We start from the raw sequence: 72,089 nt of genomic DNA on the forward strand, positions 1-72,089 counted from the left end.
TTTGCCTCCAAATTTTTATTTTACCAAGGGTAACAGGAGAAAATGGACCCCAGAAGTTGTTGTACAATTTGTCCTGAGTACGCCGACACCCCATGTGTGGGGGTAAACCACTGTTTGGGCGCATGGCTGAGCTCGGAAGCAAAGGAGCGCCATTTGACTTTTCAATGCAAAATTGACTGGAATTGAGATTGGACGCCATGTTGCGTTTGGAGAGCCCCTGATGTGCCTAAACAGTAGAAACCCCCTAAAAGTGACCCCATTTTGGAAACTAGACCCCCCATGGAACTTATCTAGATGTGTAGTGAGAACTTTGCATGCCCAAGTGCATCACAGAAGTTTATAATGCAGAGTCGTGAAAATAAAAAATATTTTTTTTTTTTAACAATAAAGATTTTGTAGCCCCCAAGTTTTTATTTTTACAAGGGTAACAAGAGAAATTGGACCACAAAAGTTGTTGTCCAATTTGTCCTGAGTATGCTGGTACCCCATATGTGGGGGTAAACCACTGTTTGGGCGCATGGCTGAGCTCGGAAGGGAAGGAGCGCCATTTTGGAATGCAGACTTTGATAGAATTGTCTGCTGTCGTTATGTTGCGTTTGCAGACCCCTAATGTACCTAAACAGTAGAAACACCCAACAAGTGACCCCATTTTGGAAAATAGACCCCCCAAGGAACTTATCTAGATATGTGGTGAGAACTTTGAATGCCCAAGTGCTTCACAGAAGTTTATAATGCAGAGTAGTGAAAATAACAAATATATTTTTTTCCCACAAAAAAGATTTTTTAGCCCCCAAATTTTTATTTTCACAAGGGTAACAAGAGAAATTGGACCCCAAAAGTTGTTGTACAATTTGTCCTGAGTATGCTGGTACCCAATATGTGGGGGTAAACCACTGTTTGGGCGCACGGCAGAGCTCGGAAGGGAAGGAGCGCCATTTTGGAATGCAGGCTTTGATAGAATGGTCTGCGGGCGTTATGTTGCGTTTGCAGAGCCACTGATGTACCTAAACAGTAGAAACCCCCAACAAGTGACCCCATTTTGGAAACTAGACCCCCCAAGGAACTTATCTAGATATGTGGTGAGAACTTTGAATGCCCAAGTGCTTCACAGAAGTTTATAATGCAGAGTAGTGAAAATAGAAAATATGTTTTTTTCCACAAAAAAGATTTTTTAGCCCCCAAGTTTTTATTTTCACAAGGGTAACAAGAGAAATTGGACACCAATATTTGTTCTCCAATTTGTCGTGAGTATGCTGGTACCCCATATGTGGGGGTAAACCACTGTTTGGGCACACGGCAGAGCTCGGAAGAGAAGGAGCGCCATTTTGGAATTCAGACTTTGATAGAATTGTCTATGGGTGTTATGTTGCGTTTGCAGAGCCCCTGATGTACCTAAACAGTAGAAACCCCCCACAAGTGACCAAATTTTGGAAACAAGACCCCCAAAGGAACTTATCTAGATATGTGGTGAGAACTTTGAATGCTCAAGTGCTTCACAGAAGTTTATAATGCAGAGTAGTGAAAATAAAAAAATATTTTTTTTCCCACAAAAAAGATTTTTAGCCCCCAAGTTTTTATTTTCACAAGGGTAACAGGAGAAATTGGACCCCAAAAGTTGTTGTCCAATTTATCCCGAGTACGCTGATGCCCCATATGTGGGGGTAAACCACTGTTTGGGCGCACGGCAGAGCTCAGAAGGGAGGGAGCACCATTTGACTTTTTTAGCGCAAAATTGTCTGTCGTGTTTGCAGACCCCCTGATGTACCTAAACAGTGGAAACCCCCCAATTCTAACTCCAACCCTAACTCCAACTCACCTCTAACCCTAATCTCAACCCGATCCATAATTCTAATCACAACCCTAACGATAATCACAACCCTAACCCCAAAACAGCCCTAATCTCAACTCTAACCATAACCCTAATCAAAACCCTAAATCCAACACACCCCTAACCCTAATCTCAACCCTAACCTCAAACCTAACCCTAATCCCAATACACCCCTAACCCTAATCCCAACCCTAACCTTAACCCTAATCCCAACCCTAACCCTAATCCCAACCCTAATCCCAAACGTAACCCTAATCCCAACCGTAACCCTAATACCAACCCTAATCCAAACCCTAACCCTAATCCCAACTCTATCCCTAACTTTAGCCCCAACCCTAACCCTAACACTAACTTTAGCCCCAATCCTAACCCTAAATTTAACCCTAACCCTAGCCCTAACTTTATCCCCAACCCTAACCCTAAGGCTACTTTCACACTTGCGTCGTGTGGCATCCGTCACAATCCGTCGTTTTGGAAAAAAAACGGATCCTGCAAATGTGCCCACAGGATGCCTTTTTTGCCCATAGACTTGTATTACCGACGGATGGTCTCACGTCGCCTCCATCGTGCACTAAATCCGTTGTGTTTTGGCGGACCGTCATCACAAAAAAAGTTCAATGTAACCTTTTTTTTGTACGTCGCGTCCGCCATTTCCGCGCATGCGTGGCCATAACTCTGCCCCCTCCTCCCCAAGACATAGACTGGGCAGCGGATGCGTTGAAAAACTGCATCCACTGCCCACAGTGTGCACAATTTTCACAACGTGCGTCGGTACGTCGGGCTGATGCATTGCGACCGCCCCGTACCGACGCAAGTGTGAAAGAAGCCTAAGGCTACTTTCACACTAGCGTCGTACTCGGCCCATCGCAGTGTGTCGGGCCGACGTACCGACGCTAGCGTTGTAAGCTCCGCACAATGGGTGCAGAGGATGCTGTTTTTTCAACGCATCCGCTGCCCCATTGTGAGGTGCGGGGAGGCGGGGGCGGAGTTCCGGCCGCGCATGAACGGTCGGAAATGGCGGACACGTCGCACAAAAAAGTTACATGTAGCGTTTTTTGTGCCGACGGTCCGCCAAAGCACGACGCATCCGTCGCACGACGGATGCGACGTGTGGCAATCCGTCGCAATGTGTCGCTAATGCAAGTCAATGGAGAAAAAACGCATCCTGCAAGCACTTTTGCAGGATGCGTTTTTTCTCCAACGACGCATTGCGACGGAAGCCAAAAAACGCTAGTGTGAAAGTAGCCTAACCCTAACCCTAACCCTAGCTCTAACCCTAAATTTAGTCCCAACCCTAGCCCTAACCCTAGCCCTAACCCTAGCCCTAACCCTAACCCTAGCCCTAACCCTAACCCTAGCCCTAACCCTAGCCCTAATCCTAACCCTAACCCTAGCCCTAACCCTAACCCTAACCCTAGCCCTAACCCTAGCCCTAACCCTAACCCTAATATTAGCCCCAACTCGTCTCTCCTGCCGGCCGGCAGATGGCAGCAGATGGCGGGCGCACTGCGCATGCGCCCGCCATTTTCTTTGCAGAGGAAGAAGCCAGCCGGCAAGAGGAGACGCAGGAGGACCCGGGGACACCGGGTGAGTATGATAGGGTCCCCGAATCCCCCTATTTCTCTGTCCTCTGATGTGCGATCACATCAGAGGACAGAGAATTACAGATCGCTTTTTTTTTTTTTTTTGCGGTCGCCGGTAAACAGTTAATTACCGACGATCGCAAAACAGGGGTCGGTAAAAACCGACCCCGATCATGTTCTTTGGGGTCTCGGCTACCCCCGGCAGCCGAGACCCCAAAGATCTTCCGGGTGCCGGGCGGGCGCACTGCGCATGCGCCCGCCATTTTTTCCCAGAAAAAAGATGGAGGCGCCCATCGGGAGCCACGAGGAGCACCGGGGGAGATAGGTGAGTATTGGGGGGCTATTGGGGGCCATCGGGGACACTATTTCTCTGTTCTCTGATGTGCGATCACATCGGAGGACAGAGAAATTAAATGGCAAATCGCGGGGTTTTTTTTGTTGCGACCGCCAGTAAACGGTTAATTACCGGCGATCGCAACTCGGGGGTCGGTAAACCCCCCCCGAATCATGTTCTCTGGGGTCTCGGCTACCCTCGGCAACCGAGACCCCAGAGAAAATCCGACTCTGGGGGGCGCTATTCACTTTTTTTTAAGTACCCTTAGCGGCCGCCGTTAAAAGGCGTATCGGCGGTCATTAAGGGGTTAAAAAAGTTTTTGGCAATGTTTTTGCTTTATATTTTATTATATTTTTAACAAAAAATAAAATTACTATTGCAATTTTCGCAATGGCCACTGGGGTTATTTTAGTTTACAGCAGTTTGTTTATCGTCATAGTCAGGAATTAAATGACTAATAACAGCTCTACAGTCATGGCTAAACATTTTGAGGTTGATGCAAATGTTGGTTTTCACAAAGTCTGTTGCTTCAATATTTTTAGTTCTTCTGGTCAGGTTTTCATCAAAGGACGTGGGGTCATTCACAATTTTACCTAAGAAAACTGCCATGAATAAAGAATGTCAACTAAACTTAAGAATAAATAATAGTCTTTATATAGAACTAACATATTCCACAACGCTTTACAGTTTTGCACACATTATCATCACTCTCCCCAGTGGGGCTCACAATCTAAATTCCCTATCAGTATGTCTTTGGAATGTGGGAGGAAACCGGAGTACCCTAAGGAAACCCACGCAAACACGGGGAGAAGATACAAACTCCTTGCAGATGTTGTCCTTGGTGGGATTTGAACCCAAGACCGCAGCACTGCAAGGCTGCTAAGCACTGAGCCACCGTGCTGCCCTAAAAATCCTCCAAGAGCAAATTCTCCAAATCATTTAGGAGCTATTTCATAATGAACAATGCTGCTTCCTAATGGTGCACAATGTCCCAAGGCAAAAATGTTGTGGCTTGGTGAAAAAAAAAATTTAACTTTGTGTCCATGGTCAGGAAACTTATCAGATCTCAATGTAATTAAAAACAAGGGTCAATTCTCAAAAAGCGGGTGGACAAACAAAAATTTAGAAACTGCTATGAATTCCAAGAACGGGTTAGACAAGAGCGGATTGCCATCAGTCAAGATTTGGCTATGGAGCTATTATCCAAAATGCCAGGGCAAATTGAAGTAGTCTTGAATAATAATGGTCAACACTTTATAAAAAGTCTTTGCACAAACTTGATGTATTTGTCAAAAAGCTTTAAAACTCAAGAAATGCTTAGACATGTACTTCAGTGACTAAAAATCTGACTAAAAGATCTAAAAATATCAAAGCAGCAAACTTTATGAAGACTTTACGAAAATCAATATACTGTATATGTGAGTCTCAAAACTTTTGGCCACGGCTGTATACACAATTGATAATTTGATAATACAGGAGCTACTAATCACAATAGGCGATGTGAAAGCTGACCCTTACTGACTCCCTTCACAATGACCTCTGTACACACAGCCATCAGATACTGTAGTTCATTATAAAGATATTGTCAAAGTCCATTCATTGTAGTCGTGTACAAGTGTTGTTTCCTGATACAACACAAAGTTTGAGTCTATAAAAGCTCCAGTGAACAGTGTGAAATGCTTTTTAGTTTTTATTTCAAATACTGATTGTGATATGGAAACAAAATCTATTCTAAAAAACTAAAAAAATACATTTAAACAGGTTATTTTGTCATGATAGCTTTCTTTTAGGAAAGTAACAATTTTATGAATACAGCTATGTTTAGAAATGTAATTACTGTAGTTACAAAAAATTAGTGTCTACGGAAAGCTTCTAAAAATGTATCTGTCAGAAAGCTTAAAGATTGAGACACAACTAAAATGTACATCATGAATCAGAGACCAGCCCTGCTCACTTCCCAATGCGGAAGTGAGCGATGTTCAACTACTTTTTTAAGGTTGTTGTCATAATTTGTTCACTGGAGATATAAATGAATATATAAATATAGCCACAAAATACATGCTGCTTTGCTCACAAAAAATTATATGTTAAATTGTTGGTTACTCTTGGTAAGTTACATTTTCAGTTTCATCCAGAAGTTGACATCTTCAGAGTTCAAAATTAGTTTTTTCATCTTCTGTTTTGTTTGTTTGGAATTAACCGTTGTTTTTTTATACAAATTTATCGTAACACTGAGATAAACATCTGGAGTTCATCCTGAAATATATGAAGGAAGTTGTTCAAGAGGTAGACTTTGCCATTTGAGCTGCACATACCAAGTTAAACTTTTTTGCTTAACAATGTTTGCATATTACGTCCAGTTTGCCTACTATGACTTTCAGATGTAACTTATAGTCCTGAATTTTGTCATAGTGAAATGCTCCCAAACTCAAGTCAGCCTGCCTACATCTTTCTATAAGTTGCATATGTCATATGCGGTCATTTTGACAACATTCACCCTCTTCTTCAAGGGTTTCCGTATCCCTTCATTCAGCGTGTCTCATTCATTTTTCATGAAGACAACATTCCCTGTGTTCAGGTGCTTCAGCTTCCCTTGATTCAGCCTGTCTTATCCTTTTCTCCTGAAGACAATGTTCCCATTGTTCAGATGTTTCAGCTGCCTTTCATTCAGCCTGTCTAAACCATTTGCTTTTAAGCTCACCTTGTTCACTTGTCTCAACTGTTTGAGACAGTTCTGCTTTCTTAGCTTTTGGATTAATTTATCCAATAGATGGCCGTTTTTGAGTGGCATTTTAAAAAACAGTCCTTAGTATTATGACCCTTAGTAATCACCTCACACTGTTCAGACATCTAAGGGTACGTTCCTACGGTCAGTAAATGCTGCGGTTTGGATGATGAGTATATCCACAGCTTCAAACCCACAGCGTCCAGTTGTTACAGCATAGTGGATGTTATTTCAAGAAATCCCATGCTTAATATGTGTGCAGAGATGCCCGCGAATCACCCGCGGAGACGAGCATGTCAAGTTATCTAGCAGAGACGTGAGTCTCTGCAAGACAAATCTCACCCATACAATGTATTTGACGTTATGATTCCGCATGTTCAATGAACACATGCGGATTCACCTGGGTTCAAAAGCCAGCACTGCTTTGGACGCAGTGGACGCAGAGGACATATGCTGCATCCCAAAAGCTGCTGATTACTGACCATGTGCACCTACCCTAATAAGTGAATCTATATTTATAAAGCAGAAAATGTGTGACTGCCTCACAATTATACATTTCTACCTAGTTGTCCAACAACCAATCAGAGCTCAGACTTCACTTTACTTCAACAGCTTTAATGCTGAAAGTTGCATTCTGGTTGCTATAGGCAACCAGAACGCTCTTATTGTGAGGCAATTTTCATAAATGAGGCCCCAGTTACTTCTGCAACATCCATTGTTATAATTACAGACTTTACAGCGACTATGAGGTTGCCCCACATTATCGACTATATGATTGCTGCCCCCATAAGAGTGACTCTTTTGGTGCTCTCGCTTTAATTCTTTAAGACATTTTGATCAAAAACTATGGTTTTCATTCAACACACAGACACTCATATAGATTCAAGTGCATAGTAAATGAATTCTACTGCCGAAATGCAGATTTTTTTGTACTTTGCTTTGTTCAGTGTGGATTCAGCAAAATGGCAGCTGCTGTCACCATTTTTCAGAGCCATAATGGGTGATAAAAAAGTTTAAAAATAAATACTTATACTCACCTCTCTGCACCTCCATTACTCACCATCACCTGTATGATACTTCTCATATCTCCATATCACCCCTGTAAAGGCTGAATCCCTAAGCCTCCTCATGTTAGGCTTACATTTTTGGCTCTGATGAGGCCCAGACTGTTCTGTGCATGTGTACACAAGCTCATGGTGAATGCTTTGACCTTAAAAGCAAAAATGTCTTAGGCTGCAAATCCTGGCAAAGCGTGTGGAATCCTAGGTTTTAGTACTTGTAGAAACAAACATAAGATGCAACATGGACCTGTCGGCGATGAGGAGCAGAGGGCCAGGAGAGATGAGCAGTGAGGTGAGCATTAGTATGTTTTTTACATTTTACATTTATTGTGCTCTATCTTGGATTTTTAAATTCTTTAAAAGGGACTTTAAATTAAATGAAATCTGCAAGAACATTGAATTCAAATTTTCCTGATCCTATCATCTTTAACTATCTCTCACTGTTTACTAACAAAGCCATGTATTTTGTCTCAGACTAAGATCAAATACCCACTTGCATATTCTGTCTGTCTTGTTTTGGAAATTCAAAAGTAATTTGTTGTATTAGTTATGCAAATGGAGGCAGAAGAAACGCGTTGACTATTTTGAGTTTTGATTGGGTTTGATTTTTTAGAATGGAAAAAAAAGTCCCACATTCCTTAAAAACATAATTAACAAATTGGGGAAAACCCCAAATAAACCCTCACTAGAAGGCTTTAATATGTAACTTTAAATTTTTATTTAAAATGTAAACAATTTAGATTATAAAATTCAGTCTCTAATTTGCCTGAATTATTTTTATATTAAAGGGAACCTGTCACCCCGTTTTTTCAATATGAGCTAAAAATAGCTTTAAATAGGGCCTGAGCTGTGCTTTATAACTGTGTCTTTATTGTCCCCTGATTCCCCACTTTTGCTGCCAAAATACCTTAGTAAAGTCGCCATTTTCGCCTGTCAATCACGGCAGTCTGGTCAAATGGGCATTGTGAATTTGCTGTTTCTCCCCACCTCTTGCTTTTCCCTAAGTAATTTCTTTCCGGCGTTTGCGTAGTGTTTCGCGCCTGCGCAGTTAAGTCTAATGTCGCGCCTGCGCATTATGCTTTGCCCAACTGTGGGCATTGCATACAGCTCGTCTCTGCGCATGCACGGCTCTTCTCTTTAACCTGTGTTTCCCCATCCAGAACTTTTTGCGTAAGTTTTGTAGATAAGTAACTTACGCAAGAAGTTCTGGATGGGGAAATTTTACCGGGACAACACCATTTGCAACAACAACGGAGCGGTGGGGGCCTCTGGGCTTTGACAAAATGTGGGCAGAGCCCCCCACGCAGCACAGAGCCCTGCCGATGCCACACCACAGAGCACTGCCATTGCCACACCACAGCTGCACCAGCCTGGGAAGGGAGGCTGCATCGGGACCGCCACCACTGGGACCACCACCACAGGATTTGTAAGTATATTCTGACCATAAGATGCACCCCCATTTTCCCCAAAAAATTTTGGAGAAAAAAGTGTGTCTTATGGTCCGAAAAATACGGTATGTTATAGCAAATGAAAGTGACCCGCCAATGGTGTAAAATTCACCTTTATGAAAGGTCTATGGTCCAATCTCCATATTGTCATAGTGATATTCAAACCAATATGGGAATCCTCTCTCCTCAATGCTCCAATAAGTGCAATGCTTTCTGCCAGTCTGTCACACTGACATAGCACGTCACCATTTGTCATACCAGTGAATGCATCATCTCTCAAACTTATGAGTAAGATGCGAGCATGCAGCAAGCGAGTCATTGCACAGCCCATCCATTCTAGCTGAAGCTTATTGCTGCATAGGTAGGGATGACGTGATATACTCCAATTGTCTTGCTTGATGTCTCGTGAGTAAAATGGCCTGCTTTGTGATTGGTTCATTTTCAAGTCTAGTTCCCCATTCATTAATAATAGGTGCTATATAATTCTGGTTTTACCTATAATGTTGTAGATCTCTATTGCCGCTCTCTCTTAGGCCATATATAATGCTAATATGCTGTTTGGTAATAAACTAAGTATTTCTCCATATTGTATAGATCTCTTTTTATAAGTACTGTATATACAGAGAATTCGGGAAAATATCAAAATCTAAGGTGCCTACTTGTATGGTGCTGCTCAATACCAATTACCTCATATTTAACAGTAGCAATTATGTATTTATCCCTTCAAAGGTTTTTTGGTATCCTCAAATTTGTAGCTGGCTATATTCCTTAAAAACAGGCGCAAACTAGAAACTACACGGAACCTATAACAATTAAAGGGGATACGCAAGGCACTGTACCTATCTGCAGTTATCTGTGGCAATTTTTTTTTGCAGCTTATACCTGCTCATTTTATTACAAAGCAATCCATAGCCCCCTTTTTCCTACATTCATTTGCTTGGTCACGCTGCAGACTACAGCCAGGTCAATGCAATACATGAGCATGCAAATTAAAGAATTGAAAATTTGTTTTTGGTCCCATACATCAGAAAATCTGTCCTTTTTTTGGTACTATCTAATATTTTGTAGTGTCTTGCAACATTTTTGGGCATCATTTTGCTGCCCAAAAAATCTGTAGCTGGCCCAAAAATATTTAGCTAAAGTTCTTATATTTATCACTGTGAGTTGTATGCCACACACATCGCACATCATTACAATTTTTTTTTAATGTCATAGCCAACTTATTGACACAATTATGGTGTGCAAAAAAAGAATCAAGGCCACATCTTGATCAGTCTTTTATCTCTGGCTTATGCCTGGTATATCTGTGGTGTCAAAATCCTTGCTTTGCAGGCATATGTTGCATTGTTCTGTCTGCTAGCCTTGGTCTACTCAATATTTAGTGTTTTCAAAAATTACAAAAACATTTAAAAAAATGTATACAGACTGTTATCTTCGACAGATGCCTGGTGTATCTGTGGTGTCAAAATCCTCGCTTCGCAGGCATACCTTGCATTGTTCTGTCTGCTAGTCTTGATCTATTCAGTAGTTAGTGTTTTCAAAAATTACAAAAAAACATTAAAAAAATTATGCAGTCTGTTATCTCCATCAGACGACTGGTGTTTCTGTGGTGTCAAAATCTTTGCTTTGCAGGCATATGTTGCATTGTTCAGTCTGCTAGCCTTGGTCTACTCATTTTTTTTGTTTAAAAAATATTTTAAAAAAACCAACATATTTTAACTGTCTGTTATCTCTGTCAGACGCTTGCTGTATCTGTGGTCTGCAAATACTTGCTTTTCAGGCATATTGATCACATATAAGTTTTCTCCAAATAAATCCGTTTATATTGAGCTTTTCAAATATTTCAGTAGTCCATTTAAAATGGGCAAGGCAAGATGCAAGGAACGGGAAGTGGACATGATGCTCATGGTGCATGCAGAAGACAAGGCTGTGGCCAAGCTGAAAGTGGGCCACAACAAAGACCCACATCTTCGCGCTGTAGTTCATGCCAGCTGTCAATGTTCTTGGTTGGATTTGGTTCTCTCCTTGGATTTCTCATATGGCCTGTCCTTGTCTGCAAAAGATAAGTTTTTGCTAAGTTTTTGTTTGTCCATTTGCCTGGACTCTATTGCTCTGCAAATATGTCTCTTTTTGTCCAGCTTGTCACTATGTCATATTCAGGCTAGCTGGAAGCTCTGGGAAAGCAGATTTGCCCCTCCACACCGTGAGCCGGTGTGGAGTTCATTTTTGTAAACTCTGCGTGGATTTTGTAGTTTTTAATACTGACCGCACAGTATCCTTTTCTCTCTGTCTATCAAGTTTAGTATTGGCCTCCTTTGCTGAAATCTGATTTCATTTCTGTGTACGTCATTTCCCTCTTCACTCACAGTCAATATTTGTGGGGGGCTGTCTTTCCTTTTGGGGTTTTCTCTGAGGCAAGATAGCTTTCTATTTCCTTCTTTAGGGGTAGTTAGTTCTTAGGCTGTGAAGAGGTGTCTAGGGAGAGTCAGGAACATCCCACGGCTATTACTAGTGTTGTTGTTAGGATTAGGGACTGCGGTCAGTAGAGATACCATCTTCTCAGAGCTCGTCCCATGTTGCGTTTTAGCCACCAGGTCATATCAGTGTGGCCTCTTAACCACCAGGTCATAACAGTACAGCTGGCCCACAATGTGTTAAATGCATCTCAAAAGAGGGAAAAGAATGTTCTGAGTCATTTTTTTTTCCTTTGTAGCTTGTTTTGTCTTTTTTTTCCCCTTAATCTCTGGGTGGTTCAGGATTTTGGTGCTGATATGGAGGTTCAGGGTCTGTCATTGCGCGTGGATCAACTCGCTGCAAGGGTACAGAGTATCCAAGATTATGTTGTCCAGACTCCGGTATTAGAGCCTAGAATTCCTATTCCTGATTTATTTTCTGGGGATAGATCTAAATTTTTGAACTTTAAAAATAATTGCAGATTGTTTTTTGCTCTGAGACCCCGTTCCTCTGGTGACCCCATTCAGCAGGTGAAGATTGTTATTTCTTTGCTGCGTGGCGACCCGCAGGACTGGGCATTCTCCCTTGAGCCAGGAAATCCTGCATTGCTCAATATTGACGCATTTTTTCAAGCGCTCGGATTGCTGTATGACGAGCCTAATTCTGTGGATCAGGCAGAAAAAACTTTGCTGGCTCTGTGTCAGGGTCAGGAAGCAGCAGAAGTATACTGCCAGAAATTTAGAAAGTGGTCTGTGCTCACAAAATGGAATGAGTATGCCCTGGTAGCTATTTTCAGAAAGGGTCTTTCTGAAGCCCTGAAAGATGTTATGGTGGGGTTTCCTACACCTGCTGGTCTGAATGAGTCAATGTCTTTGGCCATTCAGATTGATCGGCGCTTGCGCGAGCGCAAGGTGGTGCACCATATGGCAGTGTCCTCTGAGCAGAGTCCTGAGCCTATGCAATGTGATAGGATTTTGACTAGAGCAGAAAGGCAGAAATTCAGACGTCAGAATGGCCTGTGTTTTTACTGTGGTGATTCTGCTCATGCTATTTCTTATTGCCCTAAGTGTACTAAGAGGGTCCCTAGGTCTGTTACCATTAGCACTGTACAGCCTAAATTTCTCTTGTCTGTTACCCTGATTTGCTCATTGTCGTCCTTTTCTGTTATGGCATTTGTGGATTCTGGCGCTGCCCTGAACTTAATGGACTTAGAATTTGCCAAGCGCTGTGGTTTTTCCTTGGAGCCTTTGCAAAGCCCTATTCCCTTAAGGGGGATTGATGCTACGCCATTGGCCAAGAATAAACCTCAGCACTGAACACAGTTAACCATGTACATGGCTCCAGCACATCAGGAAAATATTCGCTTTTTGGTGTTGCATAATTTGCATGATGTTGTTGTGCTGGGTTTTCCATGGTTACAGGTACATAATCCAGTGCTGGATTGGAGATCTATGTCTGTAACTGGTTGGGGTTGTCAGGGGATACATAGTGATATTCCTTTGATGTCCATTTCCTCGTCCCCTTCTTCTGAAGTTCCTGAGTTTTTGTCGGATTTCCAGGATATATTTGATGAGCCCAAGTCCAGTTCCCTGCCTCCTCATAGGGACTGTGATTGTGCCATTAATTTGATTCCTGGCTGTAAGTTCCCTAAGGGCCGACTTTTCAATCTGTCTGTGCCAGAGCATACCGCTATGTGGAGTTATGTAAAGGAGTCCTTGGAGAAGGGGCATATTCGCCCGTCTTCATCACCGTTGGGAGCGGGATTCTTTTTTGTTGCCAAGAAGGATGGCTCCTTGAGACCCTGTATAGATTATCGCCTTCTCAATAAGATCACTGTCAAATTCCAGTACCCTTTACCTTAACTTTCTGATTTGTTTGCTCGGATTAAGGGTGCCAGTTGGTTTACTAAAATCGACCTTCGAGGGGTGTATAATCTCGTGCTTATTAAACAAGGTGATGAATGGAAAACAGCATTTAATACACCCGAAAACCATTTTGAATATCTTGTGATGCCATTCGGGCTCTCTAATGCTCCATCGGTATTTCAGTCCTTTATGCATGATATCTTCCGGAATTATCTGGGTAAATTCATGATTGTGTATTTGGATGATATTTTGGTTTTCTCCGATGATTGGGAGTCTCATGTGAAGCAGGTTAGGATGGTATTTCAGGTCCTTCATGCTAATGCGTTGTTTGTGAAGGGGTCTAAGTGCCTCTTTGGAGTTCAGAAGGTTTCTTTTTTAGGTTTCATGTTTTCTCCCTCGGCTATTGAAATGGACCCTGTTAAAGTCCAGGCCATTCATGATTGGACTCAACCTACATCTGTAAAGAGCCTTCAGAAATTTTTGGGCTTTGCCAATTTTTATCGCCGTTTTATTGCTAATTTTTCTAGTGTGGTGAAGCCTCTGACCGATTTGACGAGGAAGGGTGCTGATGTGATGAATTGGTCCTCTGCGGCTGTTGAGGCCTTTCAGGAGCTTAAACGTCGTTTTACTTCTGCCCCTGTGTTGCATCAGCCAGATGTTTCTCTCCCTTTTCAGGTTGAGGTTGATGCTTCTGAGATTGGGGCAGGGGCTGTTTTGTCTCAGAGAAATTCTGATGGCTCTTTGATGAAACCATGTGCTTTCTTCTCCAGAAAGTTTTCGCCTGCTGAGCGTAATTATGATGTCGGCAATCGGGAGTTGTTGGCTATGAAGTGGGCATTTGAGGAGTGGCGACATTGGCTTGAGGGAGCCAAGCATCGCGTGGTGGTCTTGACTGATCATAAGAATCTGATTTACCTTGAGTCTGCTAAGCGGTTGAATCCTAGACAAGCTAGGTGGTCTCTGTTTTTCTCACGTTTTGATTTTGTGGTCTCGTATATTCTGGGATCTAAGAATGTGAAGGCTGATGCCCTTTCTAGGAGTTTTTTGCCTGATTCTCCGGGAGTTCTTGAGCCGGCTGGGATCCTCAAGGAGGGGGTGATTCTTTCTGCCATCTCCCCTGATTTGTGGCGGGTACTTCAGGAGTTTCAGGCTGATAAACCTGACCGCTGTCCTGTGGGGAAACTGTTTGTTCCTGATAGATGGACTAGCAGAGTAATTTCTGAGGTTCATTGTTCGGTGTTGGCTGATCACCCTGGGATTTTTGGTACCAGAGATTTGGTGGCTAGGTCCTTTTGTTGGCCTTCCTTGTCACGGAATGTGCGTTCGTTTGTGCAGTCCTGTGGGACCTGTGCTCGGGCTAAGCCTTGCTGTTCCCGTGCCAGTGGGTTGCTTTTGCCTTTGCCTATTCCTGAGAGGCCCTGGACGCATATTTCCATGGATTTTATTTCTGATCTTCCTGTTTCTCAGAAGATGTCTGTCATCTGGGTGGTTTGTGACCGGTTTTCTAAGATGGTCCATTTGGTACCGTTGCCTAAGTTGCCTTCCTCCTCTGATTTGGTTGCATTATTTTTTCAGCATGTGGTTCGTTTGCATGGTATTCCGGAGAATATTGTGTCTGACAGAGGTTCCCAGTTCGTTTCTAGGTTTTGGCGGTCCTTTTGTGCTAGAATGGGCATTGATTTGTCTTTTTCTTCAGCATTCCATCCTCAGACAAATGGCCAAACAGAGCGAACCAATCAGACCTTGGAAACCTATTTGAGATGCTTCGTGTCTGCTGATCAGGATGATTGGGTGACCTTTTTGCCGTTGGCCGAGTTTGCCCTTAATAATCGGGCTAGTTTGGCTACCTTGGTTTCGCCTTTCTTTTGTAATTTTGGTTTTCATCCTCGTTTTTCTTCGGGGCAGCTTGAGCCTTCTGACTGTCCTGTTGTGGATTCTGTGGTGGACAGGTTGCAGCAAATTTGGACTCATGTGGTGGACAATTTGACGTTGTCTCAGGAAAAGGCTCAACGTTTTGCTAACCGTCGTCGGTGTGTTGGTCCCCGGCTTCGTGTTGGGGATTTGGTCTGGTTGTCTTCTCATCATGTTTCTATGAAGGTTTCTTCCCCTAAGTTCAAGCCTCGCTTTATTGGGCCTTATAAGATTTCTGAAATTATCAATCCGGTGTCTTTTCGTTTGGCCCTTCCAGCTTCCTTTTCCATTCATAATGTGTTCCATAGATCTTTGTTGCGGAGATATGTGGTACCTATGGTTCCCTCCATTGATCCTCCTGCTCCGGTGTTGGTTGAGGGGGAATTGTAATATGTGGTGGAGAAGATTTTGGATTCTCATTTTTCGAGGCGGAAGCTTCAATATCTGGTCAAGTGGAAGGGTTATGGCCAGGAGGATAATTCTTGGGTTGTTGCCTCCGATGTTCATGCTGCCGATTTGGTTCGTGCTTTCCATTTGGCTCATCCTGATCTGCCTGGGAGCTCTGGTGAGGGTTCGGTGACCCCTCCTCAAGGGGGCGGTACTGTTGTGAATTCCGTTCTGGAGCTCCCTCCTGTGGTTGCTAATGGTATTTTTGTGAGTTCTGCCCTTGGGCTCCCTCTGGTGGTTTCGAGTGGAACTGCTGCTCCTTTAGGTAGCTGTGGCAGCTGCCTTCACTAATCGCCTTGCCTGGGTTTGTTATTTAAACCTGCTCTGGGCTGTAGTTCATGCCAGCTGTCAATGTTCTTGGTTGGATTTGGTTCTCTCCTTGGATTTCTCATATGGCCTGTCCTTGTCTGCAAAAGATAAGTTTTTGCTAAGTTTTTGTTTGTCCATTTGCCTGGACTCTATTGCTCTGCAAATATGTCTCTTTTTGTCCAGCTTGTCACTATGTCATGTTCAGGCTAGCTGGAAGCTCTGGGAAAGCAGATTTGCCCCTCCACACCGTGAGTCGGTGTGGAGTTCATTTTTGTAAACTCTGCGTGGATTTTGTAGTTTTTAATACTGACCGCACAGTATCCTTTTCTCTCTGTCTATCAAGTTTAGTATTGGCCTCCTTTGCTGAAATCTGATTTCATTTCTGTGTACGTCATTTCCCTCTTCACTCACAGTCAATATTTGTGGGGGGCTGTCTTTCCTTTTGGGGTTTTCTCTGAGGCAAGATAGCTTTCTATTTCCTTCTTTAGGGGTAGTTAGTTCTTAGGCTGTGAAGAGGTGTCTAGGGAGAGTCAGGAACATCCCACGGCTATTACTAGTGTTGTTAGGATTAGGGACTGCGGTCAGTAGAGATACCACCTTCTCAGAGCTCGTCCCATGTTGCGTTTTAGCCACCAGGTCATATCAGTGTGGCATTTTAACCACCAGGTCAGAACACACCACCATGTCTTCCACACGGTCAAGTCAGAGTAGCCAAGAGTGTGGACCGGATATTAATCACCCTGATCCTTCTTCCTCCCACCATGCCGAATTCCCTGAGACAACTGATCTCACACTTGGACACTCTGAAGAGGTGTTCAGTTTTCCCTTTAAAGATTCCAGATTCTCAGCCGGTCAACTTGAAGTGGTGCCAGATGAGATTGCATGTAGCGATACCCAAAGCTTTGTCCAGCCCCGGTCACCCGAAGGGAATGGAGAAAAATTGTCGCAATAGGTGGACGATGATGAGACACAATTGCCAGAAAGTCAGGAGGAGGAGCAGGGTGCGGATGTGGAAGAAGAGGTGGTAGATGACATAGTGACTGATCCAACCTGGCAGGAGGACATGCAGAGAGAGGACAGCAGCACACATGGGGAAGAAGGCATATCACTCCAACAGGCAGGAAGAAGCAATATGGTGGCTACAGACAGAAGGCGTGCATCCATTCCCTGTAACACCAACATGATGGAAGTTGCCATTCCAACGGTTTGATCTTCAGGAGTCTGGTTATTTATTAAAGACTCTGCTGATCACCCCAAACAGGCCATTTGCAGCACCTACCATGCCCACATCAGCAGGGGTAGCAAAACTACCAGCCTGACTACCACCAGCATGATTAGGCACGTGGCAGCAAAGCACCTGACTTTGTGGGCCGAACCCCAGGCTCCAGGAACACTGTCTGTAGGTGACACCACTGCTTCTTCCACTGTTTTGTGTAGAAGCCAATCCCCAGTTTACCGTGTCCATGAAGATGCCTTGGGCCCTGCACCTGTTGTTACCCACAGTCAACCAGCACCATCATCAAGCCCGTCCACATCCTTGCCCCAACCTTCAGTTGTCTCTACCCCAGTCATTGGAATGCAAGTGGAAATACCTAGCCAATTCCCCACAGGCCACAGTGCTAAATTCTAACATTTCTCATCTGCTTGAGCTCGAAATGTTGCCTTTTAGGTTTTTTAGATGGAAGCTTTCTGCAACCTGATGGCGGTGGCCATCCCAAGGTACTCGGTCAACAGTCGCCACTATTTCTGCCATACCAGCATTACACCAGCATGTGTCCCACAACAATACCCGTGCCCTCAACAATGCTGTTACTGGGAAAGTCCACTTAACCATGGACACATGGTCAAGTGCTTGTGGGCAGGGATGGTACATCTCACTGGCGGCACACTGGGTTAACAAAGTGGAAGCCGGGACCCAGTCGGACCTTGGGATGGAACACATGCTCCCCATGCCGAGGATTGTGGGCCCTGCGTCAATCAGGGTTGCCCCCACAGTCTCCAGCTCCTGCACTCCCTCCTCCTCCTTCTCCTCTTCAGCCTCCATCTCTGAAATGAACACATCAGTCAGAAGCTGGAAGCACTGCAGCACTGCCTCAGCCAAGCGGCAACAGGCTGTGGTGAAGCTAATCTGCTAAGGTGACAAACCGCAGAATGCTGAAGAGTTGTGGACAGTGCTGAAAGAACAGTCAGATATTTGGATGACACCACTGAACCTACAGCCAGGCATGGTCGTGTGTGACAATGGCTGGAACCTGGTGGTGACTCTGAGGTGAGCTCACACGTACCTTGCCTGGCCCATGTGCTTAACCTCATCATTCAATGTTTTCTCAAAAGCTCCCCAGAGCTGACAAACCTTACCCCATGGGGGGTAAATTTTTTAAATAATATTTTATGGGCAACATAGACACTCTTGCCAAAAATTGGACTGGCTGGAGCAGCACAGAACACGTTAACCCTGGTGATCTAGTTGCGAAGAATGAGGAGACATTGATGAAGTCCTCACTAAAAACTAACCCCAATGTAAAGAAGCAGGTCTTCTAGCTTGTAATGCTCATACACGAAGTGCATGGGCTGACAAACATTTCTCCATGAGGGGTACATTTAAAAAAAAATTTTTATGGGCATCATAGACACCCTTGCCAAAAATTGTACTGGGTACTGTGTCTTTCGCCGCCGGCAACGCATACCGTGCGCCAAATAAACTTCGCCACACACTTTATTTTTTGGCCACATCATATCTCCAGTAGTTAGCAAATATAAAACTGCAGCTTTGTGTGTCTTTAGTATAGAGATATGAGGTGGGCCAAAAAATTAATTAATGTATTATCTCCATAATCTCTTCCTTCTGCTTAGTCAGTGACTAGTGTAGCAGCCTGAAGAGAAAATGGTAGAAATACAATGCAGAACTATACACAACAGGTCAGGTATCAAAAAAATGATTAGTTAGGGCACCTGACCTGGTGAGTGGAGAACTGCCTTGTATAATCTCCATTTTCTCTTCTGTGTACGTAATATATTCCACACTAAGTGAAGGGATGATGGTGGTCATACACGGCATATCTATGCTCACCTGCACAGGTGTCAGAAATAGTGAATTCATGAGGCTGTTATATGTGCATCATGAATTCATTATTTCTGACACCTGACTTGATGACTATAGATCTCTTTAGTGTGACAGTCATTGTCTCTTCAGTCTGTGTCCATTGGATACTGCAGAACAGAATCAGGACGCAATGACGTCAACAAGCTTATGACCAGTATGTGCTCAGTGTTTTATATCAATATTTGTAAGTCAAAAGAAGGAGTGAACAAATTATAGGTAAATTATGATATTAACATAATAACTAGCACCTCTGCCTTTATCACCCACTCCTGGTTTTGGATTACATACTCTGATATTAAAGACAGACCAAATGCTGCCAGTTTTAGGACAGCCTTGGTTTGTAGAGGAAATACATAGGAGACACGGTCAACACAAACAAAAATAAAGTTTATTAATGAGACATATTATTCACATTTAAGAAAATTACTTGTACAGATAAAATTACAACAGGACATTTACACAACATTGTCCTGCCATGGCACACGTCCAATATCAGAATAAAAAAAGGCAGCAAATTGGTCCCGCATGTGACCAACTTCAGCAGTTGACCACAGTGGGTGATGCTGCTAATCGGGCAGTGGGTGTGCAACTGGTTCATCCAGTTCAATGTTGGTTTGCTCCTTTGCCATTATATAATTGTGCAGAACCACACAGGCTTTGACCACCTCATCGACTGTCTCCATTTTTAGATTAATGGCTGATGCAAGAATGTGCCATTTTGAGACTAGAATGCCAAAGGTACACTCTACTGTTCTTCGGGCCCTGATCAGTCTGTGGTTAAAGATCCTCCTAGTGTGGTTCAAGTCCCGACTGGAATATGGCTTCAGTAGGTTTTCACACATCTGAATGGCCTCATCCCCAACCATAACGAATGGAATCGGTGGACCTTGAGTGTTGGGGAGCGGTTGTGGCCGTGGAAAATTAACATTTTTGCCATACACACGGCAGCCCATATCAGTGTTCTTAAAAGTCTTGGAATAGTTGCCACGGCCAAAAGCTCCAATGTCCACAGCGATGAAGCGACAGTCCGCATCGGCTATTGCCATGAGCACAACAGAAAAATATTTTTTGTAATTGAAGTACTCCGATCCTGTTCTGGCTGGTTTGATAATGCAAATGTGCTTTCCATCCACCGCTCCCAAACAGTTGGGGAAATCACACACATTCCAGAATTTTTCCGCAATTTCAAGCCACATTTCCGCGGTGGGTAGGGGTATAAACTCTTCCCGGAGTACATTCCACAAAGCCCGGCATGTGTCCGCAACTATTCCGGACAGGGTGGATATTCCGAGCCGGTATTGGAAGTGGAGGGATGATAAACTCTCTCCGGTTGCCAGAAATCTGTAAGAAAAACAAACCAAAAAAAAATTACAATCTATTCTATTTATGGTGTGGTTACGCTAAAGACAGAAAGGAAAATACCCCAAAAATACATGTCAGAACACCCAAAATTTGGACTGTCATTGATTTAGATTTGGAACGTACCTTAATGTAACCAGCAGACGTTCCTCGGGTGGAATCGCTCTACGGAGCTGGGTGTCCTGTCTCTGTATGGCTCCTTGGACACGAGCAAGCAAATCCTGGAACGAGTCTTGCAACATCCCTGTATATTCATGGAATTTCTCCGGGTTGGCATTAAGCTCGCCATACAGCGTGTGATAGGCTCCACGGCTCTCACGTAGTTCGATAATGGGGTGTCTCCAAAAACACCTACGATGTTTCCTTCTCCATCTTTCGTGATTTCTGTCTTGCTCCCAAGCAAACTCACAGGCAACAAACAGCTTGATGCTTAAATCCAGGTTGAAATAAAAGCTCTCCTTGCGAAGATCCATTCTGACACAGCATACAGTAGCAAAATCTGAAGATTTCAGCTGTTCAAGGGTCTATATATTGAGATCCCATAATACACGCCCTCTGTAGTCCCATTGGCGGTTTCTGGTTATCTCGATTTTTCTCCTCTAAAATTTGTCACCATGCGCACCAAAAACGCAAACGCAGGAAAAAACGCATAGAAAAGCGTGCAAACGCGGTGTTTTTTTAACCGCATGCGTTTCCGCATGCGTCTAAAAAATGCCGCGTTTCCAAGCGTTTGTTCCTGCACTTGCGGATGCGGATTAAACGCTGCGGATTCGAATGCCAATGTGAAACTAGCCTTACATTAGCACAATTTTTGAAACATAATTTTTTTGTTAGGAAGTTATAAGGGTTAAAAGTTGACTAGCGATTTCTCATTTTTACAACAAAATTTGCAAAACCTTTTTTTAGGGACCACCTCACATTTGAAGTGATCTTGAGTTGCCTACAAGACAGAAAATGCCCCATTCTAAAAACTGCCACCTCAAGATACTCAAAACCACATTCAGCATGCAGAGTCGCCCAGTGCACAGTCAGCGAGATGTAACGCCCCTGCCCATGTTTGCTTGTCCCCGGTGTCAGTCGCAAAATGCAGCCTGGCAGACATAGATTTTTGCAGGGAACAGGTGATGTTGTCTGTGACATGCTGGTGTAGTGCAGGCACAGCTTTTTTTGAGAAGTAATGGCGACTGGGCAACTGGTACTAGGGGACTACGACAGCCATCAGCTTTCGGAAACTGTCTGTATCTACCAGATGGAAAGACAGCATTTTCATGGCCAACAGATTGGAGATGATGGACGTCAAGCTCTTAGTATTGGCATATATAGGAGGAAATATTGTTTTATGTGACCACAACTGTGGGAAAGAAGGCTGGCTGCTGTGCTGAGAGACGGTGCAGTGGGGTGAACAGGACAAACTGCTGGACTGTGAGTGAGGTGCAGGTGGAGATGTTATGCTGGATTGAGATAGATGTGGTATGCTCAGTGAAACAAAAACAACAGGCATGTACACTACCATAGCAGCTGATGTGCTCTCAATCACCTCAACTGTGGTGGGTAAACAATTGGAGGTTCTGCGGTTGGAGACCTGTGTGAGAACACTTGCCACAGTAATGGAGGAGAAAGAAGCAGCAATTGCGATTGATGGGACGGCCAGTGCTTGGCGATACCCGCTAATCAGCATTTTAGTGCAGAGAGATTCCCAGACTAACGTATGTTGATTGCATATGTGCCAGTTCATGCATGTAGTTGGCAGATAAATTGAGCTGGGTCTTCTTTTCCAGTCCCAAAAAGGCCCAAGCTAGGTAACCCTTGCCACCCCTGTGAACTGCAGATATTTTCCTCCTCATAATTCTGTGAATCTTTGGAGCAGACCTCTGATGCTCATGGGATAGAACATGTGAACAGGTCTGCAGATTCACCCATCTGTGGTTCCCCACAGTCAGATGGGCGGTTGGAGAGTTGTGACTTGGGTGGAAACAAGGGTAGTAGGATTCTACCGTGTATTATGCTAAGGTGGAGGAAGAAGAACAGAGGCCACTTGATGCAGCGCTTGCCATCCATTGGTGCACATGCTTTTTCTGGCCCTCATCTACAAGGCGTACCGCTGTGCAGCTTATAAAGAAAGAGAGTCCAGTAACAGATGTTGTCAGTTGTCTTTTAATAGGACAAGATGGTGTTTGTTCAGTAGAGCTTTCAACAACATTATCATCTAACTCACGTACACCTTGAATATCAAGCTTAGTCCCCCTTCCACCATGACCTCGCCTTTTTCCACTTATGGATGTACCCCTCCCCTATTTTATCCAGCTGTTTCACAAGTCTATGCCAAGACTTGTCAGTCACCTGCCACTAAATTAACAAACAGTATTTATTTGCTGAGGTACTGTGTCTGGACCTCACTATTAGCAGAAAGAATTCAGATTTAGAAATGTGGGTCGGTGTCTGGACCACACTATTAGCACAAACAATTTAGATTTTGAAATGTGGCCTGGTATCTGGCCCACGCTATTAGCACAAACAACTTAGATTTTGAAATGTGGCCTGGTGTCTGGCCCACACTATTAGCAGAAAAAAAATAGATTCTGAAATGTGGACTCCTGGCTGGACCAAACTATTAGCGCAAACTATTTGGATTCTGAAATGTGTTCTGGTGTATGGCTCAGACTATTAGCTGAAAGGATTTAGCTTCTGAAATGTGGCCTGGTGTCTGGTCCATACTGTTAGCACAAACGATTTAGATTCTAACATGTGGCCTGGTCTCTGGCCCACATTATTAGCACAAACAATTTAGATTCTGAAATGTGGACTAGTGTATGGCCCACACAAATAGCAGAATGGATTTAGATTTGGAAATGTGGCCTGGTGTTTGGCCCACACTATAAGCACAAACTTTTTAGATTTTGAAATGTGGCCTGGTGCATGGCCAACACTATCAGCAGAAAGGATTTAGATTTGGAAATGTAGATCCGTTGAAGCGCAGCTAGCGTGAAACAGCTGTCGTCTTCAGAAGATATCCGCTCCTCCCCCGCTGTACCCGTGTTATGGACTAAATAAAGTAATGTTTTACCTGATGGTGAGTGCCACCTTTTTTGTTGTTTTTGAACTATAAGTGATTTATTTTTTTGGTGTGCATCCGGATTCCCTCAGCTGTCTGGTGTCCAGCCTACACCCAGGTAAATTTCAATCTCAGCTGAGATAACCACAGAAGTAAGTGCCGGCAACACACCTCTTTTTAAACTCTTTTTAAACTCAAAGTATTTTGAGCACTTTGGCTAGGATAGCGGTGGTGTATCATGGGCGTGGGGCTTGTGTTTGATGAGGATAGGAGGTGGAGAGAGCTCAGAGGAGCGTTGTGCTTGTAAAAATTGTTTTTCTAACTTTATGTGTGCAAATTGCGGCTAGCCAATCAGGGTGCAGGAAACATCCACAATGTTCAGACACAATGGCTTGTGTCATTGGCTGATGAAATTACATGTCTCTCTCTATATAAAGAGTGGACATCTTGTTTTGGCACCATTTTGTCACTATCACAGTGCTGCTGTGAGAGGCTGCTCCTGATGTTGGGCTGGGTGCTGATAGATTTTAGCTAGTTAGCTAGGTGTTTGTTTCTAAATCAGATAGCTTAGATAGCTAGTGTCCTGTATGGCTGTGAAATCAACCTTCCAGCAGATGTTTTTTGTGTCATTAGTGAGGTCCACAGACAAAGAGTGCGGGGCACATTTCATAGAAGTGTGTTCTGTACTGCTTCTATTGTGCTCCACGCACGAGTAGACCTTTATAAATCTGATTTTTTTTTCAGTTGTTAAACGTGATACAGCACAGCATATCCCACCTTGTCATTTAGTGGCGGTGACATTTTATGTGATTTTAGCTGTTGCACAGTAAAAAAAATTTTTTTTGCACTTACTAGCGTGATTCAGCATGCTATGTCACACCTTGCCATTTAGTGGTGGGTAAAATTCATCTTTCAGTGCAGCAGTTGCAGAGTAAAAAAAAGAGATTTTTCTGTTGCTAAAAGTGATTCAACACGCCATATCCCACCTTGTCATTTAGTGGGGTAAAATTCAGCTGTGTGATCATGCAACCAATTGATGACCTGGCACTTGCAAGCTCTGCTGCAGCACTGTCATAGCAGCAGCTGTAGCTGACTTGCGGAAATGTGCACACATGTGGTATACCCTCACAAGTAGCTCATTCAAATCTGGGTACGTTTTCAGAAACTGCTGAACCACTAAGTTGAGCATCTGGGCCAGGCATGGTGCATGTGTGAGCTTGCCTAGCTTCAGAGCCACCACCAGGCTATAGCCATTATCACACACATCCATGAATGATTGTAAGTTTAGCAGCGAGAGACACAGATATGTCTGGTATGGTATACCTTTCCACAACTATGTAGAGGTGTGCTGTTTGGCACTTAAGCAAATTAGTTTCAGCAGAGCATGTTGATGCTTCACCAAGCAGTGCTGCAGTGACTCCAGATTGCGAATGATATGGGCAAAGCTCTCCAAGATGACTATCTTAACTAACTAACTAGGACTCACGATGACTAACTAGGACTCACAATCCTCAGCATCAGTAGCACATGTGCTGTCCCACGGTCTGACTCAGTCCTAGCCTCCACAACGTTCACACAGTGTGTCATCAGGGAAATGTACTGTCCCTTGTCATATGCATTTGCCTATATGTCAGTCGTTAAGTGGACCTTTCTAGCAAATGCGTTGGTCAGGGCAAAGGTGACACCATGGAACACATGCTTGTGTAAGGCAGGGCGGCACGCCTCGAAAAATAGTGGTTGCCAGGCTGGTAGTGCTCAGGCCCCGTCTGACTTGGTATGGCACAGGTTGCAAATGACCATTCTTGTATCGTATGCACTTTCTTTAGAAAAAACACAAAACTGTTGAACACCTAACTCTTGGCCTGGGAACTTGCATCGTGTGGGTGATCTTGGGAATAGTTGCCCACCTTCTTCCTCTGGCCACCTCACTGCCTCTTCCTGCCTGCTGCGGATCCTTCCCCCTCTGTGTTTCTGGCTTTGCTCTGCATGGCACCTTCCCAAGCTTGGTCAGTGACTTTATCGTCTACCACCTTATCCTACTCTCCCGCACTTTAGTCCTCCTAACTTTACCAACTTTAAATGTGTCTCATCATCATCATCAACCTCTTGAGACACTAATGGCCATGCCCCACCATTGTCTTCTTCTGACAGTGGCTGCTCAATTATTTGTGCATCACTACACACAATCTCCTCATGTCCCGATTGAAAGGTGCATGGCAAGAGGCCAGAATCAATAAGTTAAAATATAAAGATTTCCTCAGAGTGACCGAGTGTGAGACCACTTGTCTCCTGGGACTCGCCATGGATGGAAGAAGGAGGATCAGGGCAAGGATTATGTGGTCCAGATGCTTAAATACTGAGACTTAACCGTGTGAAAGACAAGATGGTGCTGCGAAACATACTAGAAGCATTATCTGCCATTAAATCGACCACATGTTAACACTGTTCTGACTTCAAGAGTGGCTTCCCGCTCCCCCCCTACAAAGTGAGACATGAAGCTAGGTCTCATGGATGAGAGTGTTTGTTGAACTCTCGCAGCAGACACAGTCAGGCCTGGCCTTGCACTTTTTAAATTAGGTATATAATATATACAGTATATATACAATATATATATATACAGTATATATATCTTGAAGAAAAAAATCTCCTTCTTCAGGCGGGCGCCAGCTGTGGCACCTGCGCTGCTGCATGATTGCATGTCTAGTGTGTATGTTACTTATTTCTTTGATGTTATCCTTCAATTCCTGAAAAAGAAAAAAAAATCAGTTTGAAAACTGATTTTTCGAACTGATCTGTTTTTTCTTTTTCAGGAATTTACAGATAACTTCAAAAAATGAGCTACATTCAAATTATACATGCAATTAGGCAGCAGCGCAGGCGCTACAGCTGGCACTTGCCTGCAGTAGGGGATTTTTTTCTTATATATATATATATATATATATATATATATATATATATATATATATATATATGTATATATATACTCAGCTCTGGCAAAAATTAAGAGACCACTACAAAATGTTCAGTTTGTCTGATTTTCTCTTTATAGGTACTGTATATTTTTGAGTAAAAAAGTAAGTAAAAAAACTTCTAACATGTTGCTTCGAATTTCCAAGCAATACATTTTGTATTTTTTTTCTGAAAAGGAGAAATGGTCAAAATTAAAAAAACAGTGCTTTCATACTTCAAATAATGCAAAGAAAACAAGTTCATAATCATTTAGAAACAACAATACTAATATGATGAGTTCAGAAATCAATATGTTGTGGAATAACCATGATTTGTAATCACAGCTTTCATGCATCTTGGCATGCTTTCCACCAGTCTTTCACACTGCTTCTGGTGCAAAAATTTAAGCAGTTCTTCTTTGTTTGATGGCATGTGCCTATCCATCATCCTCTTGATTACATTCCAGAGGTTTTCAATGGGGCTCAGGTCTGGAGATTGGACTGCCCATGACAGAGTTTTGATGTTTCGATGTGGTGGTCTCTTAATTTTTGCCAGATCTGTATATATATATATATATATATATATATATATATATATATATATATATATATATAATCTGACAGAATTGCAGGGGTGTCAACACTTTTGGCCACAACTGTATATATATATATACACTGCTCCAAAAAATAAAGGGAACACTAAAATCCCACATCCTAGATATCACTGAATGAAATATTAAAATATTCCAGTTGTAAATCTTTATTCATTACATAATGGAATGTATTGGCAACAATAAAACCTAATAATTATCAATGTACATCACAACTAATATCCCACGGAGGTCTGGAGTTGGAATGATGCTCAAAATCAAAGTGGAAAATGAAGTTACAGGCTGATCCAACTTCAGTGGAAATGCCTTATCACAAGGCAGTAGTGTGTATGGCCTCCACGTGCCTGTATCCCCTCCCTACAGTGCCTGTGCATGCTCCTGATGAGGCGGTGGATGGTCTCCTGAGGGATCTCCTCCCAGACCTGGACTAAAGCATCTGCCAACTCCTGCACAGTCTGTGGTGCAATGTGACTTTGGTGGATGGTGCGAGACATGATGTCCCAGATATGTTCAATTGGATTCAGGTCTGAGGAACAGGGGGCCAGTCCATAGCTTCAATGCCTTCATCTTGCTGGAACTGCTGACACACTCCAGCCACATGAGGTCTGGCATAGTCCTTCATTAGGAGGAACCCAGGGCCAACCGCACCAGCATATGGTCTCATAAGGGGTCTGAGGATCTCATCTCGGTACCTAATGGCAGTCAGGCTACCTCTGGTGAGCACATGGAGCGCTCTCCACTGTGTCTCCAGACTCTATCACATCTGTCACATGTGCTCAGTGTGAACCTGCTTTCACCTGTGAAGAGCACAGGGCGCCAGTGGCGAATTTGCCAATCCTGGTGTTCTGTGGCAAATGCCTAGCGTCTTGCACGGTTTTGGGCTGTGAGCACAACCCCCATCTGTGGACGTCGGGCACTCAGACTATCCTCATAGAGTCGGTTTCTAACTATTTGTGTTGACGCATGCACATTTGTGGTCATTTTGCAGGGTTCTGGCCTTGCTCCTCCTGTTCCTCCTTGTATAAAGGCTGAGGTAGCAGTCCTGCTGCTGGTTTGTTGCCCTCCTACAGCCCCCTCCACATCTACAGGTGTACTGGCCTGTCTCTTGGTAGTGCCGCAAGCCTCTGGACACAGAAAACCTTCTTGCCACAGCTCACATTAATGTGCCATCCTGGATGAACTGCACTACCTGAGCCACTTGTGTGGGTTGTAGAGTCCGTCTCATGCTACCACGAGTGTGAAAGCACAACCAACATTCAAAAGTGACCAAAACATCAGCCAGAAAGCATTGGTACTGAGATGTGGTCTGTGGCCCCCACCTGCAGAACCACTCCTTTATTGAGTGTGTCTTGATAATTGCCAATAATTTCCATCTGTTGTCTTTTCCATTTGCACACCATGTGAAATTGATTGTCAAACAGTGTTGCTTCCTAAGCGGACAGCTTGATTTCACAGAAGTTTTATTTACTTGAAGTTATATCCTGTTGTTTAAGTATTCCCCTTATTTTTTTCAACAGTGTATATCTACGTATATATATATATATATATATATATATATATATATATATATATATATATATAATCAAAAAAAGGAAAGCAGCACAAAAAAAACTGAAAAAAATAGTGGACTTTATTGCCTGAATGGCGTAGCGACGTTTCGGATGTAATAGCCTTTCTCAAGGCTTGAGAAAGGATATTACATCCAAAATGTCGCTAGGCTGTTCAGGCAATAAGGTCCACTATTTTTTTTCAGTTGTTTTTGTGCTGCTTTCCTTTTTTTGATTATATAATTGGAGACCATTGAATTGCTGGTTGGGAGAGCTTTGCATGACATTTGAGGTATTTTTTGGATGCTGTTCCAATTATATATATATATATATATATATATATATATGTAAAATTGGAACAGCATCAAACACTACCTTACGACACATGCAAAGCTCTCCCAGCCAGCAATCTAATGGTCACCAATGATGGATTCAAAAAAAGGAAAGCAGCACAAAAAGGTTTGAAAAAATAAAGTGGACTTTAATGCCTGAATGATGTGGCAACGTTTCGGATGTGATATCCTTTCTCAAGCCTGGCTTGAGAAAGGATATCACATCCGAAACTTTGCCACGCCATTCAGGCATTAAAGTGCACTTTATTTTTTCAAACCTTTTTGTGCTGCTTTCCTTTTTTTGAATCTCTCTCTCTCTCTCTCTCTCTCTCTCTCTCTCTCTCTCTCTATATATATATATATATATATATACACAGCTCTGGCAAAAATATATATACTCATATATATAAACAATGGGGAAAAAAGTATGCAGTATTTAGACTTTATTTTTAAAAGTAAATTAACATTTTATATTGCATCACCCCTTTCCTAAAATCTGCCTTATATGTACAGCTGATAGTGTGTAAGGATTCCGGACTTTCCTGGTGTCTGTTTGCCCTGATCCATGATGGAGTCTTGGATCTTGCCCTGTCATGGAAGTTCCTGTCTGTCCTGATTATTTAAGTCTGGGTCTTGTGTTCACCTGTGCCTGAATATTTTGTGCTGCTGGCTCCTGAGCATCTGCCTGTTTGCTGGTTAACTCCCTGCTTCTGTTGCTCACTACTCGGTGGTCTGCCTCACCTCATTCAGCTTCCTCTCGCCTCTGGAACTGCTGCGAAGTGCAGCACACCAGTGGAAGGATTAACTTTGTGTACAAAACTTTTCCCAGTGTTGTGCCTCTTTGCACAACCACACCAGGTGAGCACGATTCAAGCTGTGTTTTCTCTCCAAGAAAGTTCTACTCATCTACTACGCTTAGATGGCGCTCTCCCTCTTTCTCCCCTCGTCCTCTCTTTTCTAGGACATCATTCACATGACGCATCATCTGTGAACTATTGGACTTCTACTAACAAGAACTGTGCACACGTATGAGCAAGTGTTGCTGGACTTCATCATTTAAATACTGTGTGCATTTGCACTATAACCTTATTGGACTTCCTTGTTCAAGTGTCTTGTTTGCTTCCACATAATTTCCTTGCTGGACTGGTTCACATTAGTGGTCGCGCCCCGCTACTCAGTTTGCTGTGATTTTCTATATAGAGCTGAGGACCTCGTTACAATTGCAGGAATATTTGTACTATGTTTTGTTTGCTATCCTGTTGGCTATTTTCTATATAGAGATGAGGACCTCGCTACAATTGCAGAAATATCTGTTAGTTCTGTTTACATTTATGTTTTTGAGTAAATACATCTTTTGCTGCAACTTTGTTCTCAGATTGGCTTTATCCCATGCTATCAGATTCCATAGTACCCATATAATTATTACATAGTGAAAATTGGAGTGTGACTTTTTGTGGTTGTGGACAGGTGTCTTTTATACCGATAACAAGTTCAAACAGGTGCCATTACTACAGGTAATGAGTGGAGGACAGAGGAGCCTCTTAAAGAAGAATTTACAGGTCTGTGAGAGCAAGAAATCTTGCATGTTTTTAAGTCACCAAATACTTACTTTCCATCATAATTTGCAAAATAAATCTTTCCAAATCAGAAAAGGTGATTTTCTGGATTTGCTTTCTCATTTTGACTCTCATAGTTGTGGCGTACCTATGATGTCAATTACAGGCCTCTCTCATCCTTTTAAGTGGGAGAACTTGCACAATTGGTCACTGACTAAATACTATTTTTCCTCATTGTGAATATATATATATACATATATATATAAGGATACCATATCCAAAACGTTGCCACGCCATTCAGGCATTAAAAGCCCACTTTTTTCCATTTTTTTGTGTGCTGTTTTCCTTTTTTACTCTTATGATTGAAGCCATTGGACCATTGGTTTGGAAAGCTTTGCACCACGATTGCGGTAATATTGATGCTGTTCCTATTTTGTTCTCTCTCTCTCTCTCTCTCTCTCTCTTTATATATATATATATATATATATATATATATATATATATATATATATATATATATATATATAGATAGATAGATAGATATACACACACATCATTGACTCTAAACTAAAGCTAAAGATTAAACAACCACAAGACAGATTTCATCAACCAAGGTATCATTATAATCAGTATAAAAGCACCAGTCTGACAGTGTTTGTAGGTTACTGTGTACAATTCTTCAAGTCCTTTAGATTAGTGATAGCATATTTGATTACTGCTCAACCGGAAACCTAAAAACATCATATTTTATCTATGAGCAAAATATTGTCTCATGAAGCTCAAGGTTTTAGGTGAGTTTCATAATTACTGTACTCCAACGATTCCAGTAAAAAGATGGTCGCACATGCTGCTAGCTCTCACTGCTCAGTTACAGGCAAGTGCTAGTTATGCGATACAGATAGCACCTGCAGGGTATGGAGAGTGCTTAGCTTACAAGTCTGCTCAATATATTTACATCCAACATCAGCTGTACTTATACCGCAGATTTTAGGGAAGGGGTAATGCAATATAAAATGTTAATTTACTTTCAAAAAATAAATTCTCAGATTAATCAAGGCCAGCGATTTTCATACTCATCTTATAGGAGGCATGTTGGTCAGATGCTCCTGATTCATTAAAAAATATTTAGAATTGAGAGTCCTCAGTGGTTGATACCTTTTAATGGCAAACTGAAAAGATGGTAACAAATTGCAAGATTTCAAGACTACTCAGGCCTCTACATCAGGCATAGTCTAATACAAATTCTGAAGAATCACATATTTATACACAATAGAGCAGAAATATAATGCAATGGATAAGACACGTGACGTGAAGCAGAGCTATCATTATGGGAGACGGGGATAAACAGTTGTGTCCATAAATATTGGAACAGTTCATAGATAAGGAGTGTGAAGGTTTTATTGTCCTCTGACTGGGGTCTGGTTCTGTGTTGTGATGACCCCATAAGGTCTGAGAAGCAAATTCCTTAATTGATGTAGAAAGACATAAATCCATGTAACACATTCATTCCCGCACTGAGAGTGTCAAAGGTTGTCATCAGCTTATACTCCCAGACCCTTTTGTCTCTCTGAAATGTGAAATTACTCTTTAACCCCTTAATCCCATATGACGTACTATCCCGTCAAGGTGACCTGGGACTTAATTCCCAGTGACGGGATAGTACGTGATACGCGATCGGCCACGCTCGCGGGGGGAGCGCGGCCGATCGCGGCCGGGTGTCAGCTGCCTATCGCAGCTGACATCCGGCACTATGTGCCAGGAGCGATCACGGACCGCCCCCGGCACATTAACCCCCGGCACACCGCGATCAAACATGATCGCAGTGTACCGGCGGTATAGGGAAGCATCGCGCAGGGAGGGGGCTCCCTGCGGGCTTCCCTGAGACCCCCCCTGAGACCCCCGGAGCAACGCGATGTGATCGCGTTGCTGCGAGGGTCTCCTACCTCCTTCCTCGCCGCAGGTCCTGGATCCAAGATGGACGCGGCATCCGGGTCCTGCAGGGAGAAAGGTGGCTTACCGAGCGCCTGCTCAGAGCAGACGCTTGGTAAGCCTGCAGCCCTGCGCAGCAGATCGCCGATCTGACAGAGTGCTGTGCACACTGTCAGATCATCGATCTGTGATGTCCCCCTCTGGGACAAAGTAAAAAAGTAAAAAAAAAAAAATTCCACATGTGTAAAAAAAAAAATAAATAAAATTCCTAAATAAATAATAATAAAAAAAATATATGATTCCCATAAATATATTTCTTTATCTAAATAAAAAACAAAACAATAAAAGTACACATATTTAGTATCGCCGCGTCCGTAACGACCCAACCTATAAAACTGCCCCACTAGTTAACCCCTTCAGTAAACACCGTAAGAAAAAAAAAAAAAAACGAGGCAAAAAACAACGCTTTATTACCATACCGCCGAACAAAAAGTGGAATAACACGCGATCAAAAAGACGGATATAAATAATCATGGTACCGCTGAAAACGTCATCTTGTCCTGCAAAAAACAAGCCGCCATACAGCATCATCAGCAAAAAAAAGTTATAGTCCTGAGAATAAAGCGATACCAAAATAATTATTTTTTCTATAAAATAGTTTTTATCGTATAAAAGCACCAAAACATAAAAAAATTATATAAATGAGGTATCACTGTAATCGTACTGACCCGAAGAATAAAACTGCTTTATCAATTTTACCAAACGTGGAACGGTATAAACGCCTCCCCCCAAAAGAAATTCATGAATAGCTGGTTTTTGGTCACTCTGCCTCACAAAAATCGGAATAAAAAGTGATCAAAAACGGTCACGTGCCTGAACATGTCACCAATAAAAACGTCAACTCGTCCCGCAAAAAACAAGACCTCACGTGACTCTGTGGAGCAAAATGTGGAAAAATTATAGGTCTCAAAATGTGGAGACGCAAAAACTTTTTTGCTATAAAAAGCGTCGCTGGTTTCACACTTGCGTTTTTGTCTGCAGCGTTTTTTGCACAAAAAAACGCATGCGTTTTTCCCTATATTTAACATTGAAAATGCATGCGTTTTTTTGTACGCGTTTGGTGGCGTTTTCAAATGCATGCGTTTTTTTCTGCATGCGTTCATTTTCAGGAATACAACCTGCAGTATTTTCTTGCGGCGTTTTTTTGCCGCGAAAAAACGCATGCGTTTTTTCGTGGCAAAAAATGCATTGAGGTCTATGTAAATGCATGCGTTTTTAAGCACATGCGTTTGTTTGCGTAAAAAACGCATGTGTTTTTATCGAAAAAAAACAGAAAACACACTGAAAAGCAACCCACCACCATCAAGGTGATAAAGGGATCCAAACCCTAACCCTAACTCTACCCCTAACCTCACCCCTAACCGTTTAATGAACATTTTCTGACAGTCATAGTGCCACGTATTTAAGTGCCGCGTATTTCAGTGCCACGTATTTCAGTGCCACGTATTTCAGTGCCACGTATTTAAGTGCCACGTATCACGTATTTCAGTGCCACGTGTTTCAGTGCCACGTATTTAAGTGCCACGTATCACGTATTTCAGTGCCACGTATCACGTATTTCAGTGCCACGTATTTAAGTACCACGTATTTCAGTTGCACGTATTTCAGTGCCATGTATTTCAGTGCCAATTATTTCAGTCACGTTTAGGGTTAGGGGTAGGGTTAGTGTTAGGGTTTTCTTGTGTTTTCTTGTGTTTTTCTATAAAAACGCATGCGTCTAAAAAACGCATGCGTTTTACTGCGTTTACATCCGTTTTTTCACGCATGCATGCAGATAAAAACGCAAGTGTGAAACAAGCCTTAGTGTGTGACAGCTGCCAATCATAAAAATCCGATATAAAAAACGCTATAAAAGTAAATCAAACCCCCCTTCATCACCCCCTTAGTTAGGGAAAAATAATAAAATTGAAAAAATGTATTTATTTCCATTTTCCCATTAGGGCTAGGGTTAGGGTTAGGGCTAGGGTTAGGGTTGGGGCTAAAGTTAGGGTTAGGGCTAGGGTTGGAGGTAAAGTTAGGGTTAGGGTTGGGGCTAAAGTTAGGGTTGGGGCTAAAGTTAGGGTTAGGGTTTGGATTACATTTACGGTTTGGATTAGGGTTGGGATTAGAATTATGGGTGTGTCAGGGCTAGGGGTGTGGTTAGGGTTACCGTTGGGATTAGGGTTAGGGGTGTGTTTGGGTTAGGGTTTCAGGTAGAATTGGGGAGTTTCCACTGTCCAGGCACATCAGGGGCTCTCCAAACGCAACATGGCGTCCAATCTCAATTCCAGCCAATTCTGCGTTGAAAAAGTAAAACAGTGCTCCTTCCCTTCCGAGCTCTCCCGTGCGCCCAAAAAGGGGTTTACCCCAACATATGGGTTATCAGCGTACTCGGGACAAATTGATCAACAACTTCTGGGGTCCAAGTTCTCTTGTTATCCTTGGGAAAATAAAAATTTGGGGGGCTAAAAATCATTTTTGTGGGAAAAAAAAGATGTTTTATTTTCACGGCTCTGCGTTATAAACTGTAGTGAAACACTTGGGGGTTCAAAGTTCTCACAACACATCTAGATAAGTTCCTTGGGAGGTCTAGTTTCCAATATGGGGTCACTTGTGGGGGGTTTGTACTGTTTGGGTACATCAGGGGCTCTGCAAATGCAACGTGATGCCTGCAGACCAATCCATTCAAGTCTGCATTCCAAATGGCGCTCCTTCCCTTCCGAGCTCTGTCATGCGCCCAAACAGTGGTTCCCCCCCACATATGGGGTATCAGCATACTCAGGACAAATTGGACAACAACTTTTGGGGTCTAATTTATCCTGTTACCCTTGTGAAAATACAAAACTGGGGGCTAAAATATCATTTTTGTGAAAAAAAAAAGAATTTTTATTTTCACGGCTTTGCGCTATAAACTTTAGTGAAACACTTGGGGGTTCAAAGTTCTCACAACACATCTAGATAAGTTCCTTGAGAGGTCTAGTTTCCAATATGGGGTCACTTGTGGGGGGTTTGTACTGTTTGGGTACATCAGGGGCTCTGCAAATGCAACGTGACGGCTGCTGACCAATCCATTTAGTCTGCATTCCAAATGGCGCTCCTTCCCTTCCGAGCTCTGTCATGCGCCCAAACAGTGGTTCCCCCCCCACATATGGGGTATCAGCGTACTCAGGACAAATTGGAAAACAAATTTTGGGGTCCAATTTATTCTGTTACCCTTGTAAAAATACAAAGCTGGGGGCTAAAAAATCATTTTAGAGAAAAAAAAAATATATATTTTCACGGCTCTGCGTTATAATCTTTAGTGAAACACTTGGGGGTTCAAAGCTCTCAAAACACATCTAAATAAGTTCCTTAGGGGGTCTACTTTCCAAAATGGTGACACTTGTAGGGGGTTTCAGTGTTTAGGCACATCAAGGGCTCTCCAAACGCAACATGGCGTCCCATGTCAATTCCAGTCAATTTTGCATTGAAAAGTCAAATGGCGCTCCTTCCCTTCCAAGCTCTGCCATGCGCCCAAACAATGGTTTACACCCACATATGGGGTATCAGCATACTCAGGACAAATTGCACAACATTTTTTGGGGTCCAATTTCTTCTCTTACCCTTGGGAAAATAAAAAATTGGGGGCGAAAAGATCATTTTTGTGAAAAAATATGATTTTTTATTTTTACGGCTCTGCATTATAAACTTCTGTGAAGCACTTGGTGGGTCAAAGTGCTCACCACACATCTAGATAAGTTCCTTAGGGGGTCTACTTTCCAAAATGGTGTCACTTGTAGGGGGTTTCAATGTTTAGGCACATCAGGGGCTCTCCAAACGCAACATGGCGTCCCATCTCAATTCCAGTCAATTTTGCATTGAAAAGTCAAATGGCGCTCCTTCCCTTCCAAGCTCTGCCATGCGCCCAAACAATGGTTTACACCCACATATGGGGTATCAGCGTACTCAGGACAAATTGCACAACATTTTTTGGGGTCCAATTTCTTCTCTTACCCTTGGGAAAATAAAAAATTGGGGGCGAAAAGATCATTTTTGTGAAAAAATATGATTTTTTATATTTACGGCTCTGCATTATAAACTTCTGTGAAGCACTTGGTGGGTCAAAGTGCTCACCACACATCTAGATAAGTTCCTTAGGGGGTCTACTTTCCAAAAATGGTGTCACTTGTAGGGGGTTTCAGTGTTTAGGCACATCAGGGGCTCTCCAAACGCAACATGGCGTCCCATCTCAATTCCAAAAATAAAAAATTGGAAGTCAGACCGCACCCTAAATTAATAACGTCTCTGTGGACAACAGGGTGCCCGTCCACACCAGGGGATCCATCCCAGTATAAAGTCCAAATGCAAAAGAAGAAACGGACAGCACCACAGCAATTGTGACAGAACAGCTTACGTATTTATTCTGCCATCTACAACGTTTCGGTCCTGAGACCATGCTTGATAAAGGTCTCAGGACCGAAACGTTGCAGATGGCAGAATAAACACGTAAGCTGTTCTGTCACAATTGCTGTGGTGCTGTCCGTTTCTTCTTTTCCATCTCAATTCCAGTCAATTTTGCATTGAAAAGTCAAATGGCGCTCCTTCCCTTCCAAGCTCTGCCATGCGCCCAAACAATGGTTTACACCCACATATGGGGTATCAGCGTACTCAGGACAAATTGTACAACAACTTTTTGGGTCCATTTTCTCCTGTTACCCTTGGTAAAATAAAACAAATTGGAGCTGAAATAAATTTTGTGTGAAAAAAAGTTAAATGTTCATTTTTATTTAAACATTCCAAAAATTCCTGTGAAACACCTGAAGGGTTAATAAACTTCTTGAATGTGGTTTTTAGCACCTTGAGGGGTGCAGTTTTTATAATGGTGTCACACTTGGGTATTTTCTATCATATAGACCCCTCAAAATGACTTCAAATGAGATGTGGTCCCTAAAAAAAAATGGTGTTGTAAAAATGAGAAATTTCTGGTCAAATTTTAACCCTTATAACTCCCTAACAAAAAAATTTTGGTTCCAAAATTGTGCTGATGTAAAGTAGACATGTGGGAAATGTTACTTATTAAGTATTTTGCGTGACATATGTCTGTGATTTAAGGGCATAAAAATTAAAAGTTGGAAAATTGCAAAATTTTCAAAATATTCGCCAAATTTCAGTTTTTTTCACAAATAAACGCAAGTTATATAGAATAAATTTTACCACTAACATGAAGTACAATATGTCACGAGAAAACAATGTCAGAATCGCCAAGATCCGTCAAAGCGTTCCAGAGTTATAGCCTCATAAAGGGACAGTGGTCAGAATTGTAAAAATTGGCCCGTCATTAACGTGCAAACCACCCTCGGGGCTTAAGGCGTTAATACAAGTAATCTCATGTCCATGGTGCTGTTATCAGGGAGACAAAACTGTTTTGCCACATGTAGATCTATTCTTTTTTCTCTTATTGTGTTGTGATGAGAGTTAATTCTTGTTCTCAGTTTTTGCCCTGTCTCCCCTACATACAGACCCCCAGCTCGACATTTAGTACAAATAATTAGGCACACCACATTTGATGTGATGCAGCTGAATGTACCTGGTATCTTGTAGTCCTGATGTGAATTGGGGATCTTTATCTTGTCCGTGGTCATTATAAATGGACAGGTTTTACATTTTTTCTGGTTGCAAGGAAAGGTCCTGCAGCTGTTTGAGATTACAGGGAGCTTCTGACAATTATGCTTCTTAAATTTGGGAGCTGCCTGAAACAAAGTAGTGGGGGGTCTGGAAAAATGGATTGTAATTGGGCATCTTTTTGTAGTAAAGGTTGTCATTTCCATGCAGCTCCCCTAAGCCCCTCCAGATTTGGATTGTAGGTGACTACTAGAGGCACCCGGTTATTTTCTTCTTTAGCTTTGTAATGTAGGAGATGATTCCTTGATATTCTACTTGCTCTAGTAATTTGGTTTTGAATTCTTCTTGGATGGTAGCCCTGATTCAAAAAGGTCTTTCTGAGGCAACCAAGGTGCTCATCCCTATCCATGGGGTTGGAACATATACGATTGTATCTGATGGCTTGGCTGTAGACAATAGAGTTTTTCATGTGTTTTGGATGAAAACTGTCCCATTGTATGTTGGATGGTCAATTGGCTTCTGATACAGGGATGTTTCTATTTAATTGTTCTGCAGCTTAATTATGGTGTACAAAAAGTTAATTTCAATACTGGAGTAGTTGAGTGTTAAGTTGATGGTGGGATGAAATTGATTAAACTGTTCATGGACCGTCTTTAGCTGTGGCTCAGACTCCGTCCAGATGATTAAAATATCATCAATGTAGCAGTAGTAGGCTAGAGACCTGATGGGACATGAGGACTAAAAGTCACTTTCAAGCTTGGCCATGAAAAGATTTGCATACTGTGGAGCCATTTTACTTTCCATTGCTGTGCCAGTCTCCTGTGATATATCTTGTTGTCAAATTCAAAGTAAACACATGTCTTTTATTGAATCAGTACTTACTACTGTGCTAACCCCAGTCAGGGATAGGTGAAAGATTTTTGGCAAAAGGAACATGACGCCACAGCTTATCATGATTTAGATGAGCTGTGGCGTCATGCCCCACCTTACCTCTTTCCCTATGCAGCCCCTCCCAGTTTGGCAGAGCCAGTAGAAACTGTCGTGAAAACAACAAAATCAGAAATTTTAGTACAACTTCTTGTTGAACTAAAATTTTGTGACTTTTCAAAGCAATTTTTAAAAGCTATTTACACCAGAATCTGGGTAAAATTGCTATGATGAATTGGGACCAAGAATTCCCTATATACTATTGAACACAAGCAATACTGTTAATAAAAGCAGCGTAATTTGTTTCCTTTTTCTGCTCAGTTGTACGCACTGCAAAAGCGCTAACACAATGTAATTAGTAATGCTGAACGGAATATAACAATGTCTTTGAGTGAAAAACTCAAGGAAAGTCCTCTGAAGATTAATCATTCCAATGGAGAAAGGAGAATTAGAATCACTCAAGATTCTATTAAGTCCAAATTCAATATGTGTTTTTTAATGATTTGGAAAGTTTGCAAAAGGTCACCATGTGAAGATACTGAAGTTGATGAAATAAAAGCATTAAGACAAAGCAATAAAACTGTCTGTGTTTGCTTGACCTTTTAAATATATTTATCACGAAGAGCATAGTTAATCTACTAAAGACCTTGATGTGTAGCAATTAAGTCAGATTAAGCAAAATAGTGCTATGTGAAACTAGTGTACACATAACAAAAACCTTTCAAAGCCATGTAAACCTGTGCCATGAAAAAATATACAGTATATGTATTTTTTCATTTAGTTGTAATAAGATTCATGTTGCAATCTCTATTCCTCAATTTATTTTTAGACCTTTGTTACAGTCACATACTGTTGTGCAGATTCTTTAAGCCTCAGTCTTTGTAATACAGGCTGTACTGTAGTCAAAGGAATTACCAGGTAATATTTTCACCAGATTTATATTGCCCCACAACTTGAAATAGTGAGAACAAAATTCCAGCACTGTATCTCTTTATTTTATTAGTGCAATATATTTTCTAAAATTACTATTTATTAGCGGCAGCGAAAGTCACTGCTAGAGTCCTCTATTTTTAATTATTACTGTTTATTATACTTTACTTCTACAGCGCCATCATATTTCAGAGACTTTACAGACATTGTGATCACTGTCCCCATTTGGGCTCAGAATATAATTTCCCGATCAGTGGGTCTTTGGAGTATGGGAGGAAACTGGAGAACCCGGAGAAAACCCACACAAATTTGGGGAGAACATACAAACTCCTTGCCAATGTCTTCATTGACAGGATTTGAACCTAGGACCTGTGCTAACTGCTGAGGCACTGTGCAGTCTCTTAACAGGCATACATTAGGACAGTATGTTGTCCTTGTGCTCAACGGACAGCACACTGACACAATAATAACTTATGTGTCAGAGAACATGAGTGATTCTTCATTTGAACCAATGGACAGCAAGAGAAGTGAGCTGACTGAGGCAACAAGTAGCTCGTTCTTGGAAGCATAGAAACGAGGACTAGGCTGACCAAGATTAGGGCACTCTTGCAAAAGTGATATATAGACAGACAAAAAGAAGGTAATAAGCAGATGGAGAGTGCAAGTTATATGTGTATTGCTCCTTTCTTGCAAGGTCCGCGCCACAATTTGTATTCACCAAGCTCATGCCTTAGTTGTATGCTGAAGATGTGTCTATTGTACTGGACTCCTGTAATCTTCTGTATATCGTTCCCAACCACTTCATCAGTAAAGAACTTTTTTTTTCATAAAGTGGACTGAAATGTTATTTGTGTAACATACAGATCAGGAGTTCCTACACCATCTTACAGTATACGACCTTTGAGTTAGAAACACCCGAGTAAGTGAATTGCACATACCTCGGAGAACTCCTATACCTGATGTTAAGAGTTACAGCACAACATTGTTTCCTTATTTTTTTTAAATCGCTCCTTAGAAGATAGGGGGCAAACTTTGCAAATGGTCTTTTTAATTTGATAGTGGCATATGCAAGGTTGCACATTTTTCATTTTTTATAACATAAAATATACTTTTAAAGGCCACAAATTTGCGCATAGACACTCCTCATCCTAATTATAGTTCTGGAGACCCTTGTGCAGAATACAGTCACATACACAGGCAATGAGACTGTTTCTACAACTATGACACCATGCTCTGTGTGTGTTAAATTTGAAACAGAATGCCAGCTCTATAGCAAATGAAACTTGGAGGGTTTGCCCCCTTACCTATTGGGCATTTGTGCAGCTGCACAGGTTGCACCAATGATATACAGTATTCGCCCATAAGTGTGGCCCTTGAATTACCCTACAATCTAGTTGGAAACACATAATTTGAAGATCCTGGATTTAAGAGAGATGTTGAGTGTCCAAGGCTGGGGTTAGACAACATTATGAAAAATCTTTTGATTTTCATCCAGAAAAACTTGGACTATTTATATCCATATTGTAATCTGCATGCCATCCGTGTGTCCATATTGTATGTGTGGCATCCGTACACTTTCCTAGGTTAACAATCACAATATATCAGTAAAAATCAGATGCAATATAGATGATTTGTATAAGATCTGATTTTTTTTTACACACCCATATACTTGAATGGACTAGTGTCATCCAAGTTTTTCAAGCAGAAAACACTTTCATGAAAAAGTCGGTGGTGTTTTTCTGAAAGCTTTTTTTCTTTTGGCATTTATGCTTTTTTTCACGCTGTAACTGTACATAAGTAGAGAAAGAGGCCCTGCACTGTTCCTTGGGCTTGGACCAAAACTATCCCTGCTTCCAAAAGTACCTCTAAAGTTGAGGAGGTTTGGCCCACCAACCTTACTGTTCTCCTGCTATTCCCTAAGCTGCCCCCTCTCCATCCCCAGCAGGCCTGGGACAGAATTGCTTGTGTATAAGCATGTAAGACAAACAGGGATAACAAAAAGCAACTAACAGACAAAGCACTCACCAAAGGTAGAGAGGTGTATAGGGAATTGTAGGGATGTATGTTATGACCCCAATGGCAGAGGGTCTCAGAAGTAATTACCAAGTCTGCAAACACAAAAAACCAGCTCATAGGACAGTGGTAACTGGGCTGACCGTATAACTAATCCTAGCACCACAAATAGCAGCAGCCGGGGAACGTGCCTACGTTGGTTCTAGACGTCTCGCGCCAGCCGGAGAACTAACTAACCCTAGAAGGGAAAAGGTAGACCTTTCTTGCCTCCAGAGAAAAGACCCCAAAAGTTGGATACAAGCCCCCAACAAATAATAACGGTGAGGTAAGAAGAAAAGACAAACGTAAGAATGAACTAGATATTTAGCAAAGAGAGGCCCACTGACTAATAGCAGAATATAGTAAGATGACTTATATGGTCAGCAAAAACCCTATCAAAATTTCCACGCTGGATATACAAGAACCCCCGAACCATCTAACGGCCCGGGGGGAGGATACCAGCCCCCTAGAGCTTCCAGCAAAATCAGGAATCACATTTAGTACAAGCTGGACAAATAAATAAGAGCAATGCAAATAACCAAAAAACAAGGAAGCAGGACTTAGCTTAATTTTGCAAGAACCACGACCAGCAGACAGGAGCAAACAGAAAGGAACTGATTACAACGATGCCAGGCACCAGACTGATAATTCAGGAAGTTTATATAGCAACACCCCTGGACTAACGACCCAGGTGGGTGCCAAACTAGGGAAAGACAATCCCAGAGTCATATCACTAGTGACCACAAGAGGGAGCCAAAAAAGTCTAATTCACAACAGTACCCCCCCTTTAAGGAGGGGTCACCGAACCCTCACCAAGACCACCAGGGCGATCAGGATGAGCAGCGTGAAAGGCACGAACTAAATCGGCCGCATGCACATCAGAGGCAACCACCCAGGAATTATCCTCCTGACCATAGCCCTTCCACTTGACCAGATACTGAAGCCTCCGCCTGGAGAGACGAGAATCCAAGATCTTCTCCACCACGTACTCCAACTCGCCCTCAACCAACACCGGAGCAGGAGGCTCAACAGAAGGAACCACAGGTACAACGTACCGCCGCAACAAAGACCTATGGAACACGTTGTGAATGGCAAACGACACAGGAAGATCCAAGCGAAAGGACACGGGATTAAGGATTTCCAATATCTTGTAAGGACCGATGAAGCGAGGCTTAAATTTAGGAGAGGAGACCTTCATAGGAACAAATCGAGAAGACAGCCATACCAAATCCCCAACACGAAGTCGGGGACCCACATCGCGGTGGCGGTTGGCAAAACGCTGAGCCTTCTCCTGTGACAACTTTAAGTTGTCCACCACATGATTCCAAATCTGCTGCAACCTATCCACCACAGAATCTACCCCAGGACAGTCAGAAGGCTCCACATGTCCCGAGGAAAAACGAGGATGGAAACCAGAGTTGCAGAAAAATGGCGAAACCAAAGTAGCGGAACTAGCCCGATTATTAAGGGCAAACTCAGCCAACGGCAAGAAGGTCACCCAATCATCCTGATCTGCAGAAACAAAACACCTCAAATAAGCCTCCAGAGTCTGATTAGTTCTCTCCGTTTGTCCATTAGTCTGAGGATGAAAGGCAGACGAAAACGACAAATCAATGCCCATCTTAGCACAGAAGGATCGCCAGAACCTGGAAACAAACTGGGATCCTCTGTCAGACACGATATTCTCAGGAATGCTGTGTAAACGAACCACATTCTGAAAGAACAAAGGAACCAGATCGGAAGAGGAAGGCAGCTTAGGCAAAGATACCAAATGGACCATCTTGGAAAAGTGATCACATACCACCCAGATGACAGACATGCCCTGAGACACCGGAAGATCTGAAATGAAATCCATGGAAATGTGTGTCCAAGGCCTCTTCGGGACAGGCAAGGGCAAGAGCAACCTGCTGGCACGAGAACAGCAAGGCTTAGCTCGAGCACAAGTCCCACAGGACTGCACAAATGACCGCACATCCCGTGACAAAGAAGGCCACCAAAAGGACCTAGCCACCAAATCTCTGGTGCCAAAAATTCCCGGATGCCCTGCCAACACCGAGGAATGAACCTCGGAAATGACTCTGCTGGTCCACTTATCAGGAACAAACAGTCTGTCAGGTGGACAAGAGTCAGGTCTACCAGCCTGAAATCTCTGCAACACACGTCGCAAATCCGGAAAAATGGCTGACAAGATTACTCCCTTTTTAAGAATACCAACAGGTTCTGCGACTCCAGGAGAATCAGGCACAAAGCTCCTTGAAAGAGCATCAGCCTTCACATTCTTTGAACCTGGTAAATACGAAACCACAAAGTCAAAACGGGAGAAAAACAATGACCAACGGGCCTGTCTAGGATTCAGGCGTTTAGCAGACTCGAGATACATCAGATTTTTGTGATCAGTCAAGACCACCACACGATGCTTAGCACCCTCGAGCCAATGACGCCACTCCTCAAATGCCCACTTCATGGCCAACAACTCCCGATTGCCAACATCATAATTCCGCTCAGCGGGCGAAAACTTCCTAGAGAAAAAAGCACATGGTCTCATTACAGAGCAACCAGGGCCTCTCTGCGACAAAACGGCCCCTGCCCCAATCTCAGAAGCATCCACTTCAACCTGAAAGGGAAGTGAGACATCAGGCTGGCACAAAACAGGCGCCGAAGTAAACCGGCGCTTCAACTCTTGGAAAGCTTCCACGGCTGCAGGAGCCCAGTTAGCAACATCAGAACCTTTCTTGGTCATATCCGTCAAAGGTTTAACAACGCTAGAAAAATTAGCGATAAAATGACGATAGAAGTTAGCAAAACCCAAGAACTTCTGGAGACTCTTAACTGACGTGGGTTGAGTCCAATCATGAATAGCTCGGACCTTGACTGGGTCCATCTCCACTGCAGAAGGGGAAAAAATAAAACCCAAAAAGGGAACCTTCTGTACTCCAAAGAGACACGTTGAGCCCTTAACAAACAAAGCATTCTCACGCAAAACCTGAAACACCATCCTGACCTGCTCTACATGCGAGTCCCAATCATCAGAAAAAAACAGAATATCATCTAGATAAACAATCATAAATTTATCCAGATACTTCCGGAAAATATCATGCATAAAGGACTGAAACACTGAAGGAGCATTAGAGAGCCCAAAAGGCATCACCAAGTACTCAAAATGACCTTCGGGCGTATTAAATGCAGTTTTCCATTCATCTCCTTGCTTAATGCGCACAAGGTTGTACGCACCACGAAGATCTATCTTGGTGAACCACTTGGCACCTTTAATCCGGGCAAACAAGTCCGACAACAGAGGCAAAGGATACTGAAATTTAACAGTGATTTTATTCAGAAGCCGATAGTCAATACAAGGTCTCAAAGATCCGTCCTTCTTGGCCACAACAAAGAATCCCGCACCAAGAGGGGAAGAGGATGGACGGATATGCCCCTTCTCCAGAGATTCCTTGATATACGAACGCATTGCGGTATGCTCAGGTACAGACAGATTAAATAATCTTCCCTTAGGAAATTTACTACCTGGAATCAAATCTATAGCGCAGTCACAGTCCCTATGAGGAGGGAGAGCACTGGACCTGGACTCGCTGAATACATCCTGATAATCAGACAAATACTCAGGAACTTCCGAAGGAGTAGAGGAAGCAATAGACACCAGGGGGGAATCACCATGAATTCCCTGACAGCCCCAACTTGACACAGACATTGCCTTCCAATCCAAGACTGGATTATGGGTCTGTAACCATGGCAGACCCAAAATGACCAAATCATGCATTTTATGCAGCACAAGAAAACGAATCACCTCCCGATGTTCAGGAGTCATGCACATGGTTACCTGTGTCCAAAACTGCGGTTTATTTTCCGCCAATGGCGTAGCATCAATACCTCTAAGAGGGATAGGATTTACCAACGGCTCAAGAACAAAACCACAGCGCTTGGCAAATGACAGATCCATAAAACTCAGGGCAGCACCTGAATCCACAAACGCCATAACAGGGTAGGAGGACAATGAGCAAATTAAAGTCACAGACAAAATAAATTTAGGTTGCAAATTACCAATGGCGACAGGACTAACAACCCTTGTTAGGCGTTTAGAGCATGCTGATATAACATGTGTAGAATCACCACAGTAAAAACACAACCCATTCTGACGTCTATGATTTTTCCGTTCATTTCTAGTCTGAATTCTACCACATTGCATTAAATCAGGTGTTTGTTCAGACAACACCACCAGAGGATTAGCGGCTTTGCGCTCCCGCAAACGCCAGTCAATTTGAATAGCCAGCGCCATGGAATCATTCAGACTTGTAGGAATGGAGAAACCCACCATCACATTCTTAATGGCTTCTGAAAGTCCATTTCTGAAATTAGCGGCCAGAGCACACTCATTCCACTGAGTAAGCACGGACCATTTCCGAAATTTTTGGCAATACACTTCAGCTTCATCCTGGCCCTGAGAAATAGCCAGCAAGGCTTTTTCTGCCTGAATTTCAAGATTGGGTTCCTCGTAAAGCAATCCGAGCACTAGAAAAAAGCATCAATATTTGCCAATGCCGGATCTCCTGGCGCTAGCGAGAAAGCCCAATCCTGAGGGTCGCCCCGCAAAAAAGAGATAACAATTTTAACTTGCTGAGCTGAGTCTCCAGATGAACGGGGTCTCAGAGACAGAAACAATTTACAATTATTCCTGAAATTCCTAAACTTAAATCGGTCTCCAGAGAACAGTTCAGGAATAGGTATTTTAGGTTCAGACATAGGACTACTAGTAACAAAATCTTGTATGCCCTGCACACGAGCAGCAAGCTGATCTACACTTGTAATCAAGGTCTGGACATTCATGTCTGCAGCAAGCACAAGCCACTCAGAGGTAAAGGGGAGGAAGAAAGAAAAAAAAAAAAAAAACTCAGAATTTCCTTTCTTATTATCCCACTTCTGCAATGCATTAAACATTCAACTTTGGCCTGGCATACTGTTATGACCCCAATGGCAGAGGGTCTCAGAAGTAATTACCAAGTCTGCAAACACAAAAAACCAGCTCATAGGACAGTGGTAACTGGGCTGACCGTATAACTAATCCTAGCACCACAAATAGCAGCAGCCGGGGAACGTGCCTACGTTGGTTCTAGACGTCTCGCGCCAGCCGGAGAACTAACTAACCCTAGAAGGGAAAAGATAGACCTTTCTTGCCTCCAGAGAAAAGACCCCAAAAGTTGGATACAAGCCCCCAACAAATAATAACGGTGAGGTAAGAAGAAAAGACAAACGTAAGAATGAACTAGATATTTAGCAAAGAGAGGCCCACTGACTAATAGCAGAATATAGTAAGATGACTTATACGGTCAGCAAAAACCCTATTAAAATTTCCACGCTGGATATACAAGAACCCCCGAACCATCTAACGGCCCGGGGGGAGGATACCAGCCCCCTAGAGCTTCCAGCAAAATCAGGAATCACATTTAGTACAAGCTGGACAAATAAATAAGAGCAATGCAAATAACCAAAAAACAAGGAAGCAGGACTTAGCTTAATTTTGCAAGAACCACGACCAGCAGACAGGAGCAAACAGAAAGGAACTGATTACAACGATGCCAGGCACCAGACTGAGAATTCAGGAAGTTTATATAGCAACACCACTGGACTAACGACCCAGGTGGGTGCCAAACTAGGGAAAGACAATCCCAGAGTCATATCACTAGTGACCACAAGAGGGAGCCAAAAAAGTCTAATTCACAACAGATGTACAAACCAAATGGGAATAGGACAATGAGGAAAGCATAAACCCCAAAACAACGTACAACAATCTCCAGCAGCAACAATGATCTCCTACTCAGCTCAGTGACTATAATGAGCTAGGTAGTAAAACTTTCAATGGTGAGGAAGAAGAGGTCTTTCCAGATTTTATAGAGAGAGGAAATTACCAGGTCAGGAACAGCTGTAAGATGGAGCTGCAAATTTCCAACTAGCACAGAAAGAGTCATTAACCTCTTAAGAGTCATTAATAGGGTTGAGCGACCTTTACTTTTATAGGATCGGGTCGGGTTTCACGAAACCCGACTTTTTCAAAAGTCGGGTCGAGTGTAATCGGCCGATCCTATAAAAAAGTCGGGGTCGGCCGAAACTCGAAACCCAATGCAGTGCTTTGGGTTTCCAATGGTTCCCAGGTTCTGAAGGAGCGGAAACTCTCCTTCAGGCCTTGGGATCCATATTTAAGTGTAAAAAAAAGAATTAAAATAAAAAATATCGCTATACTTACGCTCTGACAGGCCCTGGTACTAACCGGGAACCTTCCTTCCTTAGAATCAGCCTTCCAGGACCCTGCGGTGACGTCACGGTGACGTCGCGGCTTGTGATTGGTCGTGCGGCCGCCCATGTGACCGCTCGCGTGACCAATCACAAGCCGCGACGTCACCGTGACGTCACCGAAGGTCCTGGAAGGGCTGATTCTTAGGAAGGAAGGCTGCCGGAAAGAAGCAGGGCGTGTCCGAGGGTGAGTATATAATTAATAGGAATATACTCACCCTCGGCTTCGTTCCGGCAGCCTTCCTTCCTAAGAATCAGCCCTTCCAGGACCTTCGGTGACGTCACGGTGACGTCTGTTGTGAATTAGACTTTTTTGGCTCCCTCTTGTGGTCACTAGTGATATGACTCTGGGATTGTCTTTCCTCAGTTTGGCACCCACCTGGGTCGTTAGTCCAGGGGTGTTGCTATATAAACTTCTTGGTTTCTCAGTCCAGTGCCTGGCATCGTTGTAATCAGTTCCTTTCTGTTTGCTCCTGTCTGCTGGTCTTGGATCTTGCAAAATTAAGCTAAGTCCTGCTTCCTTGTTTTTTGATTATTTGCTTTGCTCTTATTTTTTGTCCAGCTTGTACTAAATGTGATTCCTGATTTTGCTGGAAGCTCTAGGGGGCTGGTGTTCTCCCCCCGGGCCGTTAGACGGTTCGGGGGTTCTTGAATATCCAGCGTGGAAATTTTGATAGGGTTTTTGCTGACCATATAAGTCATCTTACTATATTCTGCTATTAATCAGTGGGCCTCTCTTTGCTAAATATCTAGTTCATTCTTACGTTTGTCTTTTCTCCTTACCTCACCGTTATTATTTGTTGGGGGCTTGTATCCAACTTTTGGGGTCTTTTCTCTGGAGGCAAGAAAGGTCTATCTTTTCCCTTCTAGGGTTAGTTAGTTCTCTGGCTGGCGCGAGACGTCTAGAACCAACGTAGGCACGTTCCCCGGCTGCTGCTATTTGTGGTGCTAGGATTAGATATATGGTCAGCCCAGTTACCACTGCCCTATGAGCTGTTTTTTTGTGTTTGCAGACTTGGTATGTACTCTTGAGACCCTCTGCCATTGGGGTCATAACAGTATGCCAGGCCAAGGTTGAATGTTTAATGCATTGCAAAAGTGGGATTACAAGAAAGGAAAGTCTGAGTTTTTTTTTTTTTTCTTTCCTCTCTTTTTTCCTCCACTTTACCTCTGAGTGGCTTGTGCTTGCTGCAGACATGAATGTCCAGACTTTGATTACAAGTGTGGATCAGCTTGCTGCTCGTGTGCAGGCCATACAAGATTTTGTTACCAGTAGTCCAATGTCTGAACCTAAAATACCTATTCCTGAACTGTTCTCTGGAGACCGATTTAAGTTTAGGAATTTCAGGAATAATTGTAAATTGTTTCTATCTCTGAGACCCCGTTCATCTGGAGACTCAGCTCAGCAAGTAAAAATTGTTATCTCTTTCTTACGGGGCGACCCTCAGGATTGGGCCTTCTCGCTAGCGCCAGGAGATCCGGCATTGGCAAATATTGATGCGTTTTTTCTGGCGCTCGGATTGCTTTACGAGGAACCCAATCTTGAAATTCAGGCAGAAAAAGCCTTGCTGGCTATTTCTCAGTGTCAGGATGAAGCTGAAGTGTATTGCCAAAAATTTTGGAAATGGTCCGTGCTTACTCAGTGGAATGAGTGTGCTCTGGCCGCAAATTTCAGAAATGGCCTTTCTGAAGCCATTAAGAATGTGATGGTGGGTTTCTCCATTCCTACAGGTCTGAATGATTCCATGGCGCTGGCTATTCAAATTGACCGGCGTTTGCGGGAGCGCAAAGCCGCGAATCCTCTGGTGGTGATGTCTGAACAAACACCTGATTTAATGCAACGTGGTAGAATTCAGACTAGAAATGAACGGAAAAATCATAGACGTCAGAATGGGTTGTGTTTTTACTGTGGTGATTCTACACATGTTATATCAGCATGCTCTAAACGCCTAACTAGGGTTGTTAGTCCTGTCGCCATTGGTAATTTGCAACCTAAATTTATTTTGTCTGTGACTTTAATTTGCTCATTGTCCCCCTACCCTGTTATGGCGTTTGTGGATTCAGGTGCTGCCCTGAGTCTTATGGATCTGTGGTTTGCCAAGCGCTGTGGTTTTGTTCTTGAGCCGTTGGTAAATCCTATCCCTCTTAGAGGTATTGATGCTACGCCATTGGCGGAAAATAAACCGCAGTTTTGGACACAGGTAACCATGTGCATGACTCCTGAACATCGGGAGGTGATTCGTTTTCTTGTTCTGCATAAAATGCATGATTTGGTCGTTTTGGGTCTGCCATGGTTACAGACCCATAATCCAGTCTTGGATTGGAAGGCAATGTCTGTGTCAAGTTGGGGCTGTCAGGGAATTCATGGTGATTCCCCGCCGGTGTCTATTGCTTCCTCTACTCCTTCGGAAGTTCCTGAGTATTTGTCTGATTACCAGGATGTATTCAGCGAGTCCAGGTCCAGTGCTCTTCCTCCTCATAGGGACTGTGACTGCGCTATAGATTTGATTCCAGGTAGTAAATTTCCTAAGGGAAGATTATTTAATCTGTCTGTACCTGAGCATACCGCAATGCGTTCGTATATCAAGGAATCTCTGGAGCAGGGGCATATCCGTCCATCCTCTTCCCCTCTTGGTGCGGGATTCTTTTTTGTGGCCAAGAAGGACGGATCTTTGAGACCTTGTATTGACTATCGGCTTCTGAATAAAATCACTGTTAAATTTCAGTATCCTTTGCCTCTGTTGTCGGACTTGTTTGCCCGGATTAAAGGTGCCAAGTGGTTCACCAAGATAGATCTTCGTGGTGCGTACAACCTTGTGCGCATTAAGCAGGGGAATTTTTGGCACCAGAGATCTGGTGGCTAGGTCCTTTTGGTGGCCTTCCTTGTCACGGGATGTGCGGTCATTTGTGCAGTCCTGTGGGACTTGTGCTCGAGCTAAGCCTTGCTGTTCTCGTGCCAGCGGGTTGCTCTTGCCCTTGCCTGTCCCGAAGAGGCCTTGGACACACATTTCCATGGATTTCATTTCAAATCTTCCGGTGTCTCAGGGCATGTCTGTCATCTGGGTGGTATGTGATCGCTTTTCCAAGATGGTCCATTTGGTATCTTTGCCTAAGCTGCCTTCCTTTTCCGATCTGGTTCCTTTGTTCTTTCAGAATGTGGTTCGTTTACACGGCATTCCTGAGAATATTGTGTCTGACAGAGGATCCCAGTTTGTTTCCAGGTTCTGGCGATCCTTTTGTGCTAAGATGGGCATTGATTTGTCGTTTTCGTCTGCCTTTCATCCTCAGACTAATGGACAAACGGAGCGAGCTAATCAGACTCTGGAGGCTTATTTGAGGTGTTTTGTTTCTGCAGATCAGGATGATTGGGTGACCTTCTTGCCGTTGGCTGAGTTTGCCCTTAATAATCGGGCTAGTTCCGCTACTTTGGTTTCGCCATTTTTTTGCAACTCTGGTTTCCATCCTCGTTTTTCCTCAGGACATGTGGAGCCTTCTGACTGTCCTGGGGTAGTGTCCTTTCGCTTGGATCTTCCGGTGTCGTTTGACGTAATTTCAGGTCCTGATGCCTATTTCTGCATTGAGGACCTGAAATTACGTCACGGCTTGCTGTGATTGGTCGCATCGCGGTCACATTGGCGGCACGCAACCAATCACAAGCCGTGACGTAATTTTAAAAATGCGCGCGTCTCCTACCTCCCGTGACGTCACGGCTTGTGATTGGTCGCGTCGCCCATGTGACCGCGACGCGACCAATCACAAGCCGGAACGTAATTTTAAATTCCTGAATGCCTAGAATTAGGCATTGAGGACCTGAAAATTACGTCACGGCTTGCTGTGATTGGTCGCGTCGCGGCCACATGGGCGGCACGCGACCAATCACAAGCCGTGACGTCACGGAAGGAAGTAAAAGTGCGCATTTTAAGCAAAGAACGCTGCCGGTTCCCTCGGTGAGGTCCAGGCTGCGTCGGAGAGGTGAGTATAGCAATATTTTTTATTTTAATTCTTTCTTTTACACATTAATATGGATCCCAGGGCCTGAAGGAGAGTTTCCTCTCCTTCAGACCCTGGGAACCATCAGGGATACCGTCCGATACTTGAGTCCCATTGACTTGTATTGGTATCGGGTATCGGTATCGGATTAGATCCGATACTTTGCCGGTATCGGCCGATACTTTCCGATACCGATACTTTCAAGTATCGGACGGTATCGCTCAACACTATTGGTGAGACATTAGCTGCATGAATACTGTAAATGTCAGCCACTCGTCCTTTAAATGAAACATAGTCTATAAACTTGTCTTGTAAAGTATGACATAGCCCAAATAAGGGAGATGATTTCTTTCTTGTCTGTTATTCATGCCATTTAAGTAGCATCAATTTTGGCAATTGGCTAAAATTCTACGTTTGGTATAATTCTACAGATATTTTCAATAGGAAACACATTTGAATTACTTTTTTTAAGGACTACGAAAAAATAGACATTAACAATACTATTGGCAGTAAGTCCTATAGGTCCGATAATCGTTACTTTAATGAAAAAACTATTTTTTATAATATAAGAAGGTGATTTGGAGGGCTTTTATGGTTGCTGTTATGCTAGCACTAACAGATATGAGCTGAATTCTTTGTACATTATTGATTCTGTCAACACTTAAAGGTTTATATTTATATTGCGCCACTCATTTCAGCAGTTTCCCCTTTCTGTAAGATCGTCCAGTGATAGATTTAGCCTGGCGCTGTGGAAATTGCTGTTATAACCTTATTGTACTGACATTGTAATCCAAGAAGACAAAGCTGCTGCAGACATCTAAATCATCCTTGTTAGGGTTATTAATATGACATTTCTACAACCACACTGACAAATACTGCTTCACTTGAGACCTTGTCAGCCCCAGGCCAGTAATGAGCAATTCCTCATTAGATTGTAGAAATGTAATGATTTTTCTAAAAATATATTTCAAGTTTTAACTACAAATTTGTCTACAATTCCCGCCAGAAGTTTCGTAATAATGCTGAAAAATACATCTAGAAAAAAAAGACTTTTTGATGAATAGGATCATTGCAGGAAAGATTTCCCATGTTGCATGGATTCCTATAACATTATATGAATATGTGCACATAACATTTTTTTAACGGCTGTTTCCACCTGGAACCTGCCTGAAAAGGCACCAACCACAAAACCGCCATAAAAAATTAACATAATGCACAGCTATGTAAAAACAACATTGCTGTGAACATGTTCGGTCTTTTGCTACTTTTTTTAATCACTTTAGGGTTTGGAAATCCTGACTCAGTTAAAAGAAGTAGTATGTTGATTCTCCAGGTGGCTTCTTCTAGGAAGAAGCCGACTAGTTATAGTCTGAATTATAGAAAAAAGATACTGGAAGCAAAATCGATGGCAAAATCACCAATGAAGCTGCTACAGGAGAAAGACTACAGCTTTGCTTAAATCCCAAAGGGGCATTTTGAAGTCAACATGTGCATATGCCCTAAGTGTATGTTCATACTGAATTTTTGGAGGAGTTAAGAACAATGAGTTTTTCAAGCTGAAACCACTTCAGGAAAAATTTCTCTTTGGGGAGTCTTTCTTTTCCTGAATCGTTTCTTGAAGCTGTTTTGAAAAGTTTGCAAAACATTTTTTTTCCCTAAAGTGTTATTTTCAAATGTAAAAGGTTAACTTGATCATAGTGTGTTAGCTCATTTTTACAAATTGCATCAAGATCCTACAGGTAGAAAATTTTATACCAATTGATTAGATAAATCCATAAGAAAGGGAAAGGATTTATCAAAACAATGTGTCAGAGAGAAAGTTTGGGATTTTCCAGCTTAATACCCTTATATCATTTAGTTTTATCTATGATTTTGAATAAAAATGTGTTTTTAAATAATTGTATCAATTTTGTAATCTTATATGCAATTTACAAGTGTTTTACATATTTTTTTCTTCATGCATTTCACATATGGTTTATGAACATTTTCCTTGAGTTTTGCATGCCTTTTTCTTTTTTTTTATTGCTATTAATTCTGTTAATTTTGCAACCATGCGGCACCACTTATTCTTAGATTTTATTTACAATTCAAATTTATGTATTGAAATGCACACAGAATGTAAAAGGTAATAGGTCAGAGGCATACTCAATCCACCCCAGAAGGAAGATTCAGATGAAATCCAGGGTCGGACTAGAATTTACATGCCACCTGTCTCTATCCTTATTGTTTTATATTGCAATTTTATCATCTTGTTCCTGTGAGTATAATATAATACTTTCTTGGATATCTATTACCCAACTTGGCTGGTCATCTTCAGTATTGTTTTCTGAGATCATCTGCACTGAATATTTGATGATAACTGTTTTCCATCTACAGTTGAAACCAGAAGTTTACATACACTATATAAAAAGACACATATGCATGTTTTCTCAATATCTGACATGAAATCAGAATAAATCGTTCCCGTTTTAGGTCAGTTAGGATTCCAATAATTATTAATATTTGCCAAATGAGAGAGAGAGAATGTTTTAAGGCATTTTTATAACTTACTGCAAAGTCAAAAGTTTACATACACCAAGATTACTATGCCTTTAACCCCATCATGACCAGAGCTTTTTTCGGTTTTGCGCTTTCGTTTTTTGATCCCCTCTTTCCAGAGTTATATTTTTTAAATTTTTTCGTCAATATGAATATGGCCATGTATGGGCTTATTTTTTTGCGGGACAAGTTGCACTTTTAAACAACATTATTGGTTTTACCATGTTGTGTACTAGAAAATGGGAAAAAATTTCCAAGTGCGGTGAAATTACAAAAAAAGTGCAATCCCACACTGGTTTTTTGTTTGGCTTTTTTGCTAGGTTCACTAAATGCTAAAACTGACCTGCCATTGTGATTCTCCAGGTCATTACGAGTTCATAGACACCTAACATGACTAGGTTATTTTTTATCTAAATGGTGAAAAAAAATTCCAAACTTTGCTAAAAAACATTGCGCCATTTTCCAACACTTGTAGCGTCTCCATTGTTTGTGATCTCAGGTGAAGTGAGGGTGTATTTTTTGTGTGCTGAACTGACGTTTTTAATGATACCATTTTGTTGCAGATACGATCATTTGATCACCAGTTATTGCATTTTAATGCAATGTCGCTGCGACTTAAAAACGTAATTTTGGCGTTTTGGCTTTTGTCTTGCCACGCCGCTTAGCGATCAGTTTAATCCTTTTTTTATTGATAGATCAGACGATTCTAAATGCGGTGTTAACAAATATGTATAGGTTTGCTTTCATTTTTATTGTTTTATTTAGAATGAGACGAAAGGGAGGTGATTTGAACTTTTATATTTTTTACATTCTTTTTATATTTTTAAAAACATTTTTTTTACTTTTGCTATGCTTTAATAGTCACCATAGGAAACTAGAATCTGGCACAACTCAATCGGCTCTGCTACATAGAGGCGATGGTCAGATCGCCTTTATGTAGTAGAATTTCTGACTTGCTGACTGGGTGGTGCTCACAGCTATCCGGCAGTAACAACCATAGAGGTCTCCTCAGGTTGTCATGCTGACACACCGGTGACCCCCGATCACGCAGGTCACCAGTGTGCGTATTTCCGGCCCAATAGTTTAAATGCCGCTATCCCCAGAAAGATGTGGACTCACAGGGATACCGACATCGGCATACTATTACGCCCGAGAATTCGGGACTGCCCATATGAATGAATGGACGAGCGTGGATTTGATCTGCGCTGCCGAATAAATGAAGATCCAGAATTGTTCACGTACTAAAGTGTGGTTTATTCAACGCGTTTCGAGGTACATTGACCTCTTCATCAGGATATGCCACATACTTACTGGTACAGGGTACATTGAGGCTTTAAGTAGCAGAGAATTTCAAATTTCGGCCCCAATGTGATCACCTGACATCACAGACAATGTCAAAGTTCATATAGTATACTCAAAGTATTTAACACAAATGATGTAAAAAGTAACATTACATTGATATTTCTTTATTTTCTTATATAATTCAGGTGATATAAAATAAATGAAAGAAAGAAAAGGGAAAGAAAAAAAGAAAAAACACCGAAAGCGATGGGAACAGAACTTGCTTCCTAAAAAGAGATTGACCGACAAGGTACTTTTCTGATGACCTTGCTGAAGTAGCTGATGGATATCATTGAAGAACTGAACCACTATATAGTATTCGATGCAACAAACTATAATAAAAGCCTTCTTTATTAAAAAATAGTTAAAAATGTATTAAAATTTGTTGAGAAAAAAAAAAAATATATATATATATATGATTGAAAAATAAAAACTGTATATAAAAAATGTTTTTGATAAGCATTTGAGTCAGAAGTATATATGCCATGAGAAAATGTTTCTGAACGAAACATGGCATATGGAACATGGTAAAGGAGAATAATTCTGGAGAATATTTTACGTGCTATAGAAATATCATATTTGAGAAAAAATGCAATGTACTACTTTAATTTTATGGAATTGTTTGGATTGCTTCTTTGAACTTTGCTTGCAGCAGTCTTCTTTTTTGCATTTGTGAAGTGGATTTGTGCTTGACCAATTTTTAACCATTTTCAGCCTTTTCATTGGGCAGTGCTGAGCTTGGAGAAGTTTCACCCAGGATCTTCTTCAAAGAAGTTACATGCAATGTCTTTATTTTTCCACTAGATGTTTTTCAAAACCTTTTCAGGAAAAAAAGCTTAAAAAACTCTCTTCATTTGAACAGCAAACTGGATTTCCCATTGAAAAGAATGTAAAGAGTTTTCCAAGAGTTTTTAAAGCAATTTTTGAGGAGCCTTTTGGGAATGATCTACTTCCAAAAAACTCAGTGCGAACATACCCTAAAAGCCATAACATTCATAAGATCATATGAAGAAGACAATCCTATGTGCCTGACTATGACACTCACAAAATACAAAATTGATAAGTTTAAAATTAATCAATAAAAGGAAAAAAATATCTTAACCATGCCAAAAAAAGATCACCGTATGTTGCTCCTTTTAGTTTTTGAGTATTGTACTGCAGCTTACAGTTTGTTTTCTACCATGTTCCCGTGATTTATCTGCTGCTCTGTTTTATGATTCTTGGGATTAATGTTTATCTTTTCTAAAGCTTGAGATTGATTTTTCTGTATTTATTTTACCTGAGTATTGTGTTAATTACTTTAGCAGAACACACGTTAGACTTTGACATTTTCTTTTAAAATCTTTCAAAGAAAGGAAAGTTGAAGAAGTGCATATAGGAATCTTTATACATCAATTTCTTCCTCTCACTACTGTGTAAATCTATAAGTGGTAACATACTTTGTTGTGTTTTTTTATTTTAATATAACGTGTCATGAAAAGGAAAATTAGTTGAACTGTGTCATTGCAAAATACAAAATTATGGAAGCTGATGGCATAACTATGATTATGATGACACTGACATTCACATGAGGTATTATAAACTAAGAGATGCGTTACTAACTTCAGGGAAGATATTCCTGTATGAATATGCAAGCATAAAAATATAGGAGAAACTTGCTTATTTCATTAATGTCTTTACTTGATCACTTCACCCAGTGCCAAGAGGGAGATGAAATGTGAGAAAAGGGCTTCAGTTAGTAGGCTAGCCTTTTGAACCCACACACTAGTCGCCGCAACTCTACATACGTAAGTTTTGTATATTGCATATTGCATTTACAAAATGTGCAAGGCAAAATTTATTACAAGGATTTGTGGCCCAAAGAAAATCCTTTGCTTTAAGACAGATTCTCTTGGGACTAGTCAATTGGAGATCAGCTATTGTCCCAGAGTGAGAAGGGTGAATTGTTTGGCAAGTTTGGATGCAAGAGGATGCTGGTTTCAGCAGGGGAAATAAAGGTCGCCAAGTAGGGTGACTCACTATATGGAACAAATGTATAGTCACTTTATACTGCCAATGTTGGGCTCGATTTAATTTAAAGTCAAGAACTCAATCTTCCAAGCAGCATCAGATAAATTAAAGAAGATATTTTCACATTGTTTTTCTACTAATCATTTCCAAATATATATGCATAGTAATATAAGAGTAATAAAATACTGATAGTCATCTCCCCCCAACTCATACAGAGGTTAGTGTGTGTGGAGTGGAAGTTGCTTTCTTAATGTAAGTTCATGGAGCCTCATTGGGAGTCTTATTGATCTTCTTTGGGAAAGCTGTACCGTCCCACACAGAGTGAGGTGACAAATCTGAAGGCAGGTCATGTGGGCCAGAAGAGGACCAGAGCTGCACTGGAAACATGAGAGCATGTGATTGGTAAGTGTTTTAATACACTTACACTCAGGATTGGACTGGCCCACAGGAGAACAGGAAAATCCTCCGCTGGGCCCCTGTGCAAGAGTAGGCCATCACTCTCTTATATGAACAGCATGTAAAGACAAAGGCAGCATCTTATTCATCTAACAATATAGCCAGTTCATTGTTATCTAAATTTATGATTGAGGATAATGTCCCATTTGCAGGTAATTGGGGGCTCTGGAGTTGATTACTGGTGGACCCTTGGCAACCCACTCTATTACTGTTTACACTACATTACAGAGTTGGAAAGGATTAGGAAATAAAATATTGCATTGATATTTTTTTCATCATGATTGGATATTCGGGTTTGTCAGGTTAGACCGAACTTGCGTTCAAAGTTTGGTTTGGCATTCAAACTTGATCCCGAACTTAACCCCAAACTCAAAAGAAGTCAATGGCAACCCGAACTTCGATGCTTTAAAAGGTTGTAAAATGGTCATATTAAAGGCTAGTGGGCTGCAAAAGGAAGCAAAATGGAGGTAAGAGCAAGACAATTCCCTACAAACAAATGTGGATATGGAAATAAATTAGGCAGAGTACTCCCACACACATGGTTGCAGATTAGAAAAATTTGTTTTTACAAACAATACTTTCACAGACATGGATGCATAAAAGTAGAAAAATTAGTTTTTACTCACATGACTTCCACAGACATGACTGCAAATTAAAAAAATTGGTTTTTAGGCATATGTCTTCCACAGACACGGTTGCAGATTAGAAAAAAATGTTTTTACACTCAGTACTATCACAGACATGGGTGCATAACAGGAGAAAAATTTGTCTTTACACACACGACTCCCAGAGACACGGTTGCAAATGAGAAAAATTGCTTTTAAGTGCAGAGACACACTGCCGTATTTCTCGTGCGATAATCGCATCGCACTGCACGGACTGGCTGGCACCTCTCCTGACCTGAGCATGACAGCATGATGGATTACTATGCAGCTGTCAAGCTCAGGTCAGGAGAGCTGACAGCAAGTACAAGTTTTACAATGCGATTCTCTCACGAGAAATACGGCAGTGTGTCTCTGCCCTTAGGCACATGACTCCCACAGACATGTTGTAGATTTGAAAAATGTGTTTCTATGCACAGTAATGTCACAGACATGGGAGCATAAGAGTAGAAAAAATGGTTTTACAAAATTTGCTTTTAACCCCTTAAGCCCGTATGACGTACTATCCCGTCGAGGTGGGGTGGGCCTTAATTCCCGGTGACGGGATAGTACGTCATACGCGATCGGCCGCGCTCACGGGGGGAGCGCGGCCGATCGCGGCCGGGTGTCGGCTGCATATCGCAGCTGACATCCGGCACTATGTGCCAGGAGCGGTCACGGACCGCCCCCGGCACATTAACCCCCGGCACACCGCGATCAAACATGATCGCGGTGTACCGGCGGTACAGGGAAGCATCGCGCAGGGAGGGGGCTCCCTGCGGGCTTCCCTGAGACGATCGGTACAAGGTGATGTACTCACCTCGTACCGAACGTCTTCTCCCTGCAGGCCCCGGATCCAAAATGGCCGAGGGGCTGTATCCGGGTCCTGCAGGGAGCACTTCCGGGTCGGAGCAGGCTGCAGATGAAAGCTGCAGCCTGCTCCGATGAAAGTATGATCGCGGATCTGATAGAGTGCTGTGCACACTATCAGATCTGCGATCTGTGATGTCCCCCCCTGGGACAAAGTAAAAAAGTAAAAAAAAAAATTTCCACATGTGTAAAAAAAAATAAAAAAAAATTCCTAAATAAATAATAATAAAAAAAAAAATATTATTCCCATAAATACATTTCTTTATCTAAAAAAAACAAACAAAAACAATAAAAGTACACATATTTAGTATCGCCGCGTCCGTAACGACCCAACCTATAAAACTGGCCCACTAGTTAACCCCTTCAGTAAACACCGTAAGAAAAAAAAAAAAAAAAACGAGGCAAAAAACAACGCTTTATTACCATACCGCCGAACAAAAAGTGGAATAACACGCGATCAAAAAGACGGATATAAATAACCATGGTACCACTGAAAACGTCATATTGTCCCGCAAAAAACGAGCCGCCATACAGCATCATCAGCAAAAAAATTAAAAAGTTATAGTCCTCAGAATAAAGCGATGCCAAAATAATTATTTTTTCTATAAAATAGTTTTTATCGTATAAAAGCGTCAAAACATAAAAAAATGATATAAATGAGGTATCGCTGTAATCGTACTGACCCGAAGAATAAAACTGCTTTATCAATTTTACCAAACGCGGAACGGTATAAACGCCTCCCCCAAAAGAAATTCATGAATAGCTGGTTTTTGGTCTTTCTGCCTCGCAAAAATCGGAATAAAAAGCGATCAAAAACTGTCACGTGTCCGAAAATGTTACCAATAAAAACGTCAACTCGTCCCGCAAAAAACAAGACCTCACATGACTCTGTGGACCAAAATGTGGAAAAATTATAGGTCTCAAAATGTGGAGACGCAAAAACTTTTTTGCTATAAAAAGCGTCTTTTAGTCTGGTTTCACACTTGCGTTTTTATCTGCATGCGTTTTTTAAAAAAACCGCATGTGTGAAAAAATGCATGTAAACGCGGTAAAACGCATGCGTTTTTATAGAAAAACACAAGAAAACAAGAAAAAAACAAAAAACCCTAACCCTACCCCTAACCCTACCCCTAACCTGAAATACGTGGCACTGAAATACGTGGCACTGAAATATACGTTTATATACGTATATACGTATATAAGTGCCACGATATTTCAGTGGCCACGTATATAAGTGCCACGTATTTAAGTGCCACGTATTTCAGTGCCACGTATTTCAGTGCCACGTATTTCAGTGCCACGTATTTCAGTGCCACTTATTTCAGTGCCACGTATTTCAGTGCCACGTATTTCAGTGCCACGTATTTCAGTGCCACGTATTTACGTGCCACGTATTTACGTGCCACGTATTTCAGTGCCACGTATTTCAGTGCCACGTATTTACGTGCCACGTATTTTTCAGTGCCTGAAATACGTGGCACTGAAATTCGTGGCACTGAAATTTGTGGCACTGAAATATCGTGGCACTGAAATATCGTGGCACTGAAGTATTTACGTGCCACGTATTTTTCAGTGCCTGAAATACGTGGCACTGAAATACGTGGCACTGAAATACGTGGCACTGAAATATCGTGGCACTGAAATACGTGGCACTGAAATACGTGGCACTGAAATACGTGGCACTTAAATACGTGGCTCTTAAATACGTGGCACTTATATACGTGGCACTTATGACTGTCAGAAAATGTTCAGTAAACGGTTAGGGGTGAGGTTAGGGGTAGGGTTTCAGGTAGAATTGGGGAGCTTCCACTGTTCAGGCACATCAGGGGCTCTCCAAACGCGACATGGCGTCCAATCTCAATTCCAGCCAATTCTGCGTTGAAAAAGTAAAACAGTGCTCCTTCCCTTCCGAGCTCTCCCGTGCGTCCAAAAAGGGGTTTACCCCAACATATGGGGTATCAGCGTACTAGGGACAAATTGAACAACAACTTCTGGGGTCCAAGTTCTCTTGTTATCCTTGGGAAAATAAAAATTTGGGGGGCTAAAAATCATTTTTGTGGGAAAAAAAATATGTTTTATTTTCACGGCTCTGCGTTGTAAACTGTAGTGAAACACTTGGGGGTTCAAAGTTCTCACAACACATCTAGATAAGTTCCTTGGGAGGTCTAGTTTCCAATATGGGGTCACTTGTGGGGGGTTTGTACTGTTTGGGTACATCAGGGGCTCTGCAAATGCAACGTGACGCCTGCAGACCAATCCATTTAAGTCTGCATTCCAAATGGCGCTCCTTCCCTTCCGAGCTCTGTCATGCGCCCAAACAGTGGTTCCCCCCCACATAGGGGGTATCAGCGTACTCAGGACAAATTGGACAACAACTTTTAGGGTCCAATTTATCCTGATACCCTTGTGAAAATACAAAACTGGGGGCTAAATTTCATTTTTGTGAAAAAAAAAAAAATAATATTTTCACGGCTCTGCGTTATAAACTGTAGTGAAACACTTGGGGGTTCAAAGTTCTCACAACACATCTAGATAAGTTCCTTGGGGGGTCTAGTTTCCAATATGGGGTCACTTGTGGGGGGTTTGTACTGTTTGGGTACATCAGGGGCTCTGCAAATGCAACGTGACGCCTGCAGACCAATCCATTTAAGTCTGCATTCCAAATGGCGCTCCTTCACTTCCGAGCTCTGTCATGCGCCCAAACAGTGGTTCCCCCCCACATAGGGGGTATCAGCGTACTCAGGACAAATTGGACAACAACTTTTATGGTCCAATTTATCCTGAAACCCTTGTGAAAATACAAAACTTGGGGGCTAAAAAATCATTTTTGTGAAAAAAAAAAATATTTTTATTTTCACGGCTCTGCGTTATAAACTGTAGTGAAACACTTGGGGGTTCAAAGCTCTCAAAACACATCTAGATAAGTTCCTTAGGGGGTCTACTTTCCAAAATGGTGTCACTTGTGGGGGGGTTTAATGTTTAGGCACATCAGGGGCTCTCCAAACGCAACATGGCATCCCATCTTAATTCCAGTCAATTTTGCATTGAAAAGTAAAATAGCGCTTCTTCCCTTCTGAGCTCTGCTATGCACCCAAACAATGGTTTACACCCACATATGGGGTATCGTCGTACTCAGGACAAATTGCACAACAACTTTTGTGGTCTAATTTCTTCTCTTACCCTTGGGGAAATAAAAAAATGGGGGTGAAAAGATCATTTTTGTGAAAAAATATGATTTTTTATTTTTACGGCTCTGCATTATAAACTTCTGTGAAGCACTTGTTGGGTCAAAGTGCTCAACACACATCTAGATAAGTTCCTTAAGGGGTCTACTTTCCAAAATGGTGTCACTCGTGGGGGGTTTCAATGTTTAGGCACATTAGGGGCTCTCCAAACGCAACATGGCGTCCCATCTCAATTCCAGTCAATTTTGCATTGAAAAGTCAAATGGCGCTCCTTCCCTTCTGAGCTCTGCCCTGCGCCCAAACAATGGTTTACACCCACATATGGGGTATCAGTGTACTCAGGACAAATTGCACAACAATTTTTGGGGTCCAATTTCTTCTCTTACCCTTGGGAAAATAAAAAATTGGGGGTGAAAAGATCATTTTTGTGAAAAAATATGATTTTTTATTTTTACGGCTCTGCATTATAAACTTCTGTAAAGCACTTGTTGGGTCAAAATGCTCACCACACATCTAGATAAGTTCCTTAGGGGGTCTACTTTCCAAAATGGTGTCACTTGTTAGGGGTTTCAATGTTTAGGCACATCAAGGGCTCTCTAAATGCAACATGGCGTCCCATCTCAATTCCAGTCAATTTTGCATTGAAAAGTCAAATGGCGCTCCTTCCCTTCCGAGCTCTGCCCTGCGCCCAAACAATGGTTTACACCCACATATGGGGTATCAGCGTACTCAGGACAAATTGCACAACAATTTTTGGGGTCCAATTTCTTCTCTCACCCTTGGGAAAATAAAAAATTGGGGGTGAAAAATCATTTTTGTGAAAAAATATGATTTTTTATTTTTACGGCTTTGCATTATAAACTTCTGTAAAGCACTTGTTGGGTCAAAGTGCTCACCACACATCTAGATAAGTTCCTTAGGGGGTCTACTTTCCAAAATGGTGTCACTTGTTAGGGGTTTCAATGTTTAGGCACATCAGGGGCTCTCCAAATGCAACATGGCGTCCCATCTCAATTCCAGTCAATTTTGCATTGAAAAGTCAAATGGCGCTCCTTTGCTTCCAAGCTCTGCCATGCGCCCAAACTGTGGTTTACCCCCACATATGGGGTATCAGCGTACTCAGGACAAATTGTACAACAACTTTTGGGGTCTATTTTCTCCTGTTACCCTTGGTAAAATAAAACAAATTGGAGCTGAAATAAATTTTGTGTGAAAAAAAGTTAAATGTTCATTTTTATTTAAACATTCCAAAAATTCCTGTGAAACACCTGAAGGGTTAATAAACTTCTTGAAAGTGGTTTTGAGTACCTTGAGGGGTGCAGTTTTTAGAATGGTGTCACACTTGGGTATTTTCTATCATATAGACCCGTCAAAATGACTTCAAATGAGATGTGGTCCCTAAAAAAAAATGGTGTTGTAAAAATGAGAAATTGCTGGTCAACTTTTAACCCTTATAACTCCGTCACAAAAAAAAAATTTGGTTCCAAAATTGTGCTGATGTAAAGTAGACATGTGGAAAATGTTATTTATTAAGTATTTTGTGTGACATATGTCTGTGATTTAAGGGCATAAAAATTCAAAGTTGGAAAATTGCGAAATTTTCCAATTTTTCGCCAAATATTCGTTTTTTTCACAAATAAACGCAAGTTATATCGAACAAATTTTACCACTAACATGAAGTACAATATGTCACGAGAAAACAATGTCAGAATCGCCAAGATCCGTTGAAGCGTTCCAGAGTTATAACCTCATAAAGGGACAGTGGTCAGAATTGTAAAAATTGGCCTGGTCATTAACGTGCAAACCACCCTCGGGGCTTAAGGGGTTAAGCACATGACTCTAAGAGACATTTTCAGATTAGAAAAACAAAATTTTATGCACAGTAATATTACAAACATGGCTGCATAGCAGTAGAAAATTTAGTTTTTACACACTGTTAGTGTCACAGACATGGATGCATAAGAGTAGAAAAATGTGTCTTTACACACATGACTCTCACAAACACAGCTGCAGATTAGAAACATTTGTTTTTATGCACAATAATATCACAAACATGCCTACATAACAGTAGAAAATGTTGTTTTTACCCACAGTACTATCACAGACATGGTTATATAACAGTGGAAAAATTTGTCATTACACACATGACCGCCACAGACATGGCTGCAGATTAGAAAAATTATTTTTTTAGGCATATGACTCACACAGACATGGGTGCAGATTAGAAAAATGTGTTTTTATGCACAGTAATGTCACAGACATTGTAGCATAAGAGTAGAAAAATTTGCTTTTACTCACATGACTCTCACAGACACGGATGTATATTAGAAAAATTAATTTTTACGTACATGAGTCCCACAGACACAGCTGCAGATTAGGAAAATTTGTTTTCGTGCATAGTAAAATCACAGACATGGCTTCATAACAGTAGAAAATTTTGTTTTTACGCACAGTACTGTCACAGACATGGATGCATAAAAGTAGAAAAATTTGCTTTTACACACATAATTCCCACAGACACGGTTGCAAATTAGAAAAATTTGTTTTTACGTATATGACTGCCACAGACAAGGATGAATATTAAAAAAATGTTTTACGCAGTTGTATCACAGACATGGGTGCATAACAGGAGAAAAATGTGTTTATACACACAGTACTATCACAGACATGGGTGAATAAGTGTTAAAAAATTAGTTTTTACTCTCATGACTTCCATATACACAATTGCAAATTAGAAACATTTGTTGATACACACATGACTCTCACAGACATGGTTGTAGATTGCAAAAATTATTTTTTTACGCACATGACTCCCACAGACATGGTTACAGATGAGGAAATTTAGTTTTTTTCCCACCGTAATATCACAGAAAAGAGTTAATCACAGTAGAAAAATGTGTTTTTACGCCCACTACTATAACACACATGAGTGCATAAGAGTAGAAAAATGTGTTGTTACGCACAGTACTATCACAAAAATTGGTGCATAATAATAGAATAATTTGCTGTTACACACAGTACCAAACAAAGTAAACACAGAGAGGCTTTTTGGAAAACTGTGCACACAGAAAACCTAATACTGTCCCCTCACTACAGCTGTATCCTGTCTAGTGTTGAGCGATACCGTCCGATATTTGAAAGTATCGGTATCGGATTGGATCGGCCGATATCCAAAAAATATCGGATATCGCCGATACCGATACCCGATACCAATACAAGTCAATGGGACACAAATATCGGAAGGTATCCTGGATGGCTCCCAGGGTCTGAACGAGACGAAACTCTCCTTCAGGCCCTGGGATCCATATTCATGTAAAAAATAAAGAATAAAAATAAAAAATATGGATATACTCACCCCTCCGGCGGACCCTGGACCTTAGCGGTGTAACCAGCAGCCTCCGTTTCTAAGAATGCAGTGAGTGAAGGACCTTAGATGACGTCGCGGTCACATGAGCGGTCACATGAGCGGTCACGCGACCAATCACAAGACCGCGACGTCATCGCAGGTCCTGTACACTCACTGCATTCTTAGGAACGGAGGCTGCCGGTTACACTGCTAAGGTCCAGGGTCCGCCGGAGGGGTGAGTATATCCATATTTTTTATTTTTATTCTTTATTTTTTACATGAATATGGATCCCAGGGCCTGAAGGAGAGTCTCCTCTCCTCCAGACCCTGGGAACCATACACTGGGAACTTCCGATTCTGATTTCCGATATCACAAAAATATCGGAACTCGGTATCGGAATTCCGATACAGCGAATATCGGCCGATACCCGATATTTGCAGTATCGGAATGCTCAACACTAATCCTGTCACTATGCTAAGCAGAGCAGAAATGAAAAACAATAATCCTGAACCAGGAGGTGAATATTTAAGTGTTGGAGTAGGTGGAGATGGATGTGGCGATGTAGGTGGAATCGAAAATTTTTTGTTTTGTTTGTTTTTTGTGTTTTTATTTTTTAGGAAACTGACTTAAAGAACATGCAAATAACACCCCTTAAAATTACAATTTAGAAGCAGGTGGAGATTCAAGTGGAAGAGGAGGTGGGTGTAGGTGGAATAAGCAAGGAAGGAGTAATCTTTAAGCTGACTTAAAACAACCTTAAATTAAGAAAACAAAAACTAACAATCTAGAAGGTGGAGGTCCAAGTGGAGGAGGTGGAAGTGGTGGTGTAGGTAGAAGAGTCAAGCGATGAGTAATCCAACGCTGTTTTTGTGTTTTATTTGTTTTTGTTTTTGCTTTTTTATGGAACAGACTTAAAACAACCTAGAATTAACAAAGCAACAAATAACAATCTAGAGTTGGAGGTCCAAGTGGAGGAGGTGCACAGGGCAGTGAAGATGGAAGAGGTGACTGAGGAGTAATCCAACACTGTTTTTGTGGTGGTGCTGTCACATCCTTTGGAAGCTGGATGACCATGATACTGAGTTGACAGCTCTGTGCTTTCAGCAGGGGACTGGGTAGAAGATAATGCATAGGAACTGGAGGCACTCTCAGCCATCCAATCTAACACCACCTCAATATGTTTGAGCCCAACATTCATGTTGTAGTACTCAGCCATATGAAGAATGTCCTGTCTCCTGTGTTCACCAGACTAAGATGTGTCATTTGGGCACATAGCAGGCACCTCTCTGCAGCAGCTGCACCACCACTACCAGCAGAAGCTACACTAGCACTACTAAGGCCACGTCCACATCCCCTAATTAATTGTCTCCTCGTTTTTTTAAGTGGTTTTTAGGCACACTACTACAGACATGGGTGCAGAGTATTACAAATTGGAAAGGCACACTACTCACACAGACACAGCTGCAGATTATAAAAAATTGGTTAGGCACGCACTAATCACACAGACATGGGTGCAGAGTATAAAAATTGGTTAGGCACAATACTTGCACAGACACAGGTGCAGAGTATTAAAAATTGGTTAGGCACACTACTTCCATAGACATGAGTGTAGAGTATTACAAATTCATTAGGCACTCTACTCACACAGACAATGGTTTCAGAGTATAATAAACTGGTTAGGCACTAGGGATGAGCAAGCACTAAAATGCTTGGGTGCTCATTTCTCTAACCGAGCAAGTCCTATTACTCGCATGCTCATTTCGAGTACCTAGTAGTGATGAGTGAGTGTATTCATTCACTTGGATAGGAAGATAGTACTACCAAGCACGCACCAGGCCATTTTCCCGCTGTATTGGGGGTCAGAGCCTGGCTTATGCTGTCCACATTAGTCCTCTTAAAAAGGCAGTTCCCATGCAAAGCAGTAGTCCAAACATTCCCTACTGCCTGCTACCAAGCATGCACCAGGCCTTTTTCCCCAATATTTTGACCGGTGTGCCGTCTCTGCGTTACAGAAGCACATGTTAAACAATCTGAACCATGCTCTCACCAACACCATAACTGGGAAGGTCCACCTAACAACATACACCTGGACAAGTTGTTGTGGACAGGGACGATACATTTTGGTCATGGCACACTGGGTGAACCTGGTGGAGGGTGGGACAAAGGCGCAGACCTGAACATCACACATGAATAGCGGGCCAAACTTCTGTTAGGGTTTCTGCCTCTTCATATTCCACTTCCTCCCTCCCATCCTCCTGTTCTTCATCCTCTGCTGAGGTCCCCTTCCCATTACTGCCAAGGTGGGACCTATACAGCAGCATATTGGCAAAGTGGCAATACGCTCTGCTGAAGCTGATATGTTTAGGTCATAAACTATGCAATGCAGCAGAGCTGTGGCAAGCTTTAACCCCTTCATGACCCAGCCTATTTTGACCTTAATGACCTGGCCATTTTTTGCAATTCTGATCAGTGTCTCTTTATAAGGTAATAACTCAGGAACGCTTTAACAGATCCTAGCTATTCTGAGATTGATTATTTGTGACATAATGGGCTTCATGTTAGTAGTAAATTTAGGTCGATAATTTTTGTGTTTATTTGTGAAAAAATTCGAAATTTGGCGAAAATTTTGAAAATTCGCAATTTTCAAATTTTGAATTTTTATTCTGCTAAACCAGAGAGTTATGTGACACAAAATAGTTAATAAATAACATTACCCACATGTCTACTTTATATCAGCACAATTTTGGAAACAACATTTTTTTTGCTAGGAAGTTATAAGGGTTACAATTTGACCAGCGATTTCTCATTTTTACAACAAAATTTACAAAGCCATTTTTTTTAGGGACCACCTCACATTTGAAGTTAGTTTGAGGGGTCTATATGGCTGAAAATACCCAGAAGTGACACCATTCTAAAAACTGCACCCCTCAAGGTGCTCAAAACCACATACAAGAGGTTTAATAACCCTTCAGGTGCTTCACAGCAGCAGAAGCAACATGGAAGCAAAAAATGAACATTTCACTTTTTAGCCACAAAAATGATCTTTTAGCAACAAATTTTTTTATTTTCCCAAGGGTAAAAGGAGAAACTGGACCCCGAAAGTTATTGTACAATTTGTCCTGAGTATGCCTATACCCCATATATGGGGGGAAACCACTGTTTGGGCACACATCGGGGCTCGGAAGGGAGGGAGTACCATTTAACTTTTTGAACGCAAGATTGGCTGTAATCAATGGTGGCGCCATGTCGCATTTGGAGACCCCTGCTGTGCCTAAACAGTGGAAACCCCTCAATTCTAACTCCATCACTAACCTCAACACACTCCTACCATAATCCCAACTCTAGCCATAACCCTAATCACATTCCTAACCCCAACACACCCCTAACCACAACCCTAACCCCAACACACCCCTAACCATAATCCCAACCCTAACTCTAACCCCAACACACCCCGAACCCTAATCCCAACCCTAACCATAACCCTAAACACAAGCCTATCTGTCATGATCTCTGCAGGCAGAGATCATAGCAAGCCTATAGAGGGACAAGCTCTCGGAAGATGGAACTATACTGACCATGAACTAAGCCTGCCGCGCAACTAGAAATAGCCAGGTAGCATTTCCTATTTATCGCTAGATGCCCAGCTCTGGCCTAAGACCTAAATAGCTAGCAGAGGGAAATATAAGACCTGGCTCACCTCTAGAGAAATATTCCAAAGGAGACAGTAGCCCCCCACATATAATGACGGTGAGTTCAGATGAAACAACAAACGCAGCAGGAAAATAGTCTTAGCAAATTTGAGGTCCGCTTACTAGATAGCAGAAGACAGATAGTATACTTTCATGGTCAGCAGAAAAACACTAACAAAACACCATCCAGAGATTACCTTAAACTCTGGCATTAACTCATAACGCCAGAGTAGCAATCCCTGATCAACGAGAGCTTTCCAGACACAGTAACAAAACTTCAGCTGTGAACTGGAACAAATAGGCAAAACAAAACATGGACAAAAGTCCAACTTATCTAGTAGTAGTCTAGAAGCAGGAACAAGCACTGAGAGGCATCAGATAACATTGTTGACCGGCAAGAAACCACCAGAGAAATGAGCTTAAATAGCGACACCCACTACTGATGGAATCAGGTGAAACAGGAAAGAGGATGACAAGTCCAATTCCACAAGCGGCCACCGGGGGAGCCCAGAATCCAAATTCACAACAGTACCCCCCCCTCAAGGAGGGGGCACCGAACCCTCACCAGATCCACCAGGGCGACCAGGATGAGCCCTATGGAAGGCACGAACAAGATCAGAAGCATGAACATCAGATGCATTGACCCAAGAATTATCCTCCTGGCCGTAACCCTTCCAGTTGACCAGATACTGGAGTTTCCGTCTGGAAACACGAGAGTCCAAAATTTTCTCCACAACGTACTCCAACTCACCCTCAACCAACACCGGAGCAGGAGGCTCAACTGAAGGTACAACAGGTACCTCATACCTGCGCAATAACGACCGATGAAAAACGTTATGAATGGAAAAGGACGCAGGGAGGTCCAAACGGAAAGAAACAGGATTAAGAATCTCCAATATTCTATAAGGGCCGATGAACCGAGGTTTAAACTTAGGAGAAGAGACCCTCATAGGGACAAAACGAGAAGACAACCACACTAAATCTCCAACACAAAGCCGAGAACCAACACGACGATGACGGTTGGCAAAACGCTGAGTCTTCTCCTGGGACAACTTCAAATTGTCCATAACCTGCCCCCAAATGTGATGCAATCTCTCTACCACCGCATCCACTCCAGGACAATCCGAGGATTCCACCTGACCGGAGGAAAATCGAGGGTGAAACCCCGAATTACAGAAAAACGGGGACACCAAGGTGGAAGAACTGGCCCGATTATTGAGGGCGAACTCTGCCAATGGCAAAAAAGCAACCCAATCATCCTGGTCAGCAGAGACAAAACACCTCAGATATGTCTCAAGGGTCTGATTAGTCCGCTCGGTCTGGCCATTAGTCTGAGGGTGAAAAGCAGACGAAAAAGACAAATCTATGCCCATCCTAGCACAGAATGCCCGCCAAAATCTAGACACAAATTGGGTACCTCTGTCAGAAACAATATTCTCAGGAATACCGTGCAATCGGACAACATTCTGAAAAAACAGAGGAACCAACTCAGAAGAAGAAGGCAACTTGGGCAGAGGAACCAAATGGACCATTTTAGAGAAACGGTCACAGACCACCCAGATGACAGACATCTTCTGGGAAACAGGCAGATCTGAAATAAAATCCATCGAGATGTGTGTCCAAGGCCTCTTAGGAATAGGCAAGGGCAACAGCAGTCCGCTAGCCCGAGAACTACAAGACTTGGCCCGAGCACAAACGTCACATGACTGCACAAAGACTCGCACATCTCGTGACAGAGAAGGCCACCAGAAGGATCTTGCCACCAAATCCCTGG

Source organism: Ranitomeya variabilis, chromosome 2 (assembly GCF_051348905.1).
Source record: "Ranitomeya variabilis isolate aRanVar5 chromosome 2, aRanVar5.hap1, whole genome shotgun sequence".
Classification (NCBI taxonomy): Eukaryota; Metazoa; Chordata; class Amphibia; order Anura; family Dendrobatidae; genus Ranitomeya; species Ranitomeya variabilis.